This window comes from Heloderma suspectum, chromosome 3 (genome assembly GCF_057233095.1).
Source record: "Heloderma suspectum isolate Gila_16-S chromosome 3, 16-S_ref, whole genome shotgun sequence".
Classification (NCBI taxonomy): domain Eukaryota; kingdom Metazoa; phylum Chordata; class Lepidosauria; order Squamata; family Helodermatidae; genus Heloderma; species Heloderma suspectum.
Window position 1 is genome coordinate 145804699 of NC_139460.1, and position 72089 is coordinate 145876787.

The 72089-nt window shown below is 44.2% G+C and overlaps 1 long non-coding RNA gene across 1 annotated transcript; it reads left to right on the forward strand.

Annotated features, from left to right (window-relative positions):
• The first annotated feature begins 26651 nt into the window (after positions 1–26651).
• Positions 26652–36790, forward strand: LOC146350318 (uncharacterized). Its single transcript, XR_014788833.1, has 3 exons — positions 26652–26830; positions 33195–33320; positions 35576–36790. It is a non-coding gene; the product is annotated as an uncharacterized LOC146350318 (long non-coding RNA).
• The last annotated feature ends 35299 nt before the right edge of the window (positions 36791–72089 follow it).

Here is a 72089-nt window from a genome sequence, read left to right on the forward strand (position 1 = left end):
TTCTTAATGGCTTTTAAGTGCTTTGTTTACAATAGTAGATTGACACAGAGCCACAGGAAGAGGCCGGTTTTGCAGAATCAGAACAAACCGAAGCAGCAACAAAAAGCCCTCTTCATCACAGGACTCAGCATGTTGCAGATGTTGCCAAGGAAGAGATGGCAGACGTTGGATGCTTAGTCATGGCAACCATGCAGACTGCACAGGCACAGGAACTATCAATTAACTTATAATCTCAGTTTGAATTATGAAATATTGAAATTTGTTGGATCAAAGTCAGGGCTTGTTATACATTCAAGAATTATTAATGTACTGGATTTGACTAATGGACCAGCTTTCTGTCCCACCACTAAATACAACAGTCACTGGACACCTCTTTGATTCACAGGAGACTCTATAATATGATTACCAGACAACCCTCTTCCTTTTTTTTTTTTTAAATGGGGCCTATAACACATCTGTACAACCTCTGTCTCACCAAGCGTTCACCAGCCATATATGAGAATCAGATAATTGGTTAAGTTCTCTTCTTATTTTTGCTGCTCCCTCCCTAGGCCTGGAGGAAACATGAACCCAGGACAGATGAGTTGTCAAGTACATGGTAGGCCACAATACATTGCTGCTGGCTTGTGTTCAGCTGTGTAGGTCACAAATTATGCCAGTCTACCCTGTAATATTCTCTTCTCCTTCTTCAACTTCCTCCCTCTCCTCCATCCCTTCTTTCTTGGTAGGCTTTAAAATGCTGTAGTGGTATTCGGAGGTATGAAGGAACCTAACTGGCAATGAGATGAAGATACTGAACCATTGAAAGTTTCCTCTTGCATCATCTTTCCAGCAGTATCCAAGTAGTTAGGCCACCAAATTATGCTGCTGTATTCTTGACACTGACCTGGTCCAGGTCTTGCAAGATGGTTACCACCTATGTCTATCACTCATTCACCTGGGAGACATAAAATAGCTTTGGATTGATGTGGTTGGTTGTGGCCATATCACTCTCTCATGTGCCATATCTCATAACCCAGGTTTATCACCTGATGCATTGATTTGCCTGAGCTTCCCTCCATGAATGAGGGGGAAGGATGGGTTGAGTGACACTAGTGGACATTCATATGAGTGTCCATACCATGTGGAGGCTGTACATCACACATTCCTGATGCATTACATTAGAGGAGAAAAGGGACCACCCTGTCATGCAGCAGGGTGAAACAATCTGCTTTGAGCAGCACTACCAGGGGCAGGGAGGGGGCTGACACTGGAGGGGTTGCTTGTCACTCTACCATGTGAGGAACAGTGACACCATCTTTTAATATATGAACCGGGGCAGAGAAAACTGGTGCATCAGAGATGGATAGCCTAGCCTGCCATTGATCTGCGTACTATCAAAGTTAATGGGATGGTTGCCAGTGTCGCTGAGTTCAACTAGAATAACATTTGCAATTTCACAGAATGTTTGGCAGTGCAACTGCTTGCAACAGATATACTATAATTCTGCCTGGAACCCCTAACTTTGGGGAAACACATGCCTCCTTCAGCAGAGTTATTGGCTGTTGTCAGTCAGAATGTATGCTGCAGCTGCTCTACAGAGAGAGATGACATTTTATTTTAGGGTCAGGTCACCGGATCATTCTCTAAAGCACTGCAATGTTGGAAGAGTTTAAGGTCAGGTCAACTAAAATAGAAGCAGCAAGGATAAACACAGCAATCTGAGCGAGGAAATGCCTGTGTAATAAACCTAGCTCCAGTAATGACAAAGGTGAAGAATAGCTGTAATCTGTGGTTATTTGGATTGTGCATTTTTGGGATCGAGAGTAATTTGTTAATCAAGAAGGTTCATGTCAGAGGCGAAACTGCATTGCGCTCTTTCTTATTTGCTATGAATTCATCCCTATGTCTCCACACTTCGGGAGCAATCTGGGATGGAAACTCTGCTCCCAGTCTCATTGCCATGAAAGTCAAAAGTAACAGCTTCACTGGAGCAGCTAACACAAGGTCTGATTTTACAGTTACAACATTTCTTCAACGGGGAGTTGCAGTGAAAAAAGCATACTTGCAATCTGTATTGATTACTCTCATTAAAGTCAATGATTCTTTACCTGGTAGCAGCACCAGGATTTCACATGCTGTTAAACTGATACCAGGTGGATTTGGGTGACTGTTCCTACCCCAGAATGGCTTTCTACTTTTGCAGTGTATTTATTTATCTGTCTAGCACATTTATATCTGAAGCTTCCACCACTGCACAGTCTGGATGGGTCTTTTGATTTAGCTAGAGATGCTAATCCACCCCCCCCACCTCCAGGGCTACCAGTCACTAGTTGTGACTTGTTGGCCATGACTAGGTATAAATCATCATCCATATATCAAAATGTATGTGCTCCAATAGCACATTATAATATTTCAGCAGAATCTAGGGATGTATGAAAGTTCTGCCACGGATCTCGGGGAGGCTGAATGCCAGCGCATTTGGCCCCCCGAAATCGGTGGCAGAACGGCCTGCCACCCCCCCAGGACGGGACTTACCTGGGGCGGATCTTCCTGGCGGTGGCGGCTCTGGTGGCGGCTCCAGCAGCGGCTCCGGCAGCGGCTCGGCTGAGGCCGGTCTTCCGACCGGCTGCCGCCACCGCCATTTCCAGTTTAAAAAAAACACAAAAAAATGTGATAGGCTACGTAAAGATTTACGTAGCCTATCACGGCTAAATTTTAAAAAAACACCATGATAGGCTACGTAAATTTTTACGTAGCCTATCACAGCTGATTAAAAAACAAAACAAAACATGTGCATATGCAAATGGCGGCGCCCATGGGCGCCGCCATTTACGTTCCTTATTTTGGCACGTCTTAGTCTACGTAAACAGTTACGTAGACTAAGACGGCGAAAATAAGGAGAACACAAATAGCGTAGCATTTGTTTTTTTTTTAATCAGCCGTGATAGGCTACGTAAACATTTACATAGCCTATCATGGCTGACTGCAGGGACGCAAATGGCGGCAACTACGGCCACCGCCATTTGCGTCCCTGCTAACCAGCGGCCGGATGTCCGGCTGCTGGCGGAGCCGGCCGGCGGCTCTGCAGAATTGCTGCGGAGCACAGCCGGCCGACCAGGATTCCGGGGGGGGAGGAACGGAGCACCTCCCCCCTGGCGAGGATTCCGGGGGAAGGGATGGATCACCTCCCCCCGCACCATCAGCATAATCCCCGAAAGGTAAGTGATTTTCGTACATCCCTAGCAGAATCCCTGTAGTTAAGACCTCCTTGCTTCTAATATGAACCTAAACAGAACATTTTCTGTAAGTTGTATAATATCCCTCATAACATCTCTTATACATGCCCAGGAAAGGGCATCATGCAATGTAGCAAGGAAGATTTGCAATACAGGTACAGTCTTCTATATACACATCTGTTATGATTGGGGATGTTCTTTTCCATTTCCCCCATGGTGCTGATCCAGACCTCATTCAATGGTCTGGATGCAAATGAGGACAAGCATCCTCATCTGGAGCAACTAAGGGCTAAAAAGGGATTACTTTAAATGGGTGGCTAGCAGCTATGTCTTTTTTAATTTTTACTCTAGAGTTCGTGCAAGGATCTTAAAAGCGCTCCTACTCCACAGGCTAGGTTTCCAATCTGGATCAGGAGCCCTGTGCTTAATGTAGAGTAAAAATGGGGGGGGGGGAGATGTAGCTGTTAGGTGTTACATTTAAAAGTAATAGTTTGGGCCTATTTGTTGTTGCATTGAGCTGAATCAAAGCCAGCAGATTTTAGTTGTATGTTGCTAATGAGATTATTGTGGAATATGTATGGTATATGTTCTTTTTATAAACAGGCATATGTGCCATCAGACAAACCTGTATAAAAACAAAATGCTGGCTTGCTTCTCATCACAAGAACCTGAACCCGTCATAATGCCAGAAAACATCAATGTAAGCTTCCTTGATCCTGTATTAAAAATTCCCATTAAAGTGTGAGACAAACGTCGTTATGTATAAAGGCAGTCTTAAACATGCTAAACAAGATGGAAACTAACGCTGTGCATCACTTCAGTGCTGAATCGAGTTCCAAAGTGAATCGGGGTGCTTTGCGGGGGCCTCGGTGCAGTCCGAAGCAAATCAGACAGCACCGAGGTGCTCCGAAGTGAAGCGGGTTACCAATGAAGTGCCTTGGTTTGCCCTGGAGATTCGGAGCTCTTCTGATGCCTTCTGAAGCCCAGACAGCTAGGGATGACAGAGAATTTCTCCACGAATCTCTGGGAGGCCGAATGCCAATGCATTCGGCCCCCTGAAGTAAGTGGAGAAACGGTCAGCCCCCCGCCCCCCCTGGGATGGGACTTACCTTCGGCGAATGTCCCTGGCGGCGGCGGCTCCTGGCAGCGGTTCAACGGTGGCTGGTCTTCCGACCGGCTGCCGCCGCCGCCATTTCCAAGTAAAAAAACAACAACAACAAACGTGATAGGCTACGTAAAGATTTACGTAGCCTATCACGGCTGACTTTGGGGGGAAAAAAAAAGCGCGTACGCAAATGGCGGCTCCCATGGGAGCTGCCATTTGCGTATGCGCTTTCGCCCCCACAAAGTCAGCCGTGATAGGCTACGTAAAGGTTTACGTAGCCTATCACGGCTGACTGCAGGCCAGGGACGCAAACGGCGGCGGCTATGGCCACCGCCATTTGCGTCCCAGCAGGAGAAGAACTTCCGCGGCTGGAGAGGCGGGGCGCTCCCCCCCCAGCCAGAATTTCGGCGGGGAGGGATGGGGTGCCTCCCCCCCGCCCAGAATTTCAGGGGGAGGGACGGAGCGCCTCCCCCCCACCGCAAAGCAAGCTGCTGGACCAGGTAAGTGACTTTCGTTCATCCCTAAGACAGCCTGTCTCCAAAATGTATCAACTTGAGAAAGTTCAGGGAGGGGGAGAGGGGGAGGAGGGAGGGGGAAGGGGAGAGGGGGAGGAGGAGGGAGTGAGCTTTGGTGAATGGCAACTCTAGTTGCCAAATTAGGGCTGAACGTAAACCAGCAGTCTCCAATCAGTGACAGTGGTGGTGGTGGTGGGGATACTGGATATATTGGAGAAAAAACCCTGCATTTGTTCATTGTGTGAGAGAGAGATCTGGTGGTGTTGTTACTGGAGAGAGCTCTGGAGTTATTTGGCTAGATCTGTGGGGTGTGTGTGTGTGCGTGCGAGCATGCGTGTGTGTATGTGTATTGGACTCTTTCCCACTCTTTCTTTGTAGTTTTCTGGCTAGATCCTTTCAAAACACACACACAAATATTTTTAAAAAGTACTTGCCTTCCCTTGTTCTTGGCTGTCCCCATCACCATCCTTGTCAATTCCTGTATTCCTTCCCTTCCCATTTTTGAACACTATATGTTTTCCCTAAAAAAAATAAAAAAAAATAATGCCATTTCTTTGCTTGTAGGTGGTTCTCTATTTACTTTTCTTTTGCTCTTGTGTCTCTCTGTATGTGTCTCTCTGTGTGTGCTTGTGTTGTGGTCAAGCAAAGCACTACTCATGTCCACATTTCAAAATACAATGGGTGAAGCACTACATCTATTATTTAACTAATACTCCACTGTGTAACAAAGAAAGCAAGCCCCATATGAGGCATCTTCGGGGTCTTGAATTTGTTGCAGATTTCTCCAACAGCCCTACTGTTACAATCAAATAGAGTAATTGAGAGACAGTGAGAAGGAAGTTATAAAGATTTAGAAAAGATGTAGCTAGGCACGTTAAGTTGACCAGACTTTAGAAATCCAGCATTTTTTTTTTTACCATGGGGCAGTTGCATGAATCAACAATCTCTTAAGTCTAGGGATGGACGAAAGTCACTTACCTGTCCTCGAAGCTTTTCGCGGTGGGGGGGAGGCGCTTCGCTGCTCCCCCCACGAAGTTCAGGCCGGGGGGGAGGCTTCCCACCTCGCCCGGCCGAAATTCAGGCTGGGGAGGAGGTGCCTCGCCTCGCCCGGCCGCGAACTAAAAAGTTTTTTTTAAAAAAAAAAACCACCCCTGTGATAGGCTACGTGACGATTAATGTAGCCTATCATGGCTGACTTTGCAGATCTAGCCATGATAGGCTACATTAATAGTCACGTAGCCTATCACGGGGGCATTTTTTTTTTCTTTTATTGGAATGGCGGCGGCAGCAGCCAGTTGAAAGACCGGCTGCCGCTCCCGCCCCGGACGAACACCTGCCGAACCGCCGGCTGGACCCGCCGCCGGGAGGGACATTCGCCAAAGGTAAGTCCCGTCCCGGGGGGGGGTGCGGGGTGCGGGGGGATGCGGAGAATTTCTCCCCGAAACTTGTTCGGGGGGCCGAACACGTTGGCGCTCGGCCCCCCGAAGTTTCGGGGAGAAATTCTCCGCCAACCCTACTTAAGTCTAAGATGGGAAATTGGCGGTCCACACACTGGAAGCAAACTTTATCTGGCCCCAAATTATCAAATTTAGTAGTACTAGGGGAGAAGGATTATTTGCACTTCAATGAAACCTACAGCAAAGATGAGAGATAGTGGCCTCCTCCTAATCACTGCTTAAACACCTAACTTTGCTGATTATCCCGTAATTACCTTTGGTTTGAGTTTCTGAGAACAACACATTTTATCTGTGCCTAGCACAAAAACTACTGGACCAAACTCTCTGAAATGTGGCAGGTAGAATCCCCTCCATGGCTGCTTTTAGGTCCCCAAATTTCATGTACTTCTGTGGAAACACTGAAAATTTATAGCTCTTTGCTTTGAGTTTTTGTTGAAAAAATCAAATTTTAACTCCGCCTAGAACAAAAAGTACTGGGTCAAACTGTCTGAAATTTGGTAAGTGGAATCCCCTCCAAGGGGCTGCCAGGTCCTCGGCCTCACTGAGATCTGTGGCAGAATTCTCCGACATCCCTACATGGAAGTAGGGGTGTATAACCCCGCTTACCTGGCTCCGCTGGGTTCCGCAGGTGGGGTGAGGTGACCTATTCCTCCCCCCCGGAATCCTGCCTGGCCAGCTCCGCTCCGTGGCCAGGCCGCAGAGCTGCCGGCCGGGCCAACCCGCAGCGGGGCCTCCAGCCGCTGCCAGGCTGCTGCGGACGCAAATGTAGGGATGTACGAAATTGGCCTTACCTGGCTCCACCAGGTTCCGCTGGGGGGAGAGGCGCTCCGTCCCTCTCCCCGGAATCCTCACTGGGGGGGAGGCGCTCCGTGCCTCCCCCCCAGAATCCTGGCCGGCCAGCTCCACTCCGCGGGGATTCTGCGGAGCCGCCGGCTCGCTCCGCCAGCAGCCGGACATCTGGCCGCTGGCTAGCAGGGATGCAAATAGCGGCGGCCATAGCTGCCACCGTTTGTGTCCCTGTAGTCAGCCGTGATAGGCTACGTAAATCTTTACGTATCATGTCTGACTTAAAACAAAACTAAACGTGTGTACGCAAATGGCGGTGGCTACGGCCGCCGCCATTTGCGTTCCTTATTTTGGCCCATCTTAGTCTACATAAATATTTACATAGACTAAGACGTCGAAAATAAGGGGAACACAAATAGCGTAGCGGACGCTATTTGCGTTCCTTATTTTGGCCCGTCTAGGTCTACATAAATATTTACGTAGACTAAGACGGCGAAAATAAGGGGAACACAAATAGCGTAGCGGACGCTATTTGCGTTCCCCCTTATTTTCGCCGTCTTAGTCTATGTAAATATTTACATAGACTAAGACAGGCCAAAATAAGGAACGCAAATGGCGGCGGCCATAGCCGCCGCCATTTGCGTATGTGCATTTTTGGTTTTTTTTAAAGTCAGACGTGATAGGCTACTTAAAGATTTACGTAGCCTATCACGTTGTTTTTCTTTTTCTTTTTTTAACCTAGCCATGTTAGGCTACGTAAATCTTTACGTAGCCTATCAGGTCTTTTTTTTTTTTTTAACACTGGAAATGGCCGTGGCGGCAGCCGGGTGGAAGACCAGCCGCCGCCACCGCCGCCACCGCCGCCGAAGCTGCCACCGCCGCCGAAGCCGCCACCCGAAAGATCCACCCCAGGTAACTCTCGTCCCGGGGGGGATCTGCAGGGGGGCAGGGGGGGCAGGCCATTCCGACACAGAGTTCGGGGGGCCGAAAACACTGGCATTTGGCCTCACTGAGATCCATGGTGGAATTATCTGCCATCCCTACGCAAATGGCGTCCTGCGTAGGGGACACCATTTGCGTCCCTATGCAAGCCCGTGATAGGCTACGTATATATTTATGTAGCCTATCATGGCTAAAGCAGGAACGCAAATGGCGTAGGGGATGCCATTTGCGTCCCTGCTTTAGCCGTGATAGACCATGTACATATATACGTAGCGTATCATGGGCCGGTGTAGGGACGCAAATGGCGGCCACTACGATGGCCGCCATTTGCGGCCACAGCAGCCCGGCAAGTGGCCGGAGCTGCCGCCGCCGATGACACTGGAGCGGAGCCGGAGCTGCAGCCAGGTAGGCTCTGTTTTGCGGGGCTTTTGCGGGGTGGTGGGGCAGAGAGCTCCGTTCCACCACGGATTCCAGGGGGCCGAATTCACTGGAATTCGGCCCCCCTGGGATCCGTGGCGGAATTCTCTAACATCCCTATGTGGAAGCCCATAAAACTCTAAGGATGTGGTGTCACCTGTGCCTGGTTCAAGTGGTGTTAGCCCCATCTGCTTCTTGGGGCTGGTTTAGCCTTGGAATCTTTTCTTCCAAGCCCCTTCAGCTGCTGCTTCTCTCATGCTCCCTGCCCTCACCCTGAAAGTAGAAGGACACTTTAATCCTGGAGGAACAGAACTCCCCCTTTTCCAGTCCTGTCAGTCCTCTTTTCAGCATCTGCCACCTGCTCTGTATTATGTTTCTGCAGCTGCTGTGAGGGAGACTCTTCTGCTCCAGCAGCAATGGCAGCCAAGTGATGGTGTCCAGGAGGAAATACTTTGCTCAGAGCTTATGAGTGCTTACACCCTTTGTTTGAATGTTCACATGAAAATCAAAACTACTAAAACATTGCATTATTTTACTTTAAAAAAGAGTAATCAAAGACATCTCTTCCCATCTCTCATTCACCTTTTATCTTCTTCCATCTTCTTCCCTATTTTCCTACTTACTCAGATGAAAGCCAAAAGGCTGCATTTACAATTAACTCCAAACATGACCGCAGCTATAACAACAAGGACGTAATGTAGTGATTAGGACACTCTTTTCATTTTGATAGTTTTGTACCAGCCAAAGGAATGTTATACAGAGCAATTCAACATGGGGTTGGGAGGGAAAAGGAAGAATAATTGAGCAACCCAAGGATCAGCCTCACTGGGGATTCATGCATCCAAGCAAACCTGATGGCACTCCACCTCACCCCTCTCCTGCCACCAAAATGCCCTGTTTGAGGGCCTTTCACTCATCACCAGTGGTACTTTTCCACCCATAGAGCTTTCTTCAGACAGAACAGGTCCCCTAGGGGAGCTTCTCTCCACTGTCAGAGGCTGTTGGAGCAGCACCTCTGTCCAGTCCTGAACCCCCTCTAGAAAATCAGCTCTGGGTGGTTAGGATTGCACTCAGTTCTACCTTTTAAAATGTCAGGTTTTTCTTCTATTTTGATTTATGGTATCTCCTTTATTTATATTATTGTTTTTGTCATTCCTTATTTACAGATAAGGAATACACTTACTAACCCCCTCCCCACTAAGAGAAAAATGATTTTACAGCAAATGCTTTGACAATGCCACCCCATTTACGCACTAGAAAGTTGGGCTAGTATAAGCCAGAGCATGAGTTATAACTGTACATTTTCCAGGTCTTATCAACAATAGGCAATTGTCTGCAGTAGACCATAAAATAATTAACTTTTTAGCAAGTTGACATTTTGGAATGAAGTCATTATTTGCCATAGGACCTCTCTCTCTCCCCCCCCCCACATCCCCTTTCTGGGGTGTTAAACCAATTGCAAGTATGGCCTTTGAGGAAAAATTGTTTTTTAATCATTCAGAGTTTGTGATCTCACCACCATTTTCATTTTTAGTTTTTGGAACCTTTTAGACCTCCATTTTAACAAGCAAAAGAGGAAGAATTGACACTGAGGCACTGAGACAAGGGGATCTGTTGGTTGAACATTTCAGGTGGCATGAAATCACATTTCATTAGCTTCATAATGACACGACCTTCTTGACCTGATGTCAGTCAGCTATAACACAATTCCATTCTTTGTGTGTGGTTTTGTATAAAAATGATCAAACCATTTTCAAGTCCAGGTTATTCAAAGGCCCCCAAACAGTAGAGGCAAACTGTTTGGCTTTGAGAAACTTCAGTTGTCCCGATAAATCATTCACATAAGTTAGGGCCTTGGGAATATTCGGTGGGCTTTTCATGTGCTTCCTAATAGGGATGCGATTCTTAAATCAGGAAAAGTGTGAATACCAAAAGATAACTGTGTTTCTGTTCATGTATTGGTTCAGTAAGTGTGAATTAGGTAGGTTCACATTGAAATGTAAACCCAATGAATTTCTCCCCATCCCTCATTCTAAGAATCACTGAGATAATGTATGTTAACCATTATCTATCATGGCATTTCCCTATACTAGCCTTCCCCAATCAGGTGCCCTGCAGATGTTTGGACTATATCTCCCAGGGTTCCTGTCCATTGGCCACGACATCTGGAGGGCACCAGGTTGAGGAAGGCTGCCCTATAGAGGAAGAATATAAAACCAAATCATATATGACCTGCCCCCCTCTCCCCCCACAAGCTTCATAAAGCCACAGATGGGGATGGGTGAATGAGCAATATTCGAGATCGCTAGGATTCTCTGAACATTCTCTTGCCACTCGTCTTGTTTGCTGGTCATTTTGCGCAAACATGAAAGTTGCATAAATCGAGCAGCAATCAAACAGGAGATTTGGGCAAATCTCCCCAAATTTGTGCAAATGGCCTAATTTGTGCAATTTTTCTCCACAGACCAAAGCGGGGCTGATTCCATCTACTGAGGCATTTGCACAAAATAGGAAATTTGTGCAAATTAGGAAATTTGCACAACCTGAATTGGGAATTGGGAATGAAACGAATGCGAGCACATGCTTGACAATTTGTGGATATTTTTGGTGGATATTTGCTTGTGCAAGCATTTGGAGCTTCAAACGGGGCATGCTTGCCTGTTTTGCAGGAAAAAACGAAATTCTCACACATCCCTTCTCACAGATATTTGGCTAACTGTACAGGATTTCTGAAGCAGCATTCATAATCTCTAATCAGCCCCAGATGGGAGTATTATGAAAGGATTTGCTTTAAAAAGCAGTACAAATTAATTTTCAGTTAAATGTGCCAGGGTAATGACACCATAATTTGTTAAAGATGCAGTACAAGTCCACCTTTAATTAGCTTGAAAGATGCAGTACAAGTCCACCTTTAATTAGCTTAACTTTGCCAGAGAAATTTAGCTGTAAATGTAATAAATGCTATAAATGAAATAACCACAGCCATGTTCCACATACAGCCCAGTTTTCATACCTCATGGCAATTTGTATGCAATTAGTAAAGCACACTAGTGATGTTTTCTGTCCATAGCTCTTTCACTGTTATACTGATTGTAAGCTTAACCATTATTAAAAGTCACTCAGTCTTGGAAGCCCTGAGAAGCCCTTATGAAATTTACGTAGCTATTTATCCTTGAATTGTAACTGTTGAGCTTCACTTTAAAAGAATAGTATATATTTATGAACGTGTGCATGTTTACATTCACACCGTTTTCTGCAAGCACAACTATATAGCTGTGGGTCAGGTCTGTAGATCTTGTGGCCAAATAGCCAGCCAAATAGCCACAGCTCACCATCTCACCAGGGGCGCGAACAATTCCCTTTATTTGAAGCTTGTTTGTGAACATGGGAAAATGATAAAATGTGGCAGGCTTGTGGGGAGCGGGGGGGGGGGAGAATAGGATTTGAAACATGCAAAAGAAACTTGCCATGTTTGAAACTTTACAAATGTCTGACAATTCTTATTATTGATTTATGTGTATGTATTTAACTTTCTACTTTTTAAACCAACACTCTCCTTTGCAGGGGGTTGGAATAGATGATAATTGAGTCCCTTCCAACTGTAAGGTTCTATGGTGAGAGTAGGGTGGAGAGAGAGGGAGCTGCTGCTAGAATATGGCAATCATGGTCATAATTTTAACCATGAGCATTCTTTGTTTGCAGCACTATATGCCTTAATAGAAGATGAATCAGGGTGGGGTGTGATCTAGTCTCCTGGTTGGAAATATCAAATATGCCAAAACTCCTGTATCTGATTTATGGAACAATCCTATCCAGATTGGCGGTCACCTCAAAGCCCAGGGGTGACTGCCTTTCCAGTGCAGAGTGGGAGGAGGGGAGAGAAGCAGATCTCTTCCCCACTCCTGCCACCCTGCTTTTGTGGTACACAGCCAATTTCAGCTGTCTAGCTGTGGGACCTCGGAGAATGGGAAGGGGTGACTGGATGACACATAGGATGTGTCATACCAGCACTTCCAATCTCCCTGCCCCACACTGCCCCCAGGAACACCCCATTTCCCCTCCTCCGCACTGCTCTTCTGAGCACTGGGCTGATCTGCACTGCCTACAAGGTGGTGCAGGAGGTGTTGAAGGTCGGTTCTCTGGAAACCGACGTCAGAGCGTGGGGTCCAAGGTCAGTTCTCAGGAACCGACCTATCCTATGATTGTCTAGCTGCTGACCAGTGGCCAAAGGATTGCGCCCTTATTTGCTTACTGTACTGTCATGGAAGGCTTAGAGCAGAGGTGGGCAGAAGGTGGATCTGGATGTACTGGTAGAACGGCTACTGAAGCAAAAACACCAGGAAGGGAAGATCAGCTTGGTCCGAAGTGCATATAAATGCCACTTGTAGTTCATTGCCTTCTTCTGGCATTGAAAAACTGATCTCCCTCCTTTTCTTTTTCCTCCACTCCCCTTTCTTTGAGAGTCTTCTCTTCTTAAGTCTGTAAGCCTGATAGGAGGGCCTGTCTTTTCTTTTGACTGATGAACTGCTTTGGGAGACAATAATTGTATGAAAAGCTGGGCTTAAAAACATTTTAAAAATATTTATGGGAGTGATCTGCAGTAGATTGACAAGGGTTTCTGGCTCCCAATTGTTTAACAATAGCTGCAAATAAACGACCCTCCCAAAATGAAGAAAGCTTGGGTTGACTAGGAGTGGATTTTTGTGTTTAAGGACAAAAAGGACAGAAAGCTCTCTTCAATTACTCAAAACAAATTCCTGGGCTCAGGATTCTTCAGTTCTGAAAATATGATTTCTATACCAGGCTCTGGTTGGTGGATCTTTTTCCAACAGACTCTAGTTAGTGGATCTTGGGGTTCTAGTAAAACAAACAAACAAAGAAGCAAACAAACCAAAGTAGATCCTGAAAGCCTATAGCCTGCTCATCCCTGGCTCAGAAAACACATCAGTCCGGAAGCTAGACAAGAATTTTGGGGCACAATCGTATGGCCACTGGACAGTGTCTAGATGGCCATAGGATTTTTCAGTTCCCAGAAACCTAACTCCCCACCCCTGCCCCCACTGCCTCGTAGGCAGCGTGGTTCATCCCTGGCGGCTCTGCATTTGTAAGAGCAGCATGGAGCAGGTGAAAAGGGGGCATTCCCGGGAGCAGGAATGGGCAAAGACCACAGAAGTGCAGTTATGACACTTCCCATGCACCTTCCGGCCTCCCCCCTCCTGCTCTGATGCACCCCAGCTAGACAGCTGAAATTGGCCATCTAGCCGCAAATGCAGGGCAGCCAGAGCATAAAGGAGAGGATCCCCTCCGTGCTTCACCCACCCTACATTGGACAGTCGTCGGCCTCCGAATTCAGAGGCGGCTGACTATCCCCATAGGAGTGCACCCTCTATGTGTTTCTGTCCAAAAAGTACAGGATGGAGGCAGGAAACTCTTGACTCTACCCAGATACCACTAAATCTAGTGCCACCTAGCACTCAAACTATGTAACGACTGTAACCACAGACAACCAAAAAAGAGAGAAAAAGGAATGTAGTCTTAAGTAGATTGTTGGTGGACTATGTTCAGCTTGGTGGGTCACACACTTTGCAGGCCTGATCTGGATTAATAGTAGTTTACCATACTCTTATAATCCTTGACACTAAAGCCCGTGAACTCTCTGACTTGAATTATCTCAATCTGACTTGAAGCTGGAGGAAAAGCCTGTCAGTAGGAAAAGGATTATCAGCTAAGAGCTGGAAACTGAGAGGGACTTTGTTTGAGGTAAACAAGTCAGCTGTGGGCCAAGAAGGATTTATCCGAGTCATGAATTTGAACCCAACTAATGCTGTCTGTATGTAAACACTATTTTATTGAGCTCTGCTTCGAAGTGGGAAAGTTTGCTAGAAGAAACTGAGTTGCTTAACCAATTCTTGTAAGAATTTGACATTAATTTGCTTTTCGGAACCTGTACTAGGCTCTGATTCAAGGAAAGGATCTAACGAAATACGTTTTTGAATTAATTAATGGGTTCTAACCTTTCAGTGTATCTGGAAACCTGAATGCTATAAGGCCTGTTCCTTATGTGTATTTAATTATTGTTCTCTCAGCCAGCTTGTTCAATTCTGTTTCTGTTCGCCTTGCAGAGACCCATGTTGTAGGCATGGAAACCTTTGAAAGCTGCCCTTTGTGTGTGCATTTTAAACAACATTAAATGATGCACAGAGGAATCTGTTTTTACATTTACCCTCACTCTTTGCAGCAGTGTTGCTTGCTGAATAAACCCTTACTCGTTTGCTGGATTGCCTGCATATGTTTCTAGGAACCACAAAAGATCTGGACTGATGTTTCCTGATCATTGTTGAGTTTATATCTTCCATTCTCTGGTCTTTTGTCTCTCTGACTAGCAAGTACAAAGTTCATATATCTTGTATTGGACTAAGCAAATGGAGGTCTGAAGCCAGCTCATAAAGATACTAGTAACTTAGTGTGTCTGGTAGTTAAGCACAGGTTAAGTTTCAGTAAGTTTTATTTACAAACCTAAAATGTGTACAGCTACCACATTGTTCTATAACTCTGCCTAGACTAGGGATGGGCAAGAAATTAGTTGGGTTCACATTTTAATGTGAGAATATCCATTTATTTATTTATTTATTTATTTATTTTCTATACTGCCCAATAGCCAAAGCTTTCTGGGCAGTTCACAAGACTAAACATGGAATAGAACTCATCTTGCTGCTGAAAGCCATAGATTTCCAAGGCTTGCAATGAGTTTTGGGTAGAAAAATGTATTCATTTGAAATGTGTACGAAAAGAATGCATATATGGAACTTCTGGTTGGAACCATTGTTGCTTCGGTAGCATCCCATGGGCGCTCCGTGGGAGCTTTCTCAAACAACTTTTTAAAAGGTTGAAAAACCTTTTCATTCCCCCCTGGAATTAAAAGGAGGGGCAAGGCAACATCTGGATACTATCTTGGAGAAAAGTACTCCCTTCGAGATGGGGGGGGCTGGATTCCAGGATTATCTCTCTAGAACTTACCAACGCAAAAAGCTGTACTGAGACTCCTATTTCATAGGAGAAAACAGGGCTGACGTGTTCCATAAGAATATACAGTATGCTTTAAGAAATATCAGCAACTTCTGAGGAATGATTTAAGAAATGTTAACAATATTTGAGAACATTTGAGGACCTGCAAGATCTGTTTGAGAGAAACATGTCTGCGCTGAGGAGAAGAAAGGAGCCGGCATCAACTCCCCCTGCACCCCATGTGTCAAAAAGTTTCGAGAACAGAAGATATAGGGGAATTATTTATTCTGATAAAGACTTTATCTTCGCAATTTAGGGAGCAAGCCAAAAGACTGGATTTAATCCAAAATTCCATCATCGCCTTGTAAGGAGCTGTAGATTTAATTAATGTGTCATGGCAAAAAATTGAGACAAAAATTAATGAGCTAGGAGACCAAGTGGCAGGAAATGAAACTATAACACAAATGTGTTTTAAAAATGCCTCTGATAGAATTTCTCAACTGGAGGCCTTGACGAGGAGATCCAATGTACATATAACTGGGATTAAAAATCTGTCTAATGATGTAAAATTGCCTATTTTTGTGGATAAACTTTTCCATGAGATACTCCCTATCCCATCTGATTATTTACTTGATATTGAGCAGGCATGTGGTGTGCCAAATGCTAAAGGGACTGATTACATCATCACAGTCTAATTTGCAAAAGTCTCCACAAAGAATTATAACCTGCGTTTGGCAAGAGAGGGTGGAAGCCTTTCTTGGAAACAAGATAAAGTTATGTTATTTCCAGACTACATCAAAGAGGTGGCGAGTTAAAGAAGGCAATTTATCAAAGCAAAAAATATGGCAAAACAAATGAACTTACAATATTACTTAAAATATCCCGCTACTCTTTACATTGTGTCTGAAGGTCAGATGAAGAAGTTTCTAAATCATGAAATGGCGGGGGCATGGCTGAACATAAAAATGCGTGAGAATTCTGTTACAACCCCATGAACTGGAATCTTTAAACAAGCTTTGTTAACTGCTTGTGTTTAGTCTACATGATCCAGACTAGGTCAGAAGATAAATGATTATATGTATATTTGTTTATTCTCTTTCACCTTTCTTTTTTTCTTGCTTTTCTTTATATTTTTTTATTTCAAAATAGATATGGTGGTATGCTGTATTTAAATTTATTGTTTGAGAGTAATTGCGCACATACATTTATATATAAAATATATTACTGATTGTTGAAGGTTTAAGTTTTATTATTATATAACACTATATTTATTATTATTATTATTATTATTATTATTATTATTATTATTATTAATATAGGCTTCTGGGAATGAACTGTAGACCTGTTTCTTTGATATAAGATTGATGATATGATATTGAAATGTAAGGTTGTTTATTAAACTGTAAGATTGTTAAGGTTAGATAGTTTTTAAAATAGAATGGCATCAGAGGCCAGGGGGGTATTGGAGTTTAAACTTAATTCTTTAAAAGGGAGGGAGAGGGGAAGGGGGAGGGGAGGGGAAAGAATCTTTTTTCTTCACTTCCTTTCGTCCTCCCTTTTCCTTTTTTTTCCCCTTCTTCTTTTTCCTTCTCTTTTTGTTATTGTGGTATCCTCATCAGAATATTGTATTGTTGGGAAACTGTAGTATTGATCAGGTTGTTGGTAATTTTGGTATTGTTTATTTCATTTATAAAGATAAAATAAATAAAAATATATTAAAAAAGAATGCATATATTTGAAAAAGGTGCACAAAAATGCTTTTTTCAGTTGAAAAATGCATTAAAATGCATACGTTTAAGAAATGCATACAAATATTGTGTACATTTTGAAAAATGCTCATGGAAATAAGTACATTTTTTTGTGGGGGGGAAAGCATAATAATCTGATGCAGATCTTCATTAGAATGAACTTGGCAGTGGAAAAATGAGAACCTCAACAAGATCAAGCTTGACAGATTTGCCCATCCTTGGTCTATGCCCAGTCAGTTCTCTTCCTTTTCCATGGAAGGGCAGGCCATAGTTCAAGGGAAGAAGTTTAGTTCAAAGGTCAAGCACATGCTTTGACTACAAAATGTCCCTAGTTCAAACCTGGCATCTCCAGGTAGGGCTGGAAAAGATTAATACCTGAAACCCTGAGAACCATTGCCTCTCATTGTAGACAAGGTAGATGTGTCAATGGCCTGACTAAGTATGGCGGCTGTCTGCTTTCTGCTTCCTGTCTTCTCACTCACAAATCATTTTCTAATAAGCAGGGTCACGTATTACTAGATTGAACAATACATAAATATCATTTGTTACTCTTATAGTTTCTTAGGCAAGCTCATGTGGGATTATATCTGGGGATAACACCATTCTAATACATAGCTGTGGTTTAATGCCAGAACTCACTGGAAAATGTTAAGGAATAAATATTCATGTTTGGCTTATGAGAAGGAATCATGAGTGCTTCCGTGTTTTATTTTGGTACTTTGGTTTGCTTAGAAGGGTAGGCCAGAGAATGAAATTCTGGAAAACAACAATGAAAATCCCTGATTCTTCCTTAGAGTTGGAACATATTGTAGTTTTTGAATGATATATTAGAGAATCAGTATTCATTGGAATTTGAGTGTACCCTGTTTGCCTTAGTGGTTTGCAACCACTAAAAAACATGTGATAAAAGATAAGTACGGGCGAGCAGTTTGGAACACATAGAAAGCTCTAGTGTACTTCCAAAAGTCTTATAAATACGAGATGCTGAAAGCAACTTGGCTCATCAGAAAAAGTGCAATGGAAAGTGTCTGTCAGTGGAATACAGTCCCTTTGTGGTTTCCTGTTATTGCCCACTCTTGCACAGTATTTCTACAAATCTGGCTCAGTGTGTGTGTGTGTATGTGTGTGTGCTTTACACATTGTACTAAGCTTGATATGTATGATCTTGTCAGTCACAGATCCATGTGCAATCTGCTTCTGTTGAATTTGTTGAATTTCATGGAATGAATATATACACTGAATACACCGATGCACATTTCTTTTATCGATATTTTCCTTCAGTGAAACTAAAAAGACAAAGACTTTCTGAAGAAGAGCAGGAAGGTCATCGACCAGCATCGCTATTCTTCGTAATTGATGTTGTTCCACTTCAATTGTTTGCTTACCAAAAGTTTGTGTATACATATATACATTAACTATGAACATGGAATACTATTGCTTGAAAACATAAATGGGTAGAATTCTGTCAGTGAGTTGATAATTAGTCTGGTCTTCATGTCACAACATTTATTCCTACAGGACATGTGTCAGATCAAAAGTATTTACTTTAGTTTATTTACTTTATTAAGCCAACTCAGAGATCACAAAAAATGTGCGAGGTTTCAAGATTTCCAGATCTCTTCATCAGGTAAGAAGTTACAAAAAGCACACCTGTATCTTTAAGAAAATAACAGGAGAACTATGTACGAAGGCTTCATTGTATGTAGGACTTCTATATGCACACATAAGGGAATTGTATACATGAAAGAGGCACATCTGAACATCTCAATTATCATTTTGTTTTGTTCTGTTTTATACTACTATGGCATACTGTCAGGAAATATCCAAGCTTGTGTTGTCACACACTGTTCCACCCACACATATTCATGATTAAATGGTACCGTTTTGTTGCTCTTTCAACAGGAGGATGCGTCTGGTGGCCTGTCATTCTTCCTGAGTGCTCGCAATGGTGAATTAATCAGTCCTGTTTTTCCAGCAATTTTAATTTCCATAAAATTGCCTGCATTACATTCACTTTCCATTATTTCTCCCTGCTTACATTCATTTATTAATCAAGAGAGACTTTTCAAAATTCTCGAGAGTTCTGCATAGCAAACCAGACCGCATTAGGACCAAACAAGACATTACTTTAAATGTGTGTCTAGCAGCCTGTCTTCTTTTCATTTTTACTCTAGAGTAGGTGCAGGTTAAACACTAAGTAGTTAAAATAGGTCAGTGGGAAAGTTCAAAGTAGCAGAATATATTCCAATGCGTGAATGGAGGAAGCGTAATGAGAACATTTTCTTATTGATGATAGCTTCCTTCTATAGATTATGAAGAATTTATAAAATGTAGGCATTGATTTCTATCATTCATTTAGAGAGCAATCTTTTGGCTTCCAAACAGTGGCTTCTGGGAGGGTGTTGCATAGACAGAGCTATGACCACGGAGGAGCAGAACCTCCTCCCAGCCACTGCAGAAAGTTCTGTGGCAGAACCTCTTCCGAGGTCACTGTTGTGACCTCTGAAGAGGACAGGGAGGTTGGAAGGGAGCATATCAGTGGGTGGGGAAGGGATGGGACAGAAGGGGAGGGGATGCGAGTCTACAAGCTTCTCTGTTCCTGGCCCTGCCCCCAGGAATGTAGGAGACCTAGATGGACCTCTGAGCCTGTCTAGCACAAAATGTGTTTAGAGTAGGGATGTACGAATCCCTTACCTTGTTCCGGTGGCGGCATCCGCTGGAGGGGGGGAGGCGCTCTGTCCCTTCCCCCGGAATCCTCCCCGGCCGACTCCACGGAGCCACTGGCTGGGGCCGCCCACAGCTGGACATCCGGCCACTGGGCTGCACAGGGACGCAAATCAAATGGCGGCCACCGTAGCTGCCGCCATTTGCATCTGTGCCTTTAGCTGCGATAGGCGACTTAAATATATACGTAGCCTATCACGGCTATAGACACAGATGTAAATGGCGGCGGCTACGCCATTTGCATCACTGCCCTGAGCCATGATAGGCTACGTAGATACTTATGTAGCCTATCATGGCTTGCCAGGGACGCAAATGGCGGCCGGCATAGTGGCCGCCATTTGCGGCTGCAGCCCGGCAGCGGCTGGAGCCACAGCCGCCACTGGAGCCACCGCTGGAGCCACAGCCAGGTAGGCTCCGTTTTGCGGGGCTTTCATGGGGTGGGGCGGGTTGCTCCATTCCACCATGGATTCCGGGGGGCCGAATTCACTGGAATTCAGCCTCCCTGGGATCCGTGGCAGAACTCTCTAACATCCCTAGTTTAGAGAGAAACAGGAGGCTAAAAAATCTCTGTTGTTCCTCACACCCTGCCAGGCATGGCTTAGGCAGAGAACTCTGAGACTGGAGGTCTCCATCTGTTGAGCATCCATTCTCTTGGACTGTGCTCTTAATATGATATGAATCTGAGATAAGATGACAACTGAAGTTTATTTTTTAAGAAATAGTTTATTTCTGATTTTTCAAGTTGTTTTAGATGCTTAACTACAAATTTCCTATGCCCCCTCCCAGTTTTATATCACGCATTTTCACTTAGTGCAAATCGCTTGTTGCAGTTCCATTTTCATGGGAAAGGGGAGAGAGACTCAAGGTGGTGCCAAGTAAAGAGATAGATGGGGGAAAGAGAAGAAACAATGAGAAATAAAAGAGTAGAACAGAAAAAATGAGGTAGTTGTACATTGGCTTGTGTGGTGTGGTATGTTCCAGCTGTTTTTGGCAAAGTCTTTTCCTCCACATACCCTGCAACTCAAGGAAGCTATGCCAAAATGTCTGAAGTTTGTCCTCTTTTTGTAATTTTATATAGAATATATTTTTTTGGGCTAGTCATGCTAGAAGGTCCTTGATCCAAGTGTTGATAGTTGAGGTAGTCTTGGATTTCCCGTTTTGCAAACTTAGGCATTTAGCAGTCAGTGTGACTCTGGCAAAACATTTCCTCTGTTAGTCCATCACGTCCCAGCTACCGGGTATATGGCACACCAAGACATGTGCTTTTTCCATCTTCATGTTTTCTTCTTTTGTGTGAAACTTATATAGATATATAATATCTTGTATGTCATGCTTAATCTATTTGCAGTGTAATTCTATATATGTCTACTCAGAAGTAAGTACTAAGCAAGCTTTATGAGGCTTGGCCCAGATAAGTGAGTATAAGATTGCAGCCTAAAATACTTTACGGAGCAATCCTAATCCCCAGATTTGCTGTGTGTGTGTGTGTGTGTGTGTGTGTGTGTGCGCGTGTGCGTGTGTGTGTGTGTGAGAGAGAGAGAGAGAGAGAGAGAGAGAGAGGAAGTCTGCTAATGGGGTATCATCCACCCTGGCAGCCCAATTCTTCCTGCAAAAAGCTACTGCTGGTGGAGTTCCTGTTGGAAGTAGCAAGTGTAAGGCCAGAAAAGCGCAGCTGGCTTTGAATCCAAAGCTGCTCTGCTCCCCTAAGAGGGGCCATCAGCTACACCAGCCTGGAGCAGGCGTAACTACATACCCATGTTTTATATTTCTGTATGTTTCTGTTTTTCTACCAAGTGTGTGTTTTAAACAAGCTCCTTTGGATTCACTGGTTTCACTGTTCTTTGGATCTTGACTTATGTTGGCTGTATCTTTCTTTTTGGATAATTAAACTTTAGATCTCTGTTATTTCCTTATCATACTATTCTTAGCAACTGAGAAAGACACTGAACAAATCCAGCAATGTGTTAAGTAACGGGGACAGTTAAAAAAAAAAAATCCCCGTTGTAACACAGAACGACATGAAAGTGTATTCTGTACTAGCTTTTTGCAGGTGTTCAATAATGCTCTGAGAAGGGGAGAGATTGAAACCCTGCAATAGGGAGGGAGTACATTTAAAATGCAGAGAACCCATCATTTCCAAAGTAAAGACAACTAACATATACATGTGGCTTTAGATGTTGGTACTGCTACGTAAACAGAAGAAACAGTGTAGCACTATACAGTATTTGTTTTATTTATCTACAATATGTATATGATCCTGAAAACAAGAGTTCTCTGAGCAACTTGCAATGATAAAATCTATCTATCTGTCTATCTATCTATCAGCTAGCTTCCAAGGTTCTTCTTGTGATTTTTTTTTTAATTAAATGTATTAATCACCCATCTGGCTGGTCACCCAGCCACTCTGGGAGATGTACAAAGCATATAATAAAACAGTTTAAAACAATAAAATTCTACAATAAAAACATTTTTTAAAATACCCTAACCCACCCCAAATCCCTTCCTTAACAACCACGTTTTTAATGCTCGGTGGAAGCTCATTAAAGAGGGGGCATGGTGGAGTTCCTTAGGGAGGGAGTTCCACAGAGTGGGGGCCACCACAGAAAAGGCCCTCTCCCTCGTTCCCACCAGTCTAGCTGTCCTGGCTGATGGGACAGAAAGAAGGCCATCTGAGGCTGATCTTGTTGAGAGGCCTGTCTGGTGTTGCTGGAGGCGCTCCTCAAGATAGGCTGGGCCAGAACCATATAGGGTTTTTAAAGGTCAAAACCAACACCTTGAATTTGGCCCAGAAAACAACTGGTAACCAGTGCAATGTATCATATATGATATCATATACAGCAGGGGTCCCCAACCCCCGGGCCGCAGAACGGTAACAGTCCATGGCGTCTTAGCAACCAGGCTGCAGGGATGTGTGAAACCCCCTCACCTTGCGTCCACGGGGGTCCGCAGGAGGGGGGAGGCGATCTGCCCCCCCCCCCGGAATCCTCACCTGCCCCGGCCGGCTCCACTCTGCTGCGAGTCCGCAGAACTGCTGGCTGGCTCCGGCCACTGGCAGACTTCCGGCTGTTGGGACACAAATGGCATCCGCTATGCGGATGCCATTTGCATCCCTGTTCTTTAAGTAATAGTTTGATTACTGAAAAGAATAGGGACGCAAATGGCGTCCGCATAGCAGACGCCATTTGCATCCCAGCAGCCAGAAGTCCGCCAGTGGGACCCCCCCCCCGGTCCATGGAAAAATTGGACCAGTCCCTGGTGCCAAAAAGGTTGGGGACCGCTAATATACAGCATGAGAAAGAAATGGAACATAAGGCGGAGGGGGGACTACACAGATGAAGAGATGGGTTTTGCAGATATGCTTGATTCTGAAGGTTGGACTCATAACCAGTAATAGAGACTTTATAATACGGGTTAAAACTCATAACCAGTAATAGAGAGGAGGTTTAACACCCATCATGTCTGTGTCACTTGTATTTTATCCTGTATAAGTGCATGTTAACCATTCACTCTTTTTTTAAAATCTATTTTTATTTTATTTTTATAAATGAAATAAACACTACCAACAATATAATCAGAATCTTCAGTTTCCAACAATACAGTATTCTAAGAAAAAGAAAAAAGGGAGGATGGCAAAAGAAGGAAGAGAAAGAAACAAAAAAGAAAAAAACGGAATTTTATTAAACTTCAATAAGAACAAACCAAATATCCAAATAGCCTTATAGCACAGAAATAGAAGCAAACAATCCATTTCCATTGGCCATAAATTACCATTCAGTTAATGAATATTAATAAACATTAAAGATTTAGCCAATAAAGAATAATAATAATAACATTAATCCTATAATGATATTATTAATAATACTAATAAAGGGGGGGGGAGAAGAAGTTTAAGAAAAGGATAAAAACAGGAACAAATCATTCATATATTTTAAGTAATATCATATCTAAAGTTATATTTATACATGTATACACATATACACACACAAATATGCACTTTATTACAATATAACATAAAAAAGAGGAGAAAGAAAAAAATGCAAACATTTATTTTGGCATATTCAGTATTGCCAAGAAATCTTATCAGCTAAAGCCCGAAAAACACTTCAAAAGAACAGTAAAAATGGCTAAGTTTCAACTCCGGAGGCTGAGAGAGTTGGTTCCCTTAATTTAGTTTTCATACCAATTAAAAATGCTTCTGCAGCATCAGGATCCAAAAATCTTTTCATCTAGCCTCCAGAAAGAATACAAAATGTAGCTGGATATTTAATATGATATTGCAGGTTAATTTGCTTTGCTAAACTTCTTGCCTTGGTAAATTGCCTTCTTCTGTCAGCGATTTCTTTAGTATAACCTTTCACTCTTATAGGAAAATATCAGTGGTGACAGCAAAATGTTCCTCAGCCTCAACCTGACTCCTGGTGGCTTGGTCCTCAGAGATAGGATGTGGAGGCACAGAGAGGTGCAATAAGGCCCCATTCATGGGGAAGGGATATACTTTATTGGCTTGGAGGTCAAGGAACTTGGCCCAGACTACAACCCCATTGCCATGAAGAAAAAAAAAGGCAAAATACTAGGGATGTATGAGAACTTTGTATTTGCTCCAAAACATGCAAGCATGCCCCATTCAAGACCCCAAACGCAAGCGCGAGGACGTGTCCACCAAAAATATTCACAAATTGTCAATGTGCTCATGTTCGTCTCGTTACCGATTCCCAGTTTGATTTGTGCAGATTTCCAAATTTCCTCAGTAGACTGACTCAGCCTAGAGATTCAATAGGCTTGGGGAGATTCGCACAAATCTCCCATTCAATCGCTGTTCGATATGCACAAATCTCCCATTTGCACAAAGTGAGCAACGAGTGTGAACGCGAACGGGAATCTGGCACAAGACAAGCAATGGGATGGTGTTCAGAGAATCCTAGTGATCTCAAACATTGCTTGTTCACCCTTCCCTACTAAATACACAGTACATTCCTACTAAATCATGCTTGAGAATCTTTATGGAAACTTATTTCCCAGGAGCTATGTAGTGCCTCTCATCTAGATCTTTCAAGATTTGCTGGAGCCAATCAGAATCAGTATTAAAGCAGGACAAGAAATATTCTGATCAGTGAGTGGCTGGTCCAGGCCCTTCTCTAGAACAGACAGCATGTGCTGGTGCAGTTAAAGTAGGACTTGCAGTTGGGAGACTTCCACATTTATGCTTATGTATGTGTTATGCTCTCTCAAGAATCACCAGTCCCAGAGTTCCTTGTGTGTAGGCAACAGGGAGGAACAAAGCACCATAACTGAGCTCAGGGGCAGTAGGAGCCAGGCCTGGTAGTAGGATTTACAGGTCCAAAATAGATGTGAGTAAATGTGTAGTGTATCAGGCAGTCAAAAATGTAAGGAGCTGAGACAAAGAGAACTAAAAGAAGTTTTTCAAAACAGACAAGACGTTTCTGAAGTCTCAGGCAATATACCAGGGTGGAACACTTGTGGCCTTCCAGATGTGTTTGCCTACAACTCCCACCAGCCAGCCTAGCTAATGGTGAGGAATTATGGGAATTGTAGGCCAAAGCATCTGGACACAGCCACACGTCGCCTGCATACACTAACTAGGGAAATCGAGCAAAAAATATGGTGAAAATTACCTGTGTTGGTGGTAATTGATGATGAAGGAAAGCTGCCAGATGCATCATGCAATTCCAATTGAATGCCCTCAAAAGACAGTTCATAACATCATTAGCCACCAACATATTCAGAAGAATGTTTACAAAAAGCAGGAGTAATGCTACACTATTTATATTTTTTTTATGATTTATATTTTTTTCAAAGATCCAGACTTGGGGTATAGGTCCCACCCACCCCCAGATAATTCATGGTTTTGGACTGAATAATGATAGGGAGAAAGAAAAACTTTAAAGTGACTTGGTCTATTTATACATTGTTAACAGCTTTATTGGTCCATTAGAATATATATATATATATATATATATATATATATATATATATTCTAATATATAGAATATATATATATATATTTAAAAATCAAAATAGTGACAGGATGGTACCTTTAATAGGACCAACAAATAGAATAAACTTTTGCACCCTTTAGTTAAGATTTCAGAAGACAAGATCTTACACATGAATTCAACGTCTGTGCGCTGCTTGTTCTGTTTTCTGTTTGGTTTTGTTGAAAGCTGTAGACAAACATTTTTAGACTGCCTAATTGAGTTGTCTAGGCCAGAAATGTTATTTGCGTATCTGACCTAGGAAAAACTGGATGAAAGGGGATATTTTACAGCAGAAAATCTACTATTAAAAGGTTAAAATGAAATTGCCATCACACCTAAACTAAGCAGAATATATCATGTTTCATGTAGAAATGGAATATATTTTACTCTTTGTCACTGCTATATCTTTCGAGAGTCTTGGGATCTGTTTTTAGTTTGGGGCTTGTTTGTTATGGCCCCTAGCTGCAGATGGTGAACAGACCTCAGCTCTGAGCTGCATTCCCAGATTGATAGAAATTAGCTTCTATCTTCCTTCCCCAGAGTGAAAAATGGCTTTGATTAAGCAGTATTAGAACTCTCTTAGGAACACACTCCTGTAAAAAAATGGCAGAGTTTCAAATTGCAATGCTCATGCTGATTTAATTAGGCAACCATAATGTTTAGAGAAAGGCATGCTGCTTTTATTGTTGACTGGCTCTACCAAATAGCAGCCACTTATACTTCCTGTTGACGTCAATCAGTGTTTTCCTTCTGGCTTCAAGGAGAGAAGGAGCATGTCTGTGATCATATGCCTGCAAAATCGTGGGTCCAAAATTATGAATTAAACAAAGACGAGGGTGACAACTGATCAATAGAATTCACATCTTTGCCTTCTTGATCTTGCTTGATAGAAAATATGCTCCTTTCACTGGGAAAAGGCAAGTATTACTGATCTGTCACGCAAAGTCACCTTTCCTGTGGGGCTGGGGTTGTTTGCTTTTAAAGATACTGAGATGAGGTGGGGGTTGGGGAATTACATTTCCGTACTGGAGAGATCCCCTAATCCTCGGAAGGGAATACTGTGTAATATGATAATATGGTGTGGTTTTGTTTGGTATTTTTAATGCAATGTTTTTTCAGTAAGGGGAAAGAGTACAGTGTGGAAGGAGCAGTGACAGTTCACAAGATCCATAGGCCCAATCTTGGAGATGTTCAAAGATAAACTGAGTCTATATTTTTAAAGAGCTGTCTTTTGGAGAAAGGAAACAGGAAAATTGGGGCAGGGGAATGGAATAAAGACGCTGTAACTCTGAAGAGAAGCACTCTGTACTACAACTTTTTGTTTCGGGGCCCTGGCATTTGTGTACTGCAAACATATATTTGTGTACTGCAAACATATATCTATATCTTATATCTGTATCTATAAACATGTAGAAGTCACTCCATGTGTAAGTTAGTTGGTCAGAGGCACTTCTGAGGAATAACCATATTATCTGAAACATGGAGAGCCCCCCACCTCCCCCGATTGCCATTCTGAACTGTTGTTCCAGAATTTTCCTGTGCGTAATCTCCACTGAACTCAGTGGGACTTATGTCTGTGTTATGTCATGCTTCAAACCCAAACAAAAATACTAAGGAGTAAGTCCCATTGTGTTCATTGGATCTTATTTATGTATTCAGTATATGAGTCACCCTACAGCCAAAGCTGTCCCGGCAACATACATAATAAAAGCAAAACCAATAACACCAATAATAAACATATTAAAATCTATTATTTTAAAAACAGCAACAAAAATTCAGCAAAAGAAGATAAGTAACTAAACAGCTAAAAACAGAGATGATTTTAAAATCCTGTATTACATATATTAAAAATAATGCAAACAGCAGTTCGAATATGTTTAAAAGGTCTGGGAGAATAGAAAGGTCTTTGCCTGGCACTGAAAAATCAGCAAAGTAGGCTGCAGGCAGGCCTTTAGAGAGGGCATTCCACTGCAGAAAAGGTCTGCTCACCAATAGGCACCACTGAACCTCAGTGTGTGGGGGCACTTGAAGCAAGTCCTCAGCTGACAATCTCAGGGCATGGGTAGGAACATATGGGAAGAGGCGGTCCTTACTGTGGCCTCAAGCCGTGAAGGACTTTGTAGGGTAACAACAGCACCTTGAATTGGGCCTGGAAATGTCTGAAGGCCCACTACTTCTGAAACATGTATAGAATTGCATTGCAAATCCTTGTTTAAAGAGTCAGAGTTTAGGAGTTAGATGTTTGTTACAGACTTGAAAATACAAAAAGTCATCCTCCGCTGATTATTTATATTTGATTATAGTCTTCATTTGTTTTTAAGAACAGAAGAATAGTTCTGGCTACTTTGACCAAAAGTCCTCTGAGTCCAGCATTTTGTTTCCCACAGTGGCCAGCCAAGAAGAAGTCCCAACTTACCTTTCCCATCGGTCAATGGACCTTCATAAGAAAAGGTGCCCCTCCCACCCTGGTTTGAGAAGGGGGATTGGGAGAGTTGCATGGATGGACATCTTCTGGAATTGGATTGGCTCCAAAAATAAGATGAACTGTTTCCAATGCGGGGTGGTGGGGGGACTTCAGCTTATTTTCTGAACCAATCCAAAGTGAGCTGGGGAGGAGTCATCCCTCACTAGATCAATGATAACAGAGAAAGATGCTTAAGACTGATCATGTCATCTTCCCAGGGCACTGCATTATTCCAGAGGTCTACATTAATTTAAACTAGTAAACTCTCTTTCTTTAAATGCTCCTTAGCTAAAATATTGGCTTTTCTCCCCTGATTGGCAGGTTCTGTGACTCAGTTGGTAACTGGGGTGTAGTTTGGGATCAGGGCACCATGCTGATGAAGCATATGCAAATGTGAATGTTTAATAACTGTTTTATTAGCTGCCCAGTAGGGAATAGATATTTAGTAATGAGCATGCCTTCCCTCTAAGTTTCTCTTATTCACTTTAAAATATTCTTAGGTTCTTCTTCAAAAAGATTTTAAAAGCCCAGAATGGGAGTTTTGGTAACTGGATTGAAAAGTTTGCTTCCTTTATCAGAATGACCCCAGGCAACTTTGGGTTTAAAACATGCCTTTCTTGTTATTATTTCCTAATATGCCCAAGATGATCAGCGATGCTACATAATATAAGGATCCTGAGAATCAGTACTACACATTGATGATAAACCATCCTTGATTTCAAATGGAACTATGGACAGGACTAGTGATGTACCAGAATTTCATTTCAGTTTGTTAAACATCAGAATGTGCCCCAGTCGCAACTCTGAATCCCAAATGCATTTTGGGAGCAAAGCTCGCATATTCCCAAGCTTGTGATTACTTTCACAAAATGCATTCATTAGAAAAATGCACATGTAAACCATGCTTATTTGGGGGTGTAGTGGGACACCAGAAGAACTGGCAGGAGTCAGAGTTGGACTGACACAGTGTCCTGTATGCAGTTTGAATGCATGGAGACTTGTTAGCTTAACATGGTGAGTAGATTTGAGCAGGCTTTAGCTAGCCAAGGTAGGCCCCTTGTATAATAGGCAGTGTTTTGGTGGGCCTCTTCCATGCTAATTGGTATCAAGCAAGTACAGCTGCATATGTCAAAAATTCTGTGAAGCCTTTACCCGGTTACCTCATCCTTCTAAGATAAGGGTGTAGTATCGCACCCCTGAGCTGAGCAACTGACCTCTCCTATGTTGGAATGTTGGGGCCTCTTTCTCATGGGAAAAGTAATTTATTTCCCAGGCTGCAATGCTTTGAGCACCTTCTAGAATATGAGAGATGGCTGTATAAGCTTAGCACAAAGGAAAACCAATTTGGTCTTGCTCCAAGTGGGAATACGTGCTGTGAGGCGGCGTTAGGGGTCACTGTACAATCTCCTAGGTGTCCCTGATTGTCAAGCAGCAGTAGTTAGCTGCAGTTAGGGCTGGTTAAACAAGAGAAAAGGGAATCAGGGCAGGGCTCTTTAAATGGATCTAGGACTCTGAGGGAAGAGGAAAAGGTGGGGCAGAAGCACAGGATAAAAGACTGAAGGCTAGAAACTCAAGGAAGGAGTAAAGAGGCTCAGGATGAGTGGCTGAAAGGAGCAACCAGAGGAACAAAGATTGGAAGGTAAAGAAGGGGAGAGGAGGAAGGGGAGAATAGCAGCTAGATTTCCTTGAAGGCCAGGACCTAAAGCAGAGGAGGGTCTACTAGCAAACCCAGAAGAGACCTACCTGTGCAGTCTGCAGCTGTCAGAAGCCTACAGGAACAGGTGGATGCTGGCTTAATTCCTCAGCAAGCACTGGAACACATCATCTTTACTCTGCAGCTACTCATCCACCTCAAGCAGCAGTATGTAAGCAGTCCTTCAGATTCTACAGCCACTGCCCTAGGGTTGTGCATTCCAAACCTACAGCTACCTGCACTTTCAGCTTGCTCTGGCAGTTCCTTACCAGTATTGCCCTGAGAGTGTCCATCCTAGCACTGAAGCTACTGACCTCATGTTGTGACCTTGCAGATGCTTGCTGTTATTGATCAAGAGACTCAGTGCCTTATCCTAGAACTACTTACTACAGGTACCAAGAGGGGAACCTGATCCTGCAGCTACTGATTTGACTGATCCTGTACTGTAACAGGAAATAATAAAGTTTGTAACTGCTGCATTTATGTGGTCCCCATAGTCAATTGGGATGAACAGAGGGACATGTTCCCCTTGGCAGAGAGGGCACACTTTGTGACATGTGTGCTACCAGCCTGGAAAAACTTGCTGGTCCTAAGGGAAAGTCTTCACTTCAGATGGCATGGGCACCCATAGGAGGCCCTTAACTGAAGATGTTAATGTAGGGGTAGGTACATGTGGACACAAACAGTCTTTCATGTATCACAATCCCACCACCATCACAGGCATGTCTGGTGGGAACACAGGAGAGGGCCTTTGTGGTGGCTGCCCTAAGGCTCTGGAACTCGCTTCTCAGGGAGGTGAGAGTGGCACCCTCCTTGATTGTTTTTACAGGCAAGTAAAAACTTTCTTGTTCCAGCAGGCCTTTAGGGATAGCTAGTCTGGACCTGTGAGAACAGGGCAGATGGATACTATATTTCCTGTTGTCTTTTAATGTTTTGATGTTTTATACAATTTTAATATTATTGATGATTTAATTATATTTTTAACTTTTGTATACTTCTATTTATAGGTTTTAATTGTACGAGTTTTAATGTTGTAAAGATGCCTTGTGTCCCAGTATTGGGGGGAGGGGGAGGTGGGATATAAATATAATTAATAATAATAATATAATATCCTGGTCTAACCTATGGTGGTCTTTAGAAGTCAAAAGCAGCACTCAGAATTTTGCCCAGGAAAAGAATGGGAACCAGTGTAGTTGGCATAGCACAGGCTTAATATAATCATAAAACCCACTCCCACTTAGTAATCTAGCAGCCACTAATTGCAGTTTCTGAACAGTCTTCAGTGGCAGATCCATGTATAGCATATTACATTAATCTGGAGGTTTCAAGAGTATAGGTGACTGAGGCCAGACGATCTGTGTCCAGGAAGGTTGCAGCTGGTGTACCAGCCTAAGCTGGTGAAAGTCTATCTGTACCACAAAGGCAACTTGCACTTCTGGTCACAAACATGGATGAAGAAGCATCCCAAAGTTGTGAAGCTGTTCCTTCAAGGTACAATGTAACCCCATCTAGCACAGGTGGACAATGCTCCCTTGGGCAGATAAATAACAATCTCTCTGCTTTGTCTGGATTGAGCTGTAGTGTATTGGCTGTAATTCAGTCCATCACCATGGGCAGGCACTAATTTAGCATTTCTATCACTTCACCTTAATTTGATGAAAAGGAGAAGCAGATGTCATCCACATATTTATGACAGGTTATTTGATCTCTACATATTTATGTAGAGATTAAATAACATGGGGGACAAAACAGAACCCTGTAAGAACCCATAGCATAAATGCCAAGGAGTCGAGCAGTAGTTCTCTGGAACAGCCTTCCAGAATCCAGAAACCCAGGTAGGAACAGAATCACTTCAACTCAGTGCCTCTAATTCTCACCATGGCCAGGCTAACCAGAAAGATGCCATGGTGTATGGCAGCATTCCCACACCTGACACCTTCCAGATGTTTTGAACTCCCATCAGTCTTGGCCAGCATGGCCATCAGTCAAGAATGCTGGGAGCTGTAGTCCCAAACAACTGGAGGGCATTAGGTTGGGGAATTGTGGGGTATGGTATCTAGGGATGGACGGACCCACCCCTGTCTGGTATCGGTGGGCACCTGCTGAATCACTGCCCTACTCAAGCCCCCCTCCGACCTGCACTCATGCCCCCCTGAGCTCACTGAGCCACCCGCACTCACCCTGGATCCTAGCTGCGAGCAGCCACCATTTTTTTGCCAAACTTATTGTTATGGGGATAAAAGGAGGCAATTAAAATGTGCATATTCAAATATGCGCAAATTCAGGCTGGGGAAGCTTGATGTACGCAATATTAGTGGCGTGAATTGGCCATTTATGCCTCTAATATTGCATAGATCAGCCTTTCCTAGCCAGAATTTGCACATATTTAAATATGCACGTTTTAATTACCTCTTTTCCATAAAAATAAGCTTGGCAAAATGGCAGGTCCAAGTGAGTGTGTGGAATGTCCGGGAGGGCACAAGCAAGGGTGAAAGAGGCCAGAGCCTTGGTGGGCATGGTCAGGAGGCATGGTCAGGGGAGAGCCCAATGGACTCCTGGACCCAGTCGGGTGTCTGTGCCATCCCTAATGGTATCAAAAGTTGCTTAGAGGTCTAGGAGAATCAACATGATTGCACTCTCCCTGTCTTTATCTTGGCATAGGTCATCCAGGAGCGTGACCAAAGGAGTCTATGCACCAAAAACAAACCTGAACTCAGATTTAAATGGTTCTAGAACTCAGCCTCATTCAAGAATGCCTGTAGTTGCAAAACAAACCCATAGTTGAGTAGCTTCCACAGGAAGGAAATATTAGCAACTGGTTGCTAATCATAAAGGTCTTCTAGGTTCAGAGAAACTTTCTTCGGAAGTGATCGAACTAGAGCTGTATACAAATGGCCTCTCAAAATTCTCCACATTATTTGTGGGCAGAGAAATGGGGGTGGGGGGGGTGAATTTCACCAAATTTCTCCGAGGGGAGGAGAAATTCTCCAGCGGTTTCTCATAGATAGGACTCACATTTGGCAGGGGTTGTAGCACAGCTTCTTTCTTTTTCCCTAAGAGTTTTTGGTTTTTTTCTGTTACTGCTATAAGTATTGAGGCTTTCACTTTTCTGCATCATTTGCAGGTAGGGATGTTGCGGGTGCCCAACTGGGTCCAGGAGTCCATCGCCCCCACCCACGACCCCCAGACTGTGCCTGCTGAGACGCTGTCCTCCCTCACCCCCTGCTCACACTGTCCTTCGATATTAGAGGTAAAATGCCTTTAATATTGTGCATATTAAGCTTTCTCAGCCCCAAACCACACATATTTAAATATGCACATTTTTGAACTCCCTTTTTTACCCAGAAAACAAAGGCAGGAAAATGGCTGGTACTCACCAGACGGGATTGTGGTGAGTCTGGACAACTCAACGAGCTTGTGGGCAGCCCGAGCGCAGGTCTGGGGGGTGGGGCCAGTGGGGATGATGCTTCAGCAGGCACCTGGAGAACCCGGGCTGGGGTGGGTTCTAACATCCCTATTCGCAGGGCATTTTATAATTTATTTTGGTGGTGTTTGTGAGCTTACCTAACCACTGCGATGTGGTGAGGGGTGCTGCATGCGTGCGTTTTCTTTCTATTACACATCTTCCAATTGCTCTGCAGCCTCCCAGGCTGCCTGTGCTTTCTGATCTGAAAAAGCCCTATGGGAGGAATTATTTTATTATGTCTTCCCCTGGGCTTTAGTTGAAGTGTGGGAAGCTGAAGAAGGTAGAGGCTGCCACAGATGATTGTACAATGAAAGATAGGCCACGTGTGCACTGTACTCAGCCACCTCATTAGTAAAGTAAATACTAGAACCCTGGGCCCAACCCATGAGAATTTCTCTGAAATTTCTTTTCCTTTGAATGTCTTTTTGAAAGCAATTTATTTTCTATCAAACTGAATGAGAATCATCTAAATTTAGCACTAGATCAAGCCACTATCTCTTTTAAAGCAGATGGTACTGCTCCCTCTCTCAAGGAGGCATTTATCACTTCCTGGACCCAGCTGGTCAATCCCTTCCTGCTCAGTGTAATGAAACATGGAGGACAAGGCGTGAGTACACACGAAGTGGGCTTCACTTGTCCAAGCATGCTGTCCATATTTTCAGATCTCAAGAACTGAAAATCTGAAATGCGTGTAATCACACAGGAACAAATAGAGATCTGAACTGATCTGATTCAATTTTCACATTAAAGTCACAGCAGTTTCAGTCTCAAAACCAGGACAAAACACAGACTGGAATGGATCTAAACCATTTTCATCTAGAAACAGCTCTAGGTAGTTATGCATGTTAAGATACCACTTTGCCCAAAATGACATAATGATGGATGCTAGAATCCAATAGTTGTTCTAACAATTTGAACCACTCTAGAATAGTTGTTCAAATTGGGTGGATCCGGGGTGGGTTTTGAAAGAGTGAATGAACTTCTAGGGCTGTGGGAATGACATTCTCTCTCAGAGAGGCATTACTCACTTTTGACACTCAAGCAGAGAAGCCAGACCTGTCAGATGAGATTAGCCAGGGTAGTCAAAGGTCAAGAGTATAGGTGGCAGACTTTAATCCTCCAAATAATCTGTCCAGGTCCTCAGACTGCACAACTGAGAACTGTACAGAATTAAGCATGGACAAATCAGTCTTTTTCCAATCTTTATATGTCCATTCTATCCCGTTTCAACATTAACCTGTGAATTATTCTGCCTATGTTTTTTTAAAAGAGAACAACTGCATGAAAGTTTGCATTTAAATACATATTTTAAAGCATATGTATTAAGATTTCCCTTAAATCATATTGTTTTCAATGATTTTTGGTCAGAGCTCGGCCAAAGTTTCACTCCTCCCTGCTTTCATGGGACCCCGCTGCTGTGAAAGTTTAGCAACTTTTGGGAAGACAGCAAAATCTAAAACTTTTAGGGAGTGGGATTATCCTTAGAGACAAAGCGACAGAGGGTTTGTTTCTCCTGTTTCCGTTTGACAACCCCCCACCCTTTGCTGCCGCCTGCCGCACAAATTTTAAACAGGTGCTAAGGCAGCCCAGTAGGGACTCCTTTTTAATTTAAACAGAATGCCCCATCAGGAGTGACGTTACATCTTGATGACTCCCATAATGTGTAACTGATCTGTAAAGCAGTTCTGAGTCATACGGAACTTAGAATAGGTTATACGTTAAAGAAACTATCTTCAACAAGTCACTGAACAGAGGAACTATCATGGCATTTCAGACTGAAGGACTGTTCACATGTTTCATAACTTAATTGTGTTAATATTCTGTGTATGACCTAATTGTTTTTAATTAGAATTTTATAGTTCTATAGTTGCCAACTGTATTCGGTTATAGATTCATGGGAATACAAATACTAATTAACGTACTTACATTTTTTTCCTATTATTTTAAGAATATCAGCAGACATCTACCATTTCCACAGTTGATCTCCAAAGATTCTGTTTTTTTTTTTTTCTTTTATGTTTTGTCAAACTTAATTCTAGGAAGAAACGAAACTCAACATGTATTCTAGGATGCTCCCAGAATATGAGCTAGAATCCTGCTCTAGCTGCACACAACAACTGGATGAATATCTCCATATGCAACTAAAAATGCAGCTGGCCAGTTTAACAGAGGTCAATGTGGATGTAGACATATATCCAGATGTAAGTCAATATATACTTAAGTTGTGTGCTGATGCTTCTGTACACAATGTCTCCTGTCCTGGGTCACCTGGGATCCCGCATTTCTGTAGGCATGCACCACTCCTCCCCACCACCACTTTGGATTGCTCTGCTCGTTAATGTATTTCCCACTTTAGGAAGTTTTCATCTAAAAGTTTCACGAAGTGCAGATACTTTTTGGAGCAGAAACCAAGGATTAAAATCTGTACAGGTATACATCCACTCATGTGCAATAGTTCCCCGAGTGTAAAAATACTATTAATAGCCAGGAAAAGGCAGCATTTACCAGCAGTGTAGCACCTTTCATCAGTTTATTTAAAATGCAGTGCTGGGTCAGCCATTAAAGTATTTTACAGAGAGAAGAATGGGATGTGTAATGTATAATAAAAGTTGTCAGTTTGCCTTCTTTGAAGCACATGGCCCAGAGTTAACATAAAGGAAATGTAAATGTCCTTGGGGAGTAAATTGGCATTTGGAATATGTTTGAACCAGATTTGGAATGCCTGAAAATAACAGGTGATTATATGGTTTGCAGTTCAATGTAAACCATGTGTATCACTGCCTACCTTAATATATAGGAAAAAGTTCAAACAGCCTACAGTGCACAGCTTGTAAGAGAATGTGTGCTTTGCCACCTATAAATTAGACCGCCATTTTTTTGGTTGAAAAAAGAATTAATACACTGCACAAATTTTAAACAGGTTTAGTTTTCTCATTAACTAACCCATTTGAAAGGGGTCATGGTTTAGTTATACTAAATAGAACACAAACCTGTGGCTTTAGTTCAGGGGTGCAGAATCTCTGGCCCACAGGCCTAATCCAGCCCATGGGGCAACCCAATCTGCCCTGTGCAACCTTTTGGAGTTCTTCCAGTGTGTGGGGCTTAAGCTCCAAGCCATGCCCCCTGGAAGAATGCCGTGAGAGTTCATCCCCCCCTTCTCTGCATCCCTCAAGAGAGCCAACTATTTCAGCCATACTTCAGCTAAATTAAAATGTTGAAAAAGTTCGTGTTGGGAGAAATTTCCAAAGATTTAGAAAGAAAGAAAGAAAGAAAGAAAGAAAGAATCAATTCAAGAGCACTAGGAGAATTTCTAGGAGGGGTGTGTGTGCAGGGCTGGCACATGAGGCAGATTCCTATTTTAGAGCTTTACGCCCTGTTGTTGTTGTTTTCATTGGCATAATATATTGCTGTCCCAAATGCTGTCAGTGCCTGGAAAAGTGAAAATATAGTTCAATGGTTTTTAAGGATCCTGTTTCATGTCGACTGAAGAACTGCTCAGTGCTCATCCCTACTCTTTAGAAACATAATGGAATCCATGTAAACTTCTGTCATCAAAAAGGTCAAAAACGATAAAGTTAACACTCAGATTCATAGCAGTTCAAGGTAGACCTATAGAATATTTTATAGCAGGAATTTAGAATGTGTTAAAACACTTTGTCCAGCATTTTTGAGCCTGCTGAATCTCAGTGCTTGTTAAAGCAGTGGCTATTTAGCTCGGAGGTGGTAATGCAGCCATTTATTTCAGGAAGAAGAAAAATCCATCATTATTATTTGTCCATTTCTTTCACTTAAAAACAACTGATGAGAGTTTCTAACTTGAAAATTAGTGAGAGAAACAGCACCCTTGATGTTGAATAACTGCAGTAAATGTCTTCCGAAGCTCATTTTTATGGCCATGATATAAATCCTTTAAACAAGGAGCTTCTAATGGAAATGCCTACGTAGGCTAGAGTGCTCCTGTAATTGCATTTGAGATTCATTTTTACTAAGAATTATCTCTTTGAATTGCAACGAAGGAAAATATTTGATGCTATAAAGCATCTTGTGCCTTTTCAGTGTCATGCCCTAATGCTGTTACAGAGGTAATAATTGTTATATATATATATATATAACATTTAGTGGAGAAATATGGTAAGTTGAGTATATGCATTTATTTCGTATTTGTGGTGGCAATTTTTATGATTTATCTGTTGTGTTTAAATAGTAACCTTGTGTCTAGACTAGTTCAAAAAATGACTGAGAAGAGACAGGAATACACTTCATGAATACTTTAGAGGGGTTAACGTGGTGGTGGTAGAAGAAGTGTGTGTGTGTGTGTGTGTGTGTGAAGACATGGTAATGATTTGATGTTAACACATGCTAATTATTCATTATTTTCCATTGCTTGGTTCAGGTTGGAGGGCATGCTCTAATTAGGGAGGAAAATCATTCTTTGTGAATTCCAATATGAACTGACCTGATCTATAACTTCTGGACTAATTGTGCTGATGGAAGCACAGTTATCCATTAGATTTCACACTTTTCTGAATGTTGAGATGCATTTCCTGGCTCAAAAATTATACCAAAATGCAAGTATAATCAATGTGCATTCTAGATCAAATATGTTTAGAAATGTGTATTGTGTGAGAAAATATGTTAAAAACGTGCTTAAATATGCATTTTTGTGTGGTCAGTTATTCAGATTAATGTGGAAATGGGATGAGAGGGATTTATGACCAAACACATGTGAAACTGGCATGATGTGGAAATGGACAGATCCATCTATCCCTAGCTCTAATAAAGCATGAATGCATGCACCCAAATTTCAGAGTGGGGCAGATTACACCCATCAGCAGACAGCAAAGGCTTCTCTGAATTTATACCTCAGGAGACACAGTCCCTTCATCACTAGTATGGGCGCCGCACTTTCTGTTTTGCTCCATGTTCTAACAGAAGTGAAGCTAAAGACCTACCAGCAAATGCTGTGATAACAGGATTTCTCCTAAGATGATATTTCTTAGCAGGTTGCCTCTAAGGAGAGAGGTTCAGAAGATACGGGTGGCAAATAAGAGGTGGCTTGCTCTTTCTCCTTCCAGTTAAAGTGGCTGTTTTCTCTCCTGTTGCCCCCACTCTTCTTCTCATCCCACTTTAGCTTCCCAGTACCACTCCTTAAATGGGAGTTCTTGATGTATGAAGAACAGGATGATCTGCAGCTGTGCAGCACTTCAGATAGAGAAGCAAAATGCTAGAATAGCCTTCCAAAATAGTTATAGGAGCAGTTATGGAACCATCTTTGTTTTAAAACAAAGCTGGACTAGTGCATTTAGGGAGCAATCCTGTGGCTTGCTGGGGGCGTTCCGGGGCAGGGAGAGCGTAGCTGCCTGTATGACACTATGTGTCATACAGCAGCCTCCTTCTCCACTCCATGCTCCCGTGGCTGGTCAGCTGCAATCGGCTGTCTAGCAGAAAAAGCAGGGCAGGAGAAGCATGAAGGCAACAATCCCGTCCATGCATCTCCTGCCCTGCTTTGGATAGGCGATAGCATCAGAGTTCGGAGGCGGCCACCTATCTAGGTAGGGTTGCGCCCTTAGTGAGCTATGTAGTCCTGTGGCCTCAGCTGGTGTTGGTCTGTGCTTTTAAAGTTTGTCTTCTGGGCATCCAGGAAAAAAGCCCAATTAATATACAGGAGTGTGGCTCAAGTACACTGATGCTCCCTAGTATGATTGCTGTAGAAGGATGGGCAACTTCCAGGGGTCGGGGTCTGCACCCCTAACCCCTGCCAAAGTTACTGCTGCTGACGAAATTGCCACCAAATGTGCCATGGTAGTGGCAAAAAAGGGTTGTACCCTTAAAGGCAGCCTAAAAATAATGTTCATTGCTTTTTTAAATGAAGCTGTTTTGTAAGGAAACAAGGCATGCAGTGAGTGTGCACCTTGTTTGTGTTGGGAATTTTGCAACCTTGTTGTCTGCAAGTTACCGGAAGGGGGCAGTGTTGCAGTTAGTTAGTTAATGCATGGGCATAGCTAGCCTTAGGATCTCTATGGCCTGCAGTGTGGTTCCTCCTTCCTGCTCCTTCCCTTCCCTTTTTCTCTTTGACCTTCTCCATTGCTGGGACCACTGGCTCGTTTTCTCACTCCTGCCTGTGTAAAGGAACACAAAGAAATGGACTGAACAAGCCCTTTTTGAAACTATATGTTGTACCTGCATTTTAATGCAAGGAACTGTAAGTAAACCATTTTACCTTTTCTTCACCAAAAGAAAAGGGTCTCCCCCCCCCTTTTAATTAAAATTGCCTTTTGTTTGCATGTGGGACTGGTAAATGCTCATTTTGTTTTGCCTTTTGTTTTTCTGTGCTAACTGGCTTTTTATCAAGAGGCAGCAGCAATACCACATCATTCCCATCAGTTTGCAAACAGAATTGCACACCCAGGAGGCTTTGGGGAGTGCAATTCTGCTTGCGTATAACTCACACACTCCCCACACACCTCATTTCTCTGTGAAAATGGCATTGTGTTGCTGCCACAAGCTGCAAATTTGGCAGCGGCAGAGGATGCTGCAAAATTGGCTAGAAGAGGCACGTGCAGGTTGTGTGTTGCCCACAGGATGCATGCTGCCCACCACTGCTGGAGAGCAAGCATTGGACCTGTAGCACAATATATCATGGACTTCAGGCGTTATTTAAAGTGACATCACACTATTATATATGATCAGCCCTCTGTTTGTGGGAAGACCTCTAACTGTGAGTAATTTACATCAGTATCCTCGTGCACTCTATCCCCATCCCATCCATAGGATTGGAGGCTCTGTTGTTTCACAAATTGCTACACAATTTGTTGTCTCCCCCCAAAAGTAGCTCGCAGCTGGTCTGGCAAATGACAATTTCCAAACCAGGCATCCCAAACTAGGACTCCTGAAGTCTGTATGCTGCATGAAGAGAGGCATAGTGCACCACTGTACCAATCCTAAGGGGGTATATTTATTTATTCTTATTCCATCCAGGGGACAAAGAACTATAATGTTAAAAGGTTTTTTTTATTACAAATCCATAATACATTCTAGTTTCCTTTCTTTCTCTACAGTGACATAAAGTCAATGATTCATGAAGATACCCAATGTCTTGAAAAGCTATTTACCTTACAGCCAATGCTAGAGCAGCAAGAATACAATAATATGACCTAACATGGAAGTATAGGATAAGCTCTTCACAGAGAGAGAGAGAGAGAGAGAGAGAGAGAATAATCTAACTGGAGAGTTACCTCTACAGATATTTCTAATGTGAAGCTCTCTTACAGCTGCAACCTCAACCTCATATCATCCTTTCTTGGGTAAAATGCAGAGGCTTCTGCATAAATTCCAGTGCTGGGTTAGACAAGCATGGCAGTACATCACATTTAAAAGAAGAATCCTTCCGCTACCCCACCTCCTTTGCCTATGTACATTGTAAGACACTATTTTCAGATTTAGAACCCAGACAGACTTTACTTGATGGAAGATCTTTTATTGTGGGTGATGGCTTGAAGAAACCTGGAATGAACTTTGCAGAAGACCATTTGGGGGTTTATTCTTTATCCCCTCATGCCCAAGTTACCTACAAATCTTTAAAAGAAATATTACTCTGCGTAAATATATTTATATTAGCAGGTTCTAAAGACTTAGGGGGGTTTTAATTTTATCAATTCTGACTAGCCTTAGCTCCAAGAAAGACAGGACAGTCTGTGTTTCAGGTATTTTTGTTAATCGGGACCAAAGCAGACATTATCTTAAAGACATGGCAAGCAGCTACATATTCTGTTCTTTTTTTTTTCTTTCTGTAAACATAGGGCCCCCTGATATGGATCAGGACCCTAGAGTAGGGATGGGGAGGTTCTTAACCCTTTCTTCCCACTGTAGGCCCAATCTGGATTACCCCCCCCCCCAGTACCTGTAATTTATATTGGAAAATACTGATCCATTAAAGTAAATGGCTCACTATTTGCAATACACATTGCAATCCAGATCAGGTCCATTGTGTGTGTGTGGGGGGGGGGGGGCAGCAACTTAAAGGGTTAGGCTGGACCCCCTGTACTTATGAGAAAAAAATGGTGGTGGTGGGGAACCCTTAGCTGCTAGCTATGACTGTGAAGTATGGACTGCTTTGGCCTAAGATGAAGACATGTTATAATAAAAATCTGGTTACTGAGATTAGGATTCTAAAGCAGAATAATTCTAAACCTTTTATCTGGAGAAGGCCTAAACAGTGCCCATTAAATTAGCTTACGTGACAGCTGGTTTGCAACCGTCTGTCTTCATAGCATTCCTGAAAGCAAGGACAATGTTTTATTTTCTGGGCAATGACATAGAGACCCAGTCTTGTCCAGAATTGGAGTCTCCACTTGATATTTCAGGCTGAATCCTGTGAAAGAATAGCCACATTGGTTGCTGGAATGCATTCAACCCGCATAGGAGTCAACTTCACTTGTTTATTGGGGTGAACCTAACTGCTTCTCTGACTAACCCACAAGATCATGGGGACATTAGGCTTATATATAGCAGCCTGTAGTCATCACTAGATATGAATGAAGCAATCCGTTTCCAAGCCGTATCACATTCACTTGTGCATGTGCTCATTCATAAGTCCATTCCCTTCCATCCCCTTTCCACATTAATCTGGGGTGAATTTTGAAAGGGCTGAATTTGAAAGGACTAACATCCCTACCCTTTGACAGTAGCAAAACAAGGCCTCAGGCTTACTCAGATACATTATTTTCTCACAGAGGACACACAAAGTAAATGTTACATAACAGCAATAGTTATATGCAGGTCATTTCTTCACAGAAAACATGGGACATAGTTTAGCCCTAAAAAAAATAAAAAAAATAAATCAGGTTGCAACTCTAGTTGCACAGATGCATGGCAATTAAGTACCGGAAGGATTCCCCCCCCCCCCCCGATGAGTTATGAAAGGGATTTCAGATGATCTAACTCCTGTTTTTCCCAGAGACGTAAACAAGAATTCGCTGCTGAGAACTATCCAGAAAGCAAAATGGTTCTCATTTCCTTCTGTGTATCTGTGAATACTTGCAGACATAAATTCACACATGGAAACAGTTTTTCTTATGTACAAATAGCTCATTTTTCACAGCCTTAGGGCTCCTTCACACTGGGCTGTTATCCTGCGATTGAGATTGCTCCTTCACAGAAGTTTGTGGGCTTTTTACATGACGTGATGACCCTGCCGTGACCCTCCTGCACTAAAGTTATCAAATTACCCCATTGTGTTCTGCTTCAGTTTCCTCTGTCAAAAGAGATAAAGTGGCAAGAAGAGGAGCAAGATCAATGAAAGATCATGGAAGACTCAGATATGGGGGGAAGGCGGGGGAGCGTGTGTAAGGGAGTCCACTGTGATCCTGCATTTAAAGTGGAAGCAGAAAGCCCAGTTTTAAATGCAGGACTTTAAGGTAGTGTAGAAATGCCCTTAGTGCTTACAGCACTTTTCTGGAGACTCAGGGAACTTACTGGAAGCTTTCAGAATTTGCTCTTTGGGGTATTTATGGGTTTCCAAGTTTTAGCTTTTGCAGCTCTCTTTCTTGGTGATGTAGTTGTCATATGTAAACAGACTTCCTTCTAAATGCTCCTAGAGCCAATGAGACAAAGTTTACTTGGACTTTGTTGACCAAAGTCATCTTAATGAAGCTCTACCATCAAAAAAGCAGTAGCTTGAAAGAGGACCATATCTTCACTACTAAGTAGGTCATCCATTTAAGTTATCCATAGATTAGGCTATGACAGATTAGGCTGTGCCTGACTCCAAAAGATATATACGGAAGAAGATATATGGACTGTGGTTTCATATCCATATCCATCTAGCTTTTTTGTGTGGTTCATGTGTGCGTATAGTTTCATTTTTCATATCCCTTCCGTCTTCTAGTACTGACTTATCATTCCCCACAGCTTTTTATCAGATACTGCCATGCACCGTGGGAATATTAGTGAAAGAAAAGTTACCCATTTGAGTCTAGTTATATCATGTATATGCAAGTCCTTTACAAAGTAATAACATGTAAGGTGGATTTATATAACCAGTTTTCTCTCCCCACCTCACCCAAGACTTATATTTATAGGCACCACGTAGCAGGAATCCACTGAAAATGTGTTGTCAGAAAGAGATATTAGGGAGCTAGACTACAGCTTGTCCAAAACAGAGTGGGTTACAGAGTCCTTTGTTTGATGCAGCCTTTCAGTCAACCTACTCCCACTTGAATTTCACTTTCATTGGGTGTAAAAACAATTGTTCCCACATTGCAGATGTGAAGGAACAGAACTGTCCTCCATTTTTATACTTAGTTTGGTTTTAGGATATTATGGGGTCAAATCTTGTGTGTGTGCATGCACGCGTGTGCTAGTCAGTTTCAGCCAAAAAATACTATAAAATTCAGCAGGTCAAAGGAAGAGAAAGAGAGAAAAGTTTCAATGGAAAATTAGTTCGTAGAAATGAACAAGAAACTACCCTCCTAATTGATGGCGTTTGGAGCAGGGGGAGAGAATATAATTTTAGAGATATAAGCCAAAGGCAGAAAGATGGGGGGGCAGGGAAAAAGAGAGAGAGAGAAAGAGAAGGAAGGAAAGAAGGCCAGAGTCCTAGAGGAAAGGAAGAGTCAGAACTGCTGAAGCAGGAGACCTGATGGAGAGACCTGGACCAACGATGCAGTGATGGGCTGGATGAGGGCCAATAAACTGAAGCTGAATCCTGACAAGACATAAGTCTGTAGGTGAGTGGTTCCTGAGTCCAGGAGATAGGTGCATTGCCTGTTCTGGATGGGGTTACACTCCCTTTGAAATATCATGTTCATGGTTTGGGGGTACTCCTACATCCATAACTGTTGCTGGAGGCCCAAGTGGCTATGGTGGTTTGGAGTGCCTTTTACCATCTTTGACTGGTATGCCAGCTACGGCGTCTCCTGGACAGGGATAGCTTCGTCACAGTGGTACTGGCACTAGTAACCTCAAGCCTAGATTATTGCAATGTGCTCTGTGTGGGGCTGCCATTAAGGCTGGTTCAGAAGACAGAACTAGTGCAAAATGTAGCAGCTTGGCTGTCGTCAGGAGCTGTCCATTTTCAGCATGTATCTCCTTTCCTGAGGGAACTGCACGGGCTTCCTATTCATTACTGGGTCATGTATAAGCTTTTTGCTACTAGTATATAAAGCCCTAAACAACTTGAGACCAGGATACTTGAGAGAGCGCCTTCTCCCTCATCACCCTGCCACAGTCATTAAGGTAATTAGATGGGATGCTCCTGGTGGTTCTGCATAGACCTATGGCCTGATTAGAGTCCACCTGGAGTTAGGGATGGCAGAGAAATTCGCCACAGACTCCAATGAGGCCAGATTCTTTGGAATCCGTCGCAGAACGGACTACCCCCCCACTACGCCCCGAAATTCCCCTGGGACGGAACTACCTGGCGGCAGCTGGTCTGGGTCGCCGTCTTCATTCCACAGCCATCCACTGCTTGTCTGTGGAACAAAATGGCATCTGGCGTAGTGGATGCCATTTGCATCCCTGCTGCTGGCCGTGATTGGCTATGTAAATATTTACGTAGTCTATCACGGCCAACGGCAGGGATGCAAATGGCGTCCCTTACGCCGGACTCCATTTGCATCCGCAGGCTGGCCATGGCAGGAAGTCCAGCAGTGGCCGGGGAGGATTCCGGGGGGAGGACCAGATCGCCTCCCTCCGCCTGTGGACCCCCTCGCCACGGACCCCAGGTAAGGGGATCCATACATCCCTACCCGGAGTACAGCCTTCATTGTGGTAGGGATGTACAAAAGTCACTTACCTTTTTGCAGCTTGGATTTGTGGGGGGGGAGGCGCTCCATCCCTCCCCCCGGAATCCTCCCTGGGCCGGCTCCACTCTGCGGTGGCTCCGCAGAGTTGCCGGCCAGGGCCATCCACAGCTGGAGTTCTGACCACAGACGGGCTGCTGTGGACACAAATGGCGGCTGCCGTAGTGGCCACCATTTGCATCCAGCGAAGCTGCCGTGATAGGCTGCATAAGTATTTACGTAGCCTATCACGGCAAGCCAAAAAAAAAAAAAAAGTATGCAAATGGCAACAGCTACGGCGGCCGCCATTTGCGTTCCCTATTTTTAGCTGTTTTAGCCTACGTAAATATTTACGTAGGCTATTACGGTGAAAAAAAGGGGAACGCAAATAGTGTAGTGGGCGCTATTTGCATTCCTTTTTTTTTTTCCGTAATAGCTTACGTAAATATTTACGTAGGCTAAAACGGCGAAAAAAATTGTAAATAAATATTGTAAATAAAGACAGTAAGCTGTTTGAATAGGAACCTCAAAAAAATAGGGGCACAGTCTAGTTAGGTTAGATGGGTTCATTTATCTATTGCTTTTGTGTGCTTTGTGTGAGTGTATCCATTTAGATTTTAAAACTTTTTCCTATTAACATTTTTTTTTGTAAAATTGAAACTTCGTTATTGCAATTTTTGGTTACCCACCCCAAATCGAATAGCCAACACCCACACAACTTAAAGTAGATACCTGAGATCCAGAAAGTTTTCAGGCTGGTTTGGTGGAGGCAGTCAGAGAGAGAGAAAAATCTACCTGGTGGCAGCCGAAAAAGCCACAGGAAGAGAAAGGCAAAGAGGAGTGTAGGTGCTGTATTTGCCTGTTTTCTCTTCATCCCATGGAGCAGGTTGTGACAGTGGAAAACCATTTTTTGTCCCCTAAACTCATCCTAAGCACTTGTCCGCACAATCACAATATGTCCTGCACTGATGAGCATGATTGGATCATCACACAAGTCAATCTGCATTACACATATAATTAGTCTGATCACACAACTCACTTGCATCAGTACAGTGAATGGATTTGAATGGGGACCAGTAATGAGCAATGCCTCAGCATTAAGTAGAAAACTAAGCCACCCATGTTATTGCCAATTTTCTACAATGCTGAGAGAAAGCAGGCTGACATGCAAAGGAACCATCTGGAAAATCCTATATTCATAAAAACTACATATTTACTTTTGCAGGTAATTATGATAAACATTAAATGGCAAACTGAAAACATTCAAGGAAATAACGGGAGATTTCACACATGCTGAGGCGTAAACTTGTACAGTATCTTTTTAAAGCAATTACCGCCATACTGAAAAGATAAAAAGTCAGTATTTTGTTTGCAGGTGGAATCTGTGGTGCCTACAATTCCAAATCATGATGCAACTTACAACTTATGAACACAGAGATATTTAGAAAGAAAGAAGTGAGAAATTGGGGGAAACAATTTTATTTGCGTTTCCGGTTTGATGATCACTTCCAACAGCTATCATTCTAACATATTTTCAATCTGTTCCTTGTCATTTTGAGTCATAGGAATAAATAGCTTTATAGGTGAATTTCCCCCGAGGACCAAGTAAAATATACTTAGGGATAGTGGGAAAATGCATCCAGTAGACAATAGCTAGAATTCAAAGAACTGCTCTACTTGTTCTCTAGGGATGTATGAAAGTCACTTACCTTTTCACAGATTGTGTTCGCGGTGCGGGGGAGGCGCTCTGTCCCTCCCCCCGGAATCCTTGACGGGGGGGGAGGTGATCCGGTCCTCCCCCCCCCCGGAATCCTGCCCGGCCAGCTCCGCTCTGCACCTGGCCAGGCCCGTCCGCAGCCAGAGATGCGGATGGGCTGCTGCAGATGCAAATGGCCATCCAGCCGGGCAGCCGTGATAGGCTACGTAAGTATTTACGTAGCCTATAATGGCTGGGCAAAATAAGAAAAAAAAAGGGAAAAAGAAAGAAGATATTTTATTATTTACAAAAATTGAAACATATATGTTTACAAGAAACTCATATTAAGAAAGAAGATACCAAATATTTAAATAATAAAAAATTAGGTGAAGAGTTTATAACTGCAAGCCAAAAAAAGAAAAAAATGGAGTAGTTCTATATATTAAGCCATATTTGGGACTGGAATTAGTATTGTCAGATAAACAAGGTTGTTTTGTGGGAGTTAAAATTACACTGAATGACGTATCAACTTTGATTTTATGGGTTTATGCACCTAATGACCACAAAGCAGAGTTTTATGAGGATCTCTTATCCAAACTCATGGATCTAACTTGACAGTTGGTGTTTAATGGGAGATTGGAATTGCACCTCAAATTGATTAGGGATGGCAGAGAATTTCTCCCCGAAACTTCGGGGGGCCGAGCGCCAACGTGTTCGGCCCCCCGAACAAGTTTCGGGGAGAAATCCTCCACCCCCCCGCCCCCCCCCAGGACGGGACTTACCTTCTCTGAATGTCCCTCCCGGCGGCGGGTCCGGCGGGCGGTTCATCCGGTGTTCGAGCGGGGCGGGAGCGGCAGCCGGTCTTTCGACCGGCTGCCGCCCCCGCCATTGCAATGAAAGAAAAAAAAAAACACGTCCCCTGATAGGCTACGTGACGATTCACATAGCCTATCACGACAAGATTTGCAAAGTCAGCACGGGTGACTTTAAAAAAAAAAAAAGTGTGTACGGATAATGGCGGCCCCCATAGGGAGCCGCCATTCCCCTTCCTTATTTGGTCGCTGTAGTCTACGTCAATGTTTACATAGACTACGGCGAAAATAAGGGCAACTCTATTTGCGTTGCCCTTATTTTCGCCGTAGTCTACGTAAACATTGACGTAGACTACAGCAACTAAATAAGGAACGCGAATGGCGGCTCCCTATGGGGGCCGCCATTCGCGTACGCACTTTTTTTTTTTTTAAAGTCACCCGTGATAGGCTACGTGACGATTCACGTAGCCTATCACGGCTGACTTTCCAGATCTAGCCGTGATAGGCTACATGAATCGTCACGTAGCCTATCAAGGGACTTTTTTTTTTTTTTTACTTTCGTGTTCGCGGCCGGGCGAGGCGGGAAGCCTCCTCCCCGGCCTGAATTTCGGCCGGGCGAGGCGGGAAGCCTCCCCCCCCGGCCTGAATTTCGGCCGGGCGAGGCGGGAAGCCTCCCCCCCCTGGCCTGAACTTCGCGGGGGGAGCAGCGAAGCGCTCCCCCCCACCGCGAAAAAGCTGCGAGAAAAGGTAAGTGACTTTCGTTCACCCCTAAAATTGATAGAATATCGGAGAAAAAAATAAAGAGTAATCAAGGGAAATTACCTAAAAGTTTTTTTGAATTGATGGACAATTTGGCTTTAGTAGATGTATGGAGAGACAAAAATGGAAATTCAAAAGAATATACATATTTTTCAGAAAGACATAAATCTTTTTCAAGGATTGATATGTTTTTGACAACTAAAAAGCTTGCTACAAATATTGGCAAAATACAAGTCCTACCAATATCATTTTTGGACCATAACCCTATATCTATGTCATATGTGAAAAAAAGCACTACTTTTAGATGGAGATTGAATGAAATGATATTTCAAAATAAAAGTATTGTGGACAACACTAAAAAGAAATTGAGATAATTTTTTGAATTGAATCTGGACAAGGGAACAAATATCTGAACAGCATGGGATGCAAGTAAGGCCTATATGAGAGGTTATTTTATACAACAAAACACGCAACTGAAAAAGAAAAGAGAAGGTACAAAATATTTTAAAACAGATAAAGGAGAAAGAAGAATTCCTAAAGAAAAAAAAAACGGGAAAGGCAAGTGTTCTCCGTTACTCCAACAACAATTGTCGATGTTAACAGTTCAGGATATGCAAAAAAAAAAAAAAAAAAACCTTTGTAAAACAAAGACATTTTGAATTTGCTAATAAATCAGGAAGATGGTTGGCCTATAAACTTAAAAAGGAAAAAGAAAAGAAAACAATTGTGAAAATAAGTGACAGTGGATTAGAATTAGCCGATAATGTGGCAATTCAGAAAGTCTTTCATCAATATTATTCAAATTTGTATAAAGGACATGATATCTCCCCAGTATTAATGGATAAATATATTCATAAACAAAATCTACCAAAAATTACTTAGGAACAAAAACAAATGATGCATGGCCCAATAACGGCAAATGAAACGGTGGAAGCAATAAAAAAAGATTAAATTGGGAAAAACTCTGGGACCAGATGGAATATCAGGATTATAAGAACTGTGAAGAAGAAATTTTACAACTGTTGAAAAATATGATGAACAGTATTTTAGAAAAGGGGGAGATACCGGAAACATGGAAAACAGCATATATAACATTAATACCTAAAGAAGGACAGGATTCAACCTTGACCAAAAGGTGTAGACCAATCTCACTATTAAACAATGACTATAAGATATTTGTAGGGATGTCAGAGAATTTTGCCACAAATCTCAGGGAGGCCGAATGCCAGCGCATTCAGCCTCCCGAAATTGGTGGCAAAATGGTCTGCCCCCCGCCCCCCCCGGGACGGGATTTACCTTGGGTGAATCCTCCTGGTGGTGGTGGCGGCGGCTCCGGCGGTGGTTCAGCAGTGGCGGCGGCTCTGGCGGCCAGTCTTCTGACCAGCTGCCGCCACCACCGCCATTTCCAGTAAAAAACAAACAAACAAAGAAAAAAAACGTGATAGGCTACGTAAAGATTTACGTAGCCTATCACGGCTAGATTTTTAAAAAATACCGTGATAGGCTACGTAAATGTTTACGTAGCCTATCACGGCTGAGTGAGAAAAACCCGCGTGTATGCAAATGGCGGCGCCCATGGGCACCGCCATTTGCGTTCCTTATTTTGGCATGTCTAGTCTATGTAAACATTTACGTAGACTACGGCGAAAATAAGGGAAACGCAAATAGCGTAGACGCTACGCTATTTGCATTCCCCTTATTTTCGCCATAGTCTACGTAAATGTTTACATAGACTAGACGTGCCAAAATAAGGAACGCAAATGGCGGTGCCCATGGGCGCCGCCATTTGCGTACGCGCAGGTTTTTTTTCCCCCACTCAGTTGTGATAGGCTATGTAAACATTTACGTAGCCTATCACGGCTGACTGCAGGGATGCAAATGGTGGCGGCTATGGCCGCCGCCATTTGCAGCCTGGCCAGCTAGGATTCGGGGGTGGAGGGACGGAGCGCCTCCACCCCCAGCCAGAATTTCGGGGGGGGGGGAGCGACGGAGCACCTTCCCCCCGGCCAGAATTTCAGGGAGGAGGGATGGAGCGCCTCCCCCCCAGCCAGAATTTCGGGAGGAGGGACGGAGCGCCTCCCCCCCACCGGGAATCAAATTTCGATACAGGTAAGAGACTTTCGTACATCCCTAGTAGGGATGGGGGAGAATTTCTCCCCAAAACTTTGGGGGGCCGAGTGCCAACGCATTCGGCCCCCCGAAATTGGCGGTGAAATTCTGGTCTTTCGACCGGCCGCCGCCGCCATTACAAGGAAAGTAAAAAAAAAAAAAAACACTGCCGTGATAGGCTACGTAACGATTAACGTAGCCTATCATGGCTAGATCTCCAAAGTCAGCCGTGACAGGCTACGTTAATCGTCACATAGCCTATCACAGGTGACTACGCTATTTGCGTTGCCCTTATTTTCGCCGTAGTCTACGTAAATCTTTATGTAGACTACAGGGACCAAATAAGGAACGCAAATGGTGGCTCCCTATGGGGACCGCCATTTGCGTACGTGCTTTTTTTTTTTCCAAAGTCACCCGTGATAGGCTACATGACGATTTGCGTAGCCTATCACGGCTGACTTTGGAGATCTAGCCGTGATAGGCTACGTTAATCGTTACATAGCCTATCACGGGGGTGTTTTGTTTTTTTTTTCACGGCCAGGTAGACAGGGTGCTTCTACCCGGCCTGAATTTCGGCCGGGCGAGGCGGGGCGCCTCCCCCCCTCGCATGAACTTCGTGGGGAGAAGCAAAGCGCCTCCCCCCCACCGCGAAGCAAGCTTCGAGGACAGGTAAGGGACTTTCGTCCATCCCTAAATAAGAATGGTTTTGAATGTGGTGGAAGATTTGGATAAACACCTAGAAAAACAAGCAGCTCCGATCTTTTTAGATGCAGCAAAAGCATTTGATAACCTCAACTAGAAATTTTTAATTAAGACTTTAGAAGATTTGGAGAAAACTTTATAAAATGGGTGAAATCGTTATATACTGATCAAAAGGCTCAAATAATTGTAAATGGGGACCTGACTAAACCTTGTGAGATACAAAGAGGAACAAGACAAGGTTGCCCATTGTCACAGTTACTGTTTATATTAGTCTTAGAATTATTGAACAGAGATATAAGACAAGATGATCAAATTACAGGAATAAAGATTAAGAAGGAGAAATATAAACTGAGGGCTTTTGCAGATGACTTGGTGTTCATATTGGAAGAACCTTTAAAGGGAATTGCGATTTTAATGAAAAATGAAAAGAATTTGGAGGAGTGGCAGGGTTCAAAGCTAATAAACAGAAAACAAAATTTAACAAAATATGAATGTTCAAGAAAAAAAAGTTGATGGACAAGACTGGCTTCCAAATTGAAAAGAAAGTAAAATATTTGGGAGTCTTTTTGACGAATATGAATTGCATGCTTTTTCAAAATAACTATGTTAAAGTGTGGAATGAAATTAAACAAGACATGTTAAAATGGGAAAAATTGCAATGATTAAAATGAATGTACTACCTAGAGTGTTATTTTTGTTTCAAATGATACCCATTATTACATCGGATTTACCTTTCAAGCAGTGGCAGAGAGATATAATGAAGTTTATATGGCAAGCAAAAAACCCAAGAGTTAAAATAAAAATTTTACAAGATGCAAAAGAAAGAGGTGGCTTGGGATTATCAGATTTTAAAACCTATTTTTCTGCCTGCTGCTTGATGTGGATGAAGGAATGGGTAACGTTGAAAAATAGAAGACTTTTAGAATTAGAAGGACATGAATTGAGATATGGGTGGCATGGTTATTTGTGGTATGATAAAAAGTGAATGTAGATTTTAATAATCATTATATAAGACAGCCTGTATTAAGAATTTGGAATAAATATAAATTAAGGTTTTATCAAAAAAACACCTTTTGGATATTAGGGGCGTACGAAACCCCGCTTACCTGGCTTCGCTGGGTTAAACAGGTGGGGGGAGGCGATCCGTTCCTCCCCCCCCCCCAGAATCCTGCCTGGCCGGCTCCGCTCTGTGGCCCGGCCGCAGAGCCGCCGGCCGGGCCAACCTGCAGTGGGGCCTCCAGCTGCTGCCAGGCTGGTGTGGACGCAAATGGCGTCCTGAGTAGGGGATGCCATTTGAGTCCCTATGGTAGCCCATGATAGGCTATGTAAATATTTATGTAGCCTATCATGGGCTACCATAGGGACGCAGGACGCCATTTGCATCTACACCAGCCCAGCAGCAGCGGGAGCCGCTACCACCACCGCCGGAGCTGAAGCTGCAGCTGGAGCTGCAGCCAGGTAGGCTCCATTTCACGGGGCTTTCGCGGGGTGGAGGGGCAGGGGGCTCTGTTCTGCCACGGATTCCGGGGGGCCGAATTCACTGGAATTCGGCCCCCCCTGGGATCCATGGTGGAATTCTCTAACATCCCTATTGGATATCCTCACAAGAAGCAATGCATAGAAGAGAATTTAATAGCACACATAAATTGATAAGATATAATGATTTACTGGAATCGTCACAAGGGGAATGTAAGTTAAAATCAAGGGAAAACTTATTAGAAGAAGGTCATGTCTGCCAATGATTTCCATATTTGCAACTTAAAGAAAGGTTTAAAACAGATGAGAAAAATGGTGGATTTGAACAAACAATCTGAATTGAAACAGCACTGTGTACAAATGACAAACATGTTATTGCTAAACTATAAATTACTGTTACGGTATGAGACAGAGGATGAGCAAGTAAAGGATTGTATGATAAAATGGGCACAAAATGTTGCTCATAATATATTAGTGGGAGAGTGGGAAAGTATGTGGGAAAAAGTTCTAAAATTTACCTTATGTACAAATCTTAAAGAGAATTTTTATAAGACAATATATAGATGGTATATGTCACCATTTAAACTGTCTAAAATATATAAGGGTGTTTCTGGAAAATGTTGGAAATGTGAAGATCAAGAGGGAACATTTTATCATTTATGGTGGACTTGTAAAAAAGTTAAAATATTTTGGAAATGAATACAGTCTTTAGCTCAAATAATATTAAAGACTACTATAGAATTAAAGCCAGGAAATTTTTTATTGGGTCTAACAGATAAACACATAAAAGAGAAGGGGGGAACCCTCTTTCTCTACATGACAACGGCTGCAAGGTTATTGTATGCACAAAAGTGGAAGAATGAAACAGTACCAACTGTGAGCAAGTGGATCATGAAAATAATGGAGCTGTCAGAGATTAGGGATGTACGAATCCCTTACCTGGCTCCACACAGGGGCATCTGTGGTGGGGGGGAAGTGCTCCGTCCCTCCCCCCAGAATCCTCGACAGGGGGGAGGCACTCCGTCCCTCCTCCCGGAATCCTGCCTGGCCGGCTCCACTCCATGGCCAAGCCGCGGAGCTGCCGGCCAGCTCCGGCCACCCGCAGCCGGACATCCGGCTGCTGGGAAGCCCTGCAGGGACGCAAATGGCGGCTATTGTAGCCACCGCCACTTGCATCCCTGTATTGAGCCATGATAGGCTACGTAAATATTTACGTAGCCTATCATGGCAGGGGGAAAAAAAATCCAGCGTACGCAAATGGTGGTAGCCGCCGCCATTTGCGTACGCTGGGGTTTCCTCCCCCCGCTGTCATAGGCTATGTAAATACTTACGTAGCCTATCACGACCTCTGCAGGGATGCAAATGGCGTCCCTGCGTTAGCCATGATAGGCTATGTAAGTATTTACGTAGCCTGTCACAGCTATTGAGAGGAGGTAGCGAATGGCGGCCGCAGGACGGCCGCCATTTGCAAAGCAGCACAGACAGAAGCAGGTAAGTGCTCTGTTTCGCGTGCCTTTTGTGGGGTGGGAGTGGTGGGGACTCTGTCCCGCGCGCCTTTCATGGGTTGGGGGGGTGGGGTCTTCTTTCCGCGATGAATTTCGGTGGGCCGAATGTGCTGGCATTTGGCCTCACCGAGATCCGTCGTGGAATTCTCTGACATCCCTATCACAGATGGCAAAACTTACTAGTGTAATTAAAGAAGGATCAACAACTAAATTTATGTTAGACTGGAAACCTTTTATACAATTTGTACAAGAAATAGAAAATAATGATATCTATGTATGTGGATTTGGAACTCTTTTTTTGTTAAAAATTAGGAGAGAAATGAGATAATGTCTATGAACTCAATGTATGATATACAACTAAGACAAGAAGTAGAGAATAATAATAAGCATTTGTTGTGTAAGGGGAGCCAAAGGTATATATCTTACAATCTTAGGAGATATTTCAGTGTATGTGTATTGTGTGTTTATGTTGTTGTTGTTGTTGTTGTTGTTGTTGCTGTTTTTCTTTAAAAAATATTATTATACCAAAAAAAGAAGACAAAAATAAGGTATTTGCACTTGGAGATTGAACCGTTTGGCTTCCCTAAACTAGCTCTTTGGATCTCAGTCATTAATTGTTCAACTTTACAAACATCTATCTATGTGTAATGTACATTTTGTTCCCCAGCAAGTGGGAGATAACTGCATGGCTTTTTAACATCCCTACCTCTAGATTCCATTCTACTGAAGTTTTTGATTAGTAGCTGGATATAAAGAACTCTTTTCCTTGCAGTTGTTTCTTTTCATGTTAGGAAACAGACAATCTGTCAAGGCAGCTGGAGTGTCAAACAAACCAGTTCAACAAGAGCGGAAGGAAATAGAAAACAGACAAGAATGACTCCCCAGCTATTTGACAAAAGAGGAGTGACATTTGTGTTAAATGCTGCAGCAAGGAAGACATAGCTTTCAGTCCCTGGTGGTTCTTCTAAAGACATTAGTTTCGCATACTATTTATTCTTACCTCCTGTTACATCCAAAGGGTGAATATTTCAGTACTCGTGACTAGGGATGGACTGATCTGTCAATCTTGTTCTAGCCAAGATTGTTGGGTTTTTAGTATCAGACTTGTTCTGTCCCATCTCTGCACGAGCTTTTTTCTTTGCGAGTGGAGATGGGTCAAAGAAGAGTCAAACAACAAGGCTTGGGTTGAAAATTGCGGCACATTTATTGAAAACATCTGCAAAGGGGTACCTAGGACGGGCAGCTGACTGTGCCAGTGACTAGCTGGCACTTCTTGGGTGAAAACACACCCAGCCTGAGGTGTGGCGTCGATCTCGCCACCCCTCCAGACTGCCCCTTCTGGGGGAGGTAGACCTTCCCCTGTCACCCCCAACCCAGTGCCACACAACACCTGGGTGAGTGAAAAGGGTTGGTCTCCCAGGCAACCCTTATCCCCCCGCCAAGCCGCACAACCCATTCGGGGGGGGGGCTCAGGCGTCATCTGTCACCACAAGGTGCCTCTGCATGCACACCATCCCTAATCTCTTTCTGCTTTTGCCCATCCTAGCCCCCACAGGAGTCACATGCCTAGAGCTTGTGAAACTCCCCCCACCTGTGCAGAAGAATTTCCCTCAGGCCCCTTTGCAGATCAGACAGAAATACGTTATTCCCTACATGAGACAGGCGGACACCATCCTGCCTGTAACGCTCCCTCCTTGTCCACAGAATTTCCTGGTGGGTGGTGCATCCATCACCCCATTCGCATAGGCCATAAGCCATTTCTCAGATCACTTTCTGACGTGCCCTGCCAATGGCAACGTCATTCCAAGCCTTCCAATTGATCTGTGGGAGCAGGGAGGACCACAATAAGGCTACTTATTTACCTAGCTCACAGCCCAAGTCGTTCCCTGCCATGTGCAGCCTCTGGACCTGCGAAGGAAGACTGCCAAAACTTTGGTGGATCAGGGTGAGGAGGGACTCCCACCGTATGCCTCATCTGCGAAGTCAGTGGATTGTAATGTGTCGGGGTGACAGAAGCTGAAATCTAAAGTCAATGTAAAAGCCCTTTGTGCAGCTCAAAACATCATACTGTGCCCATGTAAGAGCACCCGTCCCAGTGCAGGTCGAGTCTGCTGGTCAAGGAGTAAGAACATTAGGATAAGGGAAGGAAAAAATGTGTCAGGAAGAAGCAAACAACTTGCTAACGCAAGGCCGGAACACTTTGAAGTGCCATATTCAAACTGCCATAGCATGCCTGTGAGAGAAATCTGCAGCGGCTGCCATGGAGACCACTCCAATGCAAAAGGAGTGGGTTCTGAACTGAGAATTACCTAGGCCTAGTGGGGTAAAGCTGATGTAGAAACTGCCCAGATTGCCATTATGTCAACAGTAAGCCGTCGGAGTAACAAACAGAGGTCCCTCCTCAGAACAGCGGCATTCCATAAAAAACCTGTAAGGCCTCGACAGGGCATAACCCATCGACTTGTGCTCTGCCGTGGGCCACAGCTGTGCCCTTGCCATACCGATCAGTTTCTGATCTCCAAATGCATGAGTGGGTTGCATTGGGATGGACCTGTACACTGAAGTATATCTAGGCCCTTCCGGACAAGTCTGACTTGGGAGCCTCGACCAACCCTGAATTCCTAAGGGCCCCCGAATAGGGATGTCAGAGAATTCTGCCATGGATCTTGGTGAGGGCGAATGCCAGTGCATTCGGCCCCCCAAAATCCGTGGCGGAACGAAGCCCCTGCCCCCCCAACCCACGACAGGTGCGCGAAACGGAGCACTTACCTGCTGCCATCTGCGCTGACTTGTGAATGGCGGGCGCCCTGCGGCTGCCATTCGCTTCTTCATCATAGCCGTGATAGGCTGCATAAGTATTTACGTAGCCTATCACGGCAAGCCAAAAAACCCACAAAAAACAGCATATGCAAATGGCGGCGGTTACGGCAGCCACCATTTGCATTCCCTATTTTTAGCCATTTTAGCCTACGTAAATGTTTACGTAGGCTATTACGGTGAAAAAAAAGGAACACAAATGGCGCCCACTATGCTATTTGTGTTCCCCTTTTTTCATGTTAGGAAACAGATGTAAACATTTACGTAGGCTAAAATGGCTAAAAATAGGGAACACAAATGGCGGCCGCCGTAGCCGCCACCATTTGCGTATGCTGTTGTTTTTTTGTTTCTTTTGGCTTGCCGTGATAGGCTACGTAAATACTTACGCAGCCTATCACGGCTATGATGAAGAAGCGAATGGCGGCCTCAGGGCGGCCACCATTCGCAAGTCAGCACAGATGGCAGCAGGTAAGTGCTCCGTTTCACACGCCTTTCGTGGGTTGGGGGGGCGGGGGCTTCATTCCGCCACAGATTTCGTAAGTAAATACTTACGTAGCCTATCACGGCAGCTTCACTGGATGCAAATGGTGGCTGCTACGGCGGCTGCCATTTGCGTCTGCAGCAGCCTGTCCACGGCCGGAACTCCGGCTGCGGACGGCCCTGGCTGACGGCTCTGCGGAGCCGCCGCGGAGAGGAGCCGGCCCAGGGAGGATTCCGGGGGGAAGGACGGAGCGCCTCCCCCCTCCACAAATCCAAGCTGCGAAAAGGTAAGTGACTTTCGTACATCCCTAGCCCCAAAGAAGACCGTTTAAGGCTGTTGCGTGGAACAGGGAAATGTCTTACTGGGAGTGCAAACAGAGGGCCACAATCCCCGGAGCCCAAAAAGGGTATCCGGGGAGAGAGGGTAGCTAAGAATCTATAAAAACAGGCAACATCTGTGCCCAACCCTACATTGCACGCCAAACCTTGAAATTTGACATGGAGTCAATAACTCCCACCATTGTGGCCCAGAAGGCTAAAACGGCCAACTTGCCACTTATGGTCCTGGCAGATAGCCCCTTGTTCCTTAAAGAGATGCAAAATTGTGGCAAATGATCTATAGGCAAGGGCCATGAATCCTGTAACTAAATTTCGCCCTGAAGGTGTGGAACAACCTACCTACCCTGTCGTAGGTGGCTCCTGTACTGAGAGCTATGGAATGCAGGATGGGATGCTTGGCATTAGTGCACCAGTCTCCCCTAGTACTACAAGGATGTGATCTGGAAACAGGCGCGCCCACAGGGCTAAGGCCCGGAACCTGTTGATCTGATTTCGCAACATAATGTCGGCAATTGGGTTTGCCCAACCCGGCACATGGCGGGCCTGAAACCAGATGTTGTGACGCAGACACTGGAGCGCGAACGCTCTGACACACGACATGACCTTCCGATTTCAGGAGAACAGGGAATGAATAACATACAGCGTGGCCATGATGTTGCACCAAAGGGAGGCTACAGACTTGGCTATGAGGTTGGCCAAAATGTGCTCAGCTAGGTAAATAGGGAAGAACTCCAGAGAGGTAAGGTACTGACAAATCCCAGCGGCAGCCCCAAACTCTATGGGCCCCAGCCCACAGCACAATCAGTCCTGCCACATGATTCCGAACCCCCTCCCCAGAGTACCGGCGGCACCCAGGTGAATCAGCAAGTCGGCTTTGAGAATCAGCTCACGCCTCCAGAAGGAGACGCCATTAAAGCCCTGCTAAGTTGAAGCCATACCCGCGGATTCTTAGTGTACGTAAATGTTTACGTAGCCTATCACAGCTGATTTTTTTTTAAAAAAGTGCATATGCAAATGGCGGCGCCCATAGCCGCCACCATTTGCGTTCCTTATTTTGGCATGTCTTAGTCTATGTAAACATTTACGTACACTAAGACAGAGAAAATAAGGGGAACGCAAATAGCGTAGACGCTACACTATTTGCTTTCCCCTTATTTTCGCTGTCTTAGTCTATGTAAATGTTTACGTAGACTAAGACGTGCCAAAATAAGGAACGCAAATGGCGGCGGCCATGGGCGCCGCCATTTGCATACACGCATTTTTTTTTAAAATCAGCTGTGATAGGCTACATAAACATTTACGTAGCCTATCATGGGTTTTTTAAAAAATCTAGCCGTGATAGGCTACGTAAATCTTTACATAGCCTATCACGTTTTTCTGTTTTGTTTTTAAACCTGGAAATGGCGGCGGCGGCAGCCGGTCGGAAGACCGGCCGCCGGAGCCGCTGCTGCCAGGAAGATCCACCCCAGGTAAGTCCTGTCCCGGGGGGGCGGGGGGGCGGGCCGTTCCACCACCGATTTCAGGGGGCCGAATGCTCTGGCATTCAGCCTCCCCGAGATCCGTGGCGGAACTTTTGTACATCCCTAACTATTGCTTCCCAGCTCCTGGCTCACTCTAGACTGCTACCCGTGTCCCTGCCCTGACAGGTACATATACACATAGACAAGTTATCACAGATTGTACTTTTTGCATTCCATTGTCATTTAATTTCAACCTTTGGATCCCCCCCCCCTTTATACAGTAGGTGTATATAATATCTGACAGCTGAGGATCATACTACATGCATCCAATGAAGTGGGCTATAGATCTACAGAGGCTTATAAATAATAAAATGTGTTAGTCTTTCAGATTGCACATGGCTCTTTTTTATTTTAAGATAGTGTTTGTCATCTCCAGATTTTATAAGTCAGGTGTGGGCAACTTGTGGCCCTCCAAATGTTTCGGTCCACAACACCCATCAGCCCTGGTCAGTATTGCCAAGGTGAAGGATTATGGAAATTCTAGACCAAAGCATCCAGAAGGCCATAAGTCCCCCCCCCCAAGAAAAACCCATAAGCCCCCAAGTGGTTGGGGGCTGTTATGCACTATTGCTGTAAGACAGCTCAGTTTTTATCACTGTGAGGAGCCTATTGCATAGTTCTGCTCATCTTTCTTCTCTGAAATCACTACTAGGATGGGAAGTTTGGGGTGCTAGAACACTAGCAGCTTGGATCAGACTTTGCAAAATTCCTGTTGGCCCTGGAGAGACCAACAGGAGCTACAGGAACCATTTTTCTTCCACCTGCTGGATGGCAGTGTATATTGCAACATACCCAATTTGTTGCTGCACCCTGCTGCACTCTCACACTATTTATTTAATAATAGTGTTTCTTACTGATGGCTGGGATTAATTCAAAGCAAAGTAAGGTCATCAAGCCTCTCCCGTCTTCTTTCCCCATGAATGCCTCTGGGCCACATGGGACACAAATTAAGATGGCAGGTGGCTGCAGGCAAATACTGTCATTGGCTGGGTGCCCATTTTGTGGTGGTGTCCAGGTCAGTTTCTCAAATTGCCTAATGTGCCCATGGGGTGAAAAAAGGTTGCCTGCCCCTGAGATGGGCTTTCCGCAATTGACTTCTGAACCCTTCCTTTCCCCTTTCCTTTTTACTTTGTATCTTGTTGTTGCTTTTAGATTGTAGTAAGCCTGTGGACAGGACTAGGGATGTACGAATCTCTTAACTTGCATCCGCGGGGGGGGGGGGTCCACTGGGGGGGAGGAGACGATGCGTTCCTCACCGCGGGAATCCTCGCCTGCTGGCTCCGCTCCATGGTAAGTCCGCAGAGCCGCTGGCCAGCTCTGTTCCGCCAGCGAGATGGCCACCATTGCCATCCGTACCACTGCTGGGTGGAAACAGGAAGTGATCCAGACACAAATGGTGTCCGCGACACTGTTTGTGTCCCTGTGTTTTCTCATGATAGGCTACGCATTTGAATTTGCATAGATAGTTACGTAGCCTATCACATGAAAAAGCAGGGATGCAAATGGCGTCTACTATGCCATTTGCATCCGAATCACTTCCCGAACGTAACTTCCCAGGAGGGAGGATTCGGTCCGCGTGGGTCCGGGAGGCAGAGGTGAGTACATCCGTTCCACCAAGGACTCCAGGGGGCTGAATTTAGGGATGTCAGAGAATTTCCCCACGAATCTCATGGAGGCCAAATGCCAGCGCATTCGGCTTCCCGAAATTGGTGGAGAAATGGTCTGCCCCACCCACCCCGGGATGGGACTTACCTTGTGCGAATGTCCCTGGCGGTGGCAGCGGCTCCAGCGGCGGTTCGGTAGCGGCGGCTGCGGCAGCTGGTCTTCCAACCGGCTGCCGCCGCCATTTCCAAGTAAAAAAAACCAACGTGATAGGCTACGTAAAGATTTACGTAGCCTATCACGGCTAGATTTTCAAAAAACACTGTGATAGGCTACGCAAATGTTTACGTAGCCTATCACGGCTGAGTGAAACAAACAAACAAACCGCACGTACGCAAATGGCAGCGCCCATGGGCGCCGCCGTTTGCGTATGCGCGGTTTTTTTTTTTTTCACTCAGCCGTGATAGGCTACATAAACATTTAAGTAGCCTTTCACGGCTGACTGCAGGGACGCAAATGGCGGCAGCTACAGCCGCCGCCATTTGCGTCCCGGCAGGACAGGATTCATGGCCGGAGGGGCGGGGCACCTCCCCCCCACTGTGAATCAACTTTTGGGTTCGGGTAAGGGACTTTCGTACATCCCTTGCTGAATTCAATGGAATTCAGCCTCATTTGAGTCTGTGGCGGATTCTGCGGACATCCCTAGACAGGACCTTTGTTGTTTCTAATTTTTTTCAGCACATCTTAACTTTAGGTTCTCTGTAAATAAATAAATATCCTGCTTTCCAATTACTATGGACTGGATCCAGACTAAGTTGGCTATATGCTACCTCTAGTATCAGAGGCAGTATACATATGTACGCCGGTTGCTGGGGAACATAGGTAGGATGGTGTTCTTGCACTCATCTCCTGCTTGTGGGTTTCCTGTGCGCAGCTGGTTGGCCACTGTGCAAACAGAACGCTGGACTAGATGGACCCTTGGTTTGATCCAGCGCAACACTTTTTATGTTATGTTCTTAAGTTTGTTGAACTTGGTTCCCATTGAACTCAGTAGGACAAAATAGTTGTGATTTACCTTAAGTCCCATTTATTTCACTGGGGACTAAGTTCAACTAGCAGTCTGGATCCAACTCTGTGTAATTAACTGTTAATGTATCTCTCATGATTTGTTCTGAAATTACCAGTAAAAGTTTGTTATGCTCAGTACTGAATATCTCTGTTTCTCCTAACCTTATGATTGATACCACAATGAAAGTTTTGAACCTACTTCAGTTCACACTTCATTACTATTTCAACTGTCATATATCATCGTAATAACTTCACAGGACAGATGATTTATTATCCGGTGAGAGGGGATACCAGCTGTCTTCCTCAGATGTGCACCATACTTCTGAAGGAAAATGGGGGGAGCGGGATAGTTTACACACATCAGCACGCATATTCCCTTTTAAAAGTTTCAAATTCCGAAACACTTTTTGAACTCAGTGAACTTTAAAGATTAATCTTTCCTGCTCCTCACAATAATGTCTGTAATCTGACATAATTGTCACTGGAGAGATCTGCAGTTTCTGTATTCTTTGACCTGTGTTCAATGAATGGAGGGAGATTTGGAAACGGGGCAAAACAGGATTAAACTCATGCTAACAGTAAAAAGTGTGTGTGTGTGTGTGTGTGTGTGAGTGTGTGTGTGCACGTCTGTGCACATGTGCATGTGTGTGCACGTGCACACTCATGCACATGAGGAGAAATATTAGGGCTGCACATAAATGGAGCAGAATTAAGCATCTCATGTCACCTTGGGCTCTTTGGAGGAAAGGTTTGATAGAAATTGATTAATTATTTATCCCTCCAGGCAAATGTGGGGTTATACATTTGCCCCCACCAGCAAAATGGACACCATTGGCAGAACAGATACTTCCCCCTCCCAGCAGCCCCCTGTGTGCCCTCAAATTGGAAGGTTGGGCACAGGGAGGAGGAGAGGAAGGGGAAAGTCCCACTGTGTGAATGGAAGCCCACTTGTGTGTCACTGGATGTAGCCTGTTTTGTGTGTGTGTGTGTGTGTGTGTGTGTGTGTGTGTGTGATGATTTGTTTGATCTTTCTATTCCCTAAGTGTCTAGATTTTTCATATTAACTAGATTGTGAGCCTGTCAGGACTAGAATCCTGTAGGAGTGGAGTTGAGGGCAAGGGGAAACAGACTTTTGTAAACTGCTGCAAACTCTAAATCTAACAAGTAAATAAATAACTGCATGGAAATGTTTTAAACATTTCATTCTGGATTTTTCTTGTCTCCACTCTCTTTGTGAATCATGACTAAATCTTTCTGGGTAATTCATAATGAAATGTTCAATATACAGTAGGGATGTGCTTCTCTTGTTGGGACTTTTTACCCTTCCCTTGAAATTCCTGAGATATGTGGTCCAACAGCAACCTCTAAATTTACTTGGAATATGGCTTTAAGTGGAATTCAGTGAACATCTAAGGATGTGCAGAGTCCCCTGAAGAATTTCACTGGTGTTATAACATCTCACTTAGCTTCCCTTGAAATCCCTTAGACGTTTTGCCAGAGCAGAAGCTTCCAAAATTTCACTCGAGGCAAAATCCCATGAAAACACTAGTATACATTGCTGAATTTGAAGTATTAGATTTTTTATCCAATATTTACTTCTAATTAGAGTGTTGCTAAAATATGGATTGTGTGGAGAGAAAAATGCTTTTCTCCTTCTCTCATAATACTACAATGGGTGATGATTCAGGTCAGACAGATGGATTCAGGCCAGATACATTTTCACATGACGCATAGTTAATTAACTGAATTCACTGCCACAGAATGTGGTTGAGGACAGGAGCTTGGATGGTTTTAGAATGCAATTAGATAAATACATGGTGGATAGGTCTATCAGTAGGTATTAGTGATGATAGCAGTATGGAGCCCCTATGTTCAGAGGCAGTATGCCACTGAATACCAGTTTCTGGGGAGCAATAATGGAAGAGTCTTCAACTCCTGTTTGTGGGGTTTCCTGGGGTTTCTGCTTGGCAACTTGGGGCTGTCTTCATGAGCGATTTAGTGCAAAGTTAGAGCAGTCTGAATTCCTTTGCGAAAGATGATGTCATCACCACTCTGCTGCCAACCAGCAGATTCCCTCTTGAAAAGCCGCATTTTCTGAAACCCCTTTTACTCCATTTTTTTTAACTGAAAGCGGATCCCTGGCAGTTTTACCAGTGTGCCAAGTCCCCCCCACCCCTTTAAATCCTGGGTGTGCCTCTGTGACCTGGCAGTGAAGTGTTCAAGTGGGTGGGGTGCCCTAGTCCCTCTTGTTTCCCCAATGGAAATAGTTTTTCCCATTGAGAAAATCCCTAGGAGCGCAGCAGCGACCCCTCACATTGCCGCAGTAGTGGGGACACTCATTCACCTTAGTTAGCCTGCTTTTAATCTTTAACATATCCCTCCTCCTGTGCACGTTGACTCAGAAGTAAGAAATAAATATTGCTCCCCTGCAGTGAAAGGATTAAAGGCTAACTTTAATAACTCACTCTAAAGTGCTCTTTAGCTTCTCCGATGCTCTCTGAAATCACTATTGTGATGTTGTGCTTCTTGGATGTTCTGTAGTATCTCTGATGTAAAGTTTTTTCTCTGTTATGTGAAATCCCTTCTCTGCTTTATCTTGTAATGATCTTTCGGGTTTATGGGAGTTTCTCATCTCAAGCAGGGAGAAGGAGAAAGGGAGAAGGGGGTGGTGGAAGCGATAACTCCAGGGCAGAGTGCTGGAATGGGGTGAAATTGGGGTGGGGGAAGCTTTCAGGTGAGCCTTCAGGTGCTGCACTGGAGAACCAGGGATGATGGCTTCTTCAGGGAAATCTGCACACATGGGGAAAATTACTTGCTCTTCATTCACAATAATGTAGTAGCAGGTGGGACCCTGGATAGGGGTGGGAAACAAACCTCTCTCATTGGTTGAGCAGCCACTGCCAGTTTGATGATGTTCAGTTCTACCCCAGGAAATATGTCCCTTTCAAGCACTGTGTGACCCCTGAAATCTGGATTTTAAAGGTACTATACACTCAGCTTATCTTGCTTCGTGTGTCCCTCACAGGCCAAAGCCCATTCCGGGTAATATTCCAACATGCTTTTCATTCCATTGTCATGAAGATCCCCCTTGGAAACTGGATACTAGCCTAAATGGACCTTTAGAACATAAGAAGAGCCATACTGGATCTGGGTCCATCTATTCCAATATTTTGTTCACAGAGTGGCCAAAGAGCTGCCCATGGGAAACCCACAAGGAGGACATGAGTGCAACAGATGTTTATTGGAAATTTCAGAATAAATAACAAGAGATAAATTAACAGTTAATTACACAGGGTTGGATCTCGACTGCTAGATGAATTTAGTCCCCAGTGAAATTAATGGGACTTAAGTTAAATCACAACTAATGTGTCCTATTGCTTATAATGGGAACTAAGATTAACATAAGGACATAAGAAGAGCCATGCAGGATCAAACCAAGGTCTATCTCCTCTGTTCTGTTCACACATTTTGTTCACACGGGCCAACCAGCTGTCTGTAGGAAACCCACAAGCAGGTTATTTGTGCAAGAGCATCCTCCTGTCCATGTTCTGGGGATGTCAGAGAATTCCGCCATGGATCTTGGTGAGGCCGAATGCCAGTGCATTTGGCCCCCCGAAATCCATGGTGGAATGAAGCCCCCCGCGCCCCCCCCCACGAAAGGCGCACAAAATGGAGCACTTATCTGCTGCTGTCCGTGCTGACTTGCGAATGGCGGCCGCGTCTGCGGCCGCCATTCTCTTCCTCATTATAGCGGTGATAAGATACATAAATAATTACATAGCCTATCACGGCTAATGCAGGGATGCCATTTGCGTCCCTGCGGAGGCTGTGATAGGCTACGTAAGTATTTACGTAGCCTATCACGGCTTAACTAAGGGAACGCAAATGGCGGCGGCTACAGCAGCTGCCATTGGGTTCCCTTTTTTTTTTTGCCGTTTTAGCCTACGTAAATATTTACGTAGGCTATTACGGCAAAAAAAAAAAGGAATGCAAATGGCGGCCACTACGCCATTTGCGTTCCTTTTTTTTTCACTGTAATAGCCTACGTAAATATTTACGTAGGCTAAAACAGTGGGGAAAAAAGGGAACGCAAATGGTGGCGGCCATAGTCATCGCCATTTGCGTCCGCTGTTGTTGGGTTTTTTTTTTGCTGTGATAGGATACATAAATATTTACGTAGCCTATTATGGCAAAATACATGGATGCAAATGGCGGCGGCTATGGCCGTCGTCTTTTGCGTCCTTGCAGGCTGCCCAGCGGCCGGATGTCCGGCTGAACATAATGAACTTTCTTTCCTAAATTGTACTAATCTGGGAAGAAATAATCAAAGGTCTGTTCATATATTGGATAGGGTGGCCATCTGCTCGTCTGTGGGTCAAAGCATTTTGTTTCTGTCCCCTGGTAATCCTGTCAAAACCTTTTTTAACTTCAAGAAATAAAGTCCCTACATTAGGGATGGTGGAGAATTTCTCCACGAATCTCCGGGAGGCCGAATGCGTTGGCATTCGGCCCCCCGAAATTGGTGGTAAAATTCTCCGCTGGCCCCCCGCCCCTCCCCGGGATGGGACTTACCTCGTGCGAATATCCCACTTGGCAGCGGGTCCCGGCGGTGTTGCGGCGGCGTTTCGGCAGGGGCGGCGGCAGCGGCCGGTCTTCTGACCGGCTGCCGCTGCCGCTGTTGCAAAATAAAAAAGGAAAGTAAAAAAACCACACACACCCGTGATAGGCTACGTAACGATTTACATAGCCTATCACGGCTAGATTACCAAAGTCAGCCATGATAGGCTACGTAAATCGTCACGTAGCCTATCACGGGTGACTTTGAAAAAAGAAAAGAAAAAAGCACGTAAGCAAATGGCGGCGCCCATGGGGCGCCGCCATTTGCGTTCTTAGTTTGGCACGTCTAGTCTACGTAAAGATTTACGTAGACTATGGCGAAAAGACGTGCCAAACTAAGGAACGCAAATGGCGGCACCCCATGGGTGCCGCCATTTGCGTACGCACTTTTTTTTTTCCCCAAAGTCACCCGTGATAAGCTACGTGACGATTTACCTAGCCTATCACGGCTGACTTTGGAAATCTAGCCGTGATAGGCTACGTAAATCATTACGTAGCCTATCACGGGTGTGTTGTTTTTTTTTACTTTTTTTTTTCATGGCCGGGTAGACGGGGCGCTCCTCCCCGGCCTGAATTTCGGTGGCGAGGGATGGTGCGCCTTCCCCCCGGCCTGAATTTTGGCCGGGCAAGGCGGGGCGCCTCCCCCCCCTCGCCTGAACTTCGGGGGGAGAACCGAGGTGCCTCCCCCCCACCGCGAAGCAAGCTGCGGGACCAGGTAAGTCCCTTTCGTCCATCCCTACCTACAATTCAGTGTTACATTTATGTTTTGCATTGTGTATATAATGGGTTGGATTCAGTCTTGTGTTCAGCTGAATCTTGCTCAGGCTGGAGGAAGGGGAGGAGGTGACGTATGCCACTTCCCACCGCAGTCCCTTATGCTCCCTAAAAACTGCTGGGGGGGGCAGGGGTTGGTGGACTCTCTGGAACAACATGGGTGGTGGCACTGGGAGCTGCAGGGAGAAAGGGGAATCTGCAAAAATTTCCACTCCCCCACACCTTCTTTTTTTTTAAAAAAAATTACAGATTAATACAAAAACAGCATGAAGTAGAATAGAATTATGGATAAAAACATGTGAAAGTAAAATAGAATGGAAATATATTTGTCTATTCCTAGGTTTATTCCAGTTTTTTGAAGAGCTGCCCTGGAAAAGCTGAGGTTGGGGGGCAAAGGTCCACCCCCAACAGAGAACATTTTACCCCAAGGGTCCCTTACACATAGGGATGGGGAGAGCACCTGGCTGGGTCTGGGAGGCCAATGGACTCCCCCGTGCCTGGGCCCCTGGACCCCACTTGCCGAGCCGTGGAGTGCTGATGGACCTGGTCACCGAGCACCCCAGGGCTTGATGAGAGGTCAGGAGCAGCCCAGCATTGTCATCACCAAGCATGCCCCAATTGCTCCAAGAGTGGTTAGCATGCACATGGTGGTGATGACAACTCTGGGCCACCATCCATCCCTACTTACAGGTCATATTTTGCTTGCCAGCCTGAGTTTAAATGGGGCCAGCTCTTCAAAGCAGCCTCCTAGCAAAGCAGTGGTGAAATATTGCAACTTTGAAGAGCTTCCATTGGGAAACTGGGGTGGGGGGAGACCAATCCCTTAGGGGACTTTCTCACCTCGAGTTTTCCTGAGAGAAGCTCTGAAACACAGCCTACAAAAGCAGTGGAGCTTTTCAAGACAAGCCCCTAGCAAACCTAATATGTTTTTCTACTGCTTTGCCAAGGATAACTAGTGCTTCCCTTGGGCAGGGGCAAAGCACACACCTTGCAAGGGACTCTTGTACTTACTTACATAGCAGGGCCAGCCCAAGAAATTTTGCTGCCTGAGGCAAAGAACAAAATGGAGTCATTCCCATTCCATGTACAAAAAGCCAACTGGACTGACAGATGAATCTGTCTTCAACACTGATGATGGGACATCTGCCACTGCACCTAAAAACAGCAGGCTGGCATAGTGTACAGCACTCTCCTCCAATACCTCATACACTGTGTACAGCTCTCTTCACTAATACCTTGCTGTTGCCTTGCTATTATCCCTAACACTCATAAACCTAATATGATTGGTATGTGCCTTGGGCGCCATTTGCTTGGTGGAAAGGCAGGATATAAATAAATAAAGAAAAACACTTTAAGAAACAAACAAAAACCACATACTTCAAATCTCTCTCTGAAAAATGGGAACATACACCAGAGATAGGTACCAGGAACAGGGATGGATGGACTCCCCCAAGTCTGCCTTGCGTACCACTCGCTGAACACCTGCCAAGTGCCCTGCATGCAGTGAACAGCCTCCCGGTCCCTCAGTGATCCACCATTTGCGTAAAAATGGCAGCTTGTTCTTTTATGTAAAGGGCCTTTTACGCAAATGGTAGCTGTAAAGCGGTCATTTATTCAAGATTACAGGTATAAAAGGTGCATTTACACTGGTGATCTTGCATAAATGGCTGCTTTATGGTTTCCATTTGCAGAACAGGCCCTTTACGTAAAAGAATGAGCTGCCATTTTTAAACAAAATGGCTGCTCTGTGGACCAGTGGGGACCATCACACTTGCCTGACTTGGTGTGCATTGAGCCAGGCAATTCTGGCAGTCTGTGGACTGGAGACCAGGAGGCCGAGCAAGGGCGAGTCCACAGGACTCCGCACCCCTCCCGGACTCCCACAACATCTCTAACCAGGAAAGATGGACAGTCTCTACTAAACAGGGACTGTTGTACAGTATGGTATGTTTTCCTTCAAGTGAAACATTTGCCATTCTCAGGTTTCAGTTCCCTTCCCCAAGGCTCTAAGTTAAATCTCAGAAAGGAGGAGGTATTTCGTCTCTCCTTGGCACATGTGCTTGCAAATGCACTTGAACAGACAAAGAATTTCAGTGCACTGCCTCCTTTACATCTCCCTGTAATTGCCTATTGATAGTAAACGTTGCTAAATATGTTTGAGTTGCAGCTATTCAATAAGAAGAACAACCACATCCTTCATGAGGTTAAATGTTTTTTAAAAGTAAACAGTTGCCATCTGTTTACCAGTATGGCCTGCTTCAGAGGCCAGGGCAGGACAGGCTGCTACCACACAGAAAAATAGCAGGTGGAGGAGGACATAACCATGGGAGGGCAAAGTCTTCTGAGACAGAGATCCATGCTTGAAGAATAGGACCAATACAAGTACACCAAAGTGTCCCTTGTGAAATGGAATAGCATATGACTTCAGAAGTTGCAGCTTTGTGTCAATCGCTGCGGGCTAGTTTATTTACTGTATGTACATTTGCACCCTGCCTTTCTTCCCTCCTTGAACTGAAGATGTATCAGGGATCTTGAACACCCATCCATCCAGGTAGGAAGCCATCTAGACACTGACCAGAAATGCTCCCCCAACCCCAATTATCTGCCTGAAAATTAGGGGTGTACGGCGGCTCCGCAGGGTTCCGCTGGGGGGGAGGCACTCTGCGCCTCCCCCCGGAATCCTGGTCAGCTGGCTCCACTCCGCGGGGATTCCGCGGAGCCGCCGGCCAGCTCCGCCAGCAGCCGGATATCTGGCCGCTGGCTAGCAGAGATGCAAATGGCGGCTGCCGTAGCTGCCGCTGTTTGCGTCCCTGTATTCAACCGTGATAGGCTACGTAAAGACTTATGTAACCTATCACGGCTGGGTAAAAAAAACAAAAATGGTGTACGCAAATGTAGCGTAGCAGGTGCTATTTGCGTTCCCCTTTACTTTCACAGTCTTAGTCTATGTAAATATTTACATAGACTAAGATGGCCAAAGATAAGGAACGCAAATGGTGGCAGCCGTAGCCGCCCCATTTGTGTACGTTTTTTTTTTTTTTAAACCCAGACGTGATAGGCTATGTAAGTCTTTACGTAGCCTATCACGAATGGGGGGGGGGGAACCAGACTGCAAATGGCGGCGGTGGCAGCAGCCGTTCGGAAGACCATCTGCCACCGCCGCCAAACCCGCCTCTGGAGCCGCCGCCGCCCGGAAGATCCGCCCCAGGTAAGTCTCATCCCAGGGGGGATCCGCGGGGGGTGGGGGAGGTGGCAGGCCGTTCCGCCACATTGTTCGGGGGGCCGAATGCACTGACATTCGGCCTCACTGAGATCCATGGCGGAATTCTCTGACATCCCTACTGCAAATGCTATAGGAAATGGGGGACCATTTTGCATCAGTTCTGCGCTATGATGCATATATGCCTTTGTCTCCTACACATCTTGCTTTGCCAATTGCCATACTGCATGCTGTGAACTAGCCCAACTGCTCTCCAATAATGGAGTTTCCTGCCATATTTGCCCCATATAATTCTGAGTTTCCTCTCCCTCCTCCACTCCCCCCCCAATTCATTTCTACTTCTGTCATAGTATTCAGTCTCTATTTTTGTGCAGGATCTGTACACTCTCTTTTCAAGTATATTCAAATCTCCCAAAGTCCCGTCTGTCTCCGTCTCCTTCTCCTCCTTCTCTTCCTCCTCCATCATTCTTTCCCAGTACTGCATCTAGGACACTGTTCCTTTTAATAAATGTTGAATAGTAAGTATCTGGAATAAAAGGTCAGAAACATTTTGAACGGTTTCCATTAGCAATTGCTTGAGACTTGCACAGATTTTACCTAATTAAAAATATCCACTCCTCTGTTTCTAGAGCTGAAACAGTTGAATGAGTGTGCCTAAAATATCTCCACTATGCAAGTTTGGATTCCTTTAAGGCTATAAAACTGTCACCCTGAAAGGAAAATTTATTTCCTCCTTTCAGAAACTGAGTAATGAAAATAAGAGGGTTATTTTGGAAACGTGTCTACTCTTCGCCACTGCTAACACCATAATGTTTAGAAAATATTGCAAAAAGGGAGGGCAGCTGTAGTCTCTCTCTGCCCCTGTTTCCTAGATGCAAAGATATTCTTAGCAATTTATCATTCACATTGATTTGGAGTCAGTTGATCAGCATATGCAAACCTTGCAGGGACGATATTTGCACTGCGACTCAAATGGAGAAGATTTATTCTCCAGAGTTTCATCATACAAAATGACCCCTTGCTCTCGTATGGATGAGATAGGGCAGATCTCCAAAAAGGCTATCTTAAATGAATGTGTACAGTAGGTTTCTAGTTATAATATCAGCTGTACTAGACTGTTTGCTCACCTGAGGCTTCCATCTCCCAGTGTTTTCAATTCTTTGCAGTATTTTGACCAATGAAAATCTCATTTTCTGATTTTCTCACTGAGCGCTTTTCTAAACCAGCCCAAGTTAAGCATATAGATTTTAATGGGACCAATTTAAGCACATGCTTAA